The 72,089-nt window shown below is 45.0% G+C and overlaps 1 protein-coding gene across 3 annotated transcripts; it reads right to left on the reverse strand.

The window, feature by feature from the left end:
• Positions 1-5,016: 5,016 nt before the first annotated feature.
• On the reverse strand, positions 5,017-50,514 carry AP2M1 (adaptor related protein complex 2 subunit mu 1). Of its 3 annotated transcripts, none has more exons than XM_069726975.1 (11): positions 50,401-50,514; positions 25,811-25,927; positions 21,584-21,849; positions 20,711-20,793; positions 16,549-16,684; positions 16,236-16,377; positions 9,944-10,063; positions 9,458-9,593; positions 9,158-9,255; positions 6,339-6,450; positions 5,017-6,120 (listed from the first exon to the last, which is right to left on the reverse strand). In XM_069726975.1, the coding sequence occupies exons 2-11, from the start codon at positions 25,882-25,884 to the stop codon at positions 5,986-5,988; spliced, it is 1,302 nt and encodes a 433-aa protein (XP_069583076.1). In that variant the 5' UTR covers positions 25,885-25,927; positions 50,401-50,514; the 3' UTR covers positions 5,017-5,985. The 3 variants fall into 3 exon arrangements, with proteins under 3 accessions (XP_069583076.1, XP_069583078.1, XP_069583077.1); XM_069726977.1 differs by lacking the exon at positions 50,401-50,514 and adding an exon at positions 26,309-26,655; XM_069726976.1 differs by lacking the exon at positions 50,401-50,514 and adding an exon at positions 26,164-26,339.
• Positions 50,515-72,089: the final 21,575 nt, after the last annotated feature.

Consider the following 72,089-nt stretch of genomic DNA (forward strand, 5'->3'; position numbering starts at 1 on the left):
TGAAGCTCCTGCTCTTTAGGATTAGAGGGATTAGGAATAAAGGACGGCAAAACTATCTCCTGTGATCTATGGAAACGTGTCGCCACCTTTGGTAGATATGCTGGGTCTGGTCTAAGGACTACTCTGACAAGATTTCAGTGTATGGAGGAGCTCTGGAAAGCGCCTGTATATCCCCTATCCTGTGAGCTGAGGTTATGGCAATCCGGAAGGCCGTTTTGAGTGTCAACATTTTGATCGAGGCCTCCTGCAGAGGTTCAAAGGGGGATTTAGTGAGAGAGGACAGAACTAAATTTAAATCCCATGGAACTGTTCTGTCTTTATGCAGTGGTGTAGATCTACTAACTGCCTTAATAAACCTCGCTATCCAGTAGTTATTAGCTATATTACAGGAAAACAGGGCACCCAAAGCTGAGACCTGTACTCTAAGGGTACTAGGAGAGAGTTTTAACTCGAACCCCTTTTGTAGGAACTCTAAGATTTGTTGTATTGGCACCCCGTCTTGGATATTAAATTTTGAACAAGTCAAGAACTTTCTCCAAGTCCTAGAGTAGATTCTCGTAGTTATTTGCTTTCTACTCTTTAGGAGTGTCTCTACTAAGTTTGGAGAGAAGCCTTTCCCCACTAATAGTGACCGTTCAAACTCCATGCCGTTAAATGGAGCGCCGCCACTTGTGGATGGGAGATCGGTCCCTGAGAAAGCAAGTTCGGGATCTCTGGCAGTACCCAGGGGACCGCTACGGACATTGTCTTGAGCCAGGCAAACCAGGTTCTTCTGGGTCAAAAGGGGGCGATAAGGATGACTTTCGCTCGATCCTCCCTGATTTTCCTCACCACTAGAGGTATCAGGTTCAGTGGTGGGAAAGCATAGGCCAGTGGAAAATCCCATTTTATCAGAAACGCGTCCACCGCCAGGGGATTCTCCCTGGGATTTAGGGAGCAAAAGAGTTACTTTTCTGTTGTTTCTGGTGGCGAATAGATCCACCACTGGTTGACCCCATCTGCGGACGATAAGTTTGAAAATGTCCTCGTTGAGAGACCATTCTCCCTGTTTTAACACATTTCGGCTGAGGAAATCTGCTGCCACATTTTCTTTTCCTTTGATGTGAAGAGCTGTCAAAGATAGAAAATTGAGCTCTGCCACCTGGAACAACCGACCCGTGATCTGCATTAAAGTTTCGGAACGAGTTCCCCCTTGCCGGTTTATGTAAGCGACCGCCACTCTGTTGTCCGACAGAATTCTGACGTGCTGGCCCTGCAGATATACGAGGAATTTTTTAACAGCCAATTCAACCGCCAACAACTCCCTTTGGTTTGATGAGAATGTTGTGAAGGGTTCCCACTGTCCCTGGACCACCATGTCCCCCATATAGGCTCCCCACCCTGAAGAGCTGGCATCTGTGGTTATCACGTGGGTGACATCTACCATCCAGGGAACCCCTGCTGATAGATTCCGTTTATCTAGCCACCACCTAAGGGAATTCAATGTTATCGGCCCCAACGTCAATTTTCCATTCAATGCGCCTCCTAAGGCTCTGTCATGGAACAGGACTTCTTTTTGTAGGGACCTGGTGTGGAACTGAGCCCACTTAACTGCTGGAATGCAAGATGTGAGTGACCCAAGTAGAGACATTGCTTGCCTAAGTGTCATGGAAGGTGTATTGATTGCTCTTAATACAAAACTCTGAATTTGGTCTATTTTCTCTATAGGGAGGAGACACTGCTGTGTCACTGAATTCAACATTAACCCTAGGAATTTTTGAACATTTAGGGGCTGTAATCTCGATTTTTCAAAGTTTATGATCCAACCCAACCGTTCTAGTTTGGTTCTAGCAATCTCCCATTGTGACAGACAATGATCTACCGAGTAACCTACAATGAGGAAATCGTCTAAGTAGGGGACTATAAGGATATTTGACTCTCTTAAATGCGCCATGACTTCCGCAATTATTTTAGTAAACACCCTAGGTGCCGAGGTGATCCCAAAGGGGAGCGCTCTGAATTGAAAATGTTGAATCCTACCCCCCATTAGTATCGCTACCCTCAGGTATCGTTGGAAATCAGCATGAATGGGTACATGATAGTAGGCATCTTTCAAATCCACTACTACCATGAAACAGTTGAAAAGCATCTTTATTGCCGAATTAATGGACTCCATTTTGAAAGTATGTTTCACCAAAAACTTATTGAGACCCTTAAGATTTATAATGGTCCTGTAAGATTTATCAGGCTTCTGGATTAGGAACAGGGGAGAGTAAAACCCTTTCCCTGCCTGAGAATACGGCACTTCTACCAAAACATTTTTGGAGCAAAGAGTCCTCACTTCTTCTTCTAGGGCGAATTGTTCAGTGGGAGATGAGCGCCAGGGTGTTAAACTAAATTTGTCCTGTGGAATATGAACAAATTCCAGCTTGAGACCATGGGAAACAGTGTCTTTTATCCAAACGCTGTTTGTAATTTTCGACCACTCTGCCGAGAATTGCAATAGTCTCCCTCCCACTGGAATTGCCAGTCATTGGTCTTGTTTTTTGTTTTCCGTTTGGTTACGGCGAAACATGAGACCTGTACCTAGTTTTCGCCTATCCTCCCCTTTTCTCATTTAAAGGAAACACTCTGCGCTTTTTCTGCTCCAATCCACTGAACATCATTTGTTCTTTGGATAGTTGAGGCTTGGGTTCCGATATACCCATTGTGCCTCTGACCGCCTTTACCAATTAGTCTATTCTTTCTATGGGTAGGCAAAACCGAGCAGTGTCTTCTTCCGAAGAGGAGGATGAAGCTGCTGAATCGTCCGATTCTTCAGACTTGTCCTTTTCCACAGATGAATCAGATGCCCACTCAGTTCTCTGCCTAGAACCTCCTGACTGTGAAAGGTTTTTAAAGGACTCCTTAACCTCCATTCTAATCATCTCTTTGAGACTGGCCGTAATAGAGGAGGATTCTTCGGCTACCTACGGGGATAAGTAAGGTAGACTAGAGTGTAAATCTACATGCTATACCCCCTCCCCTCCTTCCAGAACCTCACCGTCTGCTGGATACAAGGGTCACATAGTTTTTTAGGGTGTGAGTCAGGCAAGGGAACCCCGCAGATGGCACATTCCCTATGCTTCGCCTTACTGACGTTTTTCCTTCCCTGCATAAGACATATGAGGGGAGACTAGTCACTAAGTGAACTTTCTCGAAGATCACTTACCAGTGGCTGTTCACACCCAGAAATACCGAAGCACGAGGGGGATCCTTTTTGGCTGATCCTCCAGACCCCTGTCTGGAGGAGCTTCTGCGGCCCGAACCATCGCTCCTCTTTTCATGTTCCTTCTCCTTGGGTTTCTGGGATGCTTGTTCCAGCAGCACCACCTGCTGATCCTGATCCGAATCCATTTTTAGTAAATTGGAGCCAGAACCCGGGAACATGCCGCTGGAGCCGCCTTATAAAGCCCCTCCTTCGGTCAGCGCACCTTGCCCAGCTTGCTCGTTTAATTTTCCCGCCCTCCCGCAGCTGTGGGGGATCGTCGCTCAGGAGGGATTGCGGCATGATCTCCGGTGGGCGCCGCCATCTTGTAGCCCCTGCGCATGCGCAGGAGCTCACCGACCCGGAAGTCGTCGCCGGCTCCGCCCCCCGACGTCACCACAGCAGCCATCGTGGAACGCCGAGGCCGGCCAGCTACGTTCCGATCGGCGCCCCCTAGATGCTGCCGCGCCCCCCCTGCACTGAGAGACCCACAGCACACGGGAAGAGCGACTTACCATATGCTGGCCCCGGAGACCGGACACCCCCTGGCGACCGCTCCACGCTGTCTAGTCACCGCCGTGCCGCCCTGCCAGGGCCACCGTGACTACTTCAGGTACCCGCACCGGCCGAAGTGGGAGACCCCCTCGCCACCAGAATCGGTCCGGCCGGCCTGGACTCCTGTAGATTCTATAGGCATCCAGTCCCTTCAGGAACAGGAAACCAACTGATGCATGGGGAGAGGTGCCGCCCTTTTGTATCTGTAGGTTTCCTGTTCCTTAAGGGCGGATCCCCTCTCTCGTGTGCTGTCATGGGAGTCCGAATAAATATACCTTTCCTTGATAATTGCCATTTTCCATCTGTTGTCTATTCCATTTGCACCACAGCATGTGAAATTGATTGTCAATCAGTGTTGCTTCCTAAGTGGACAGTTTGATTTCTGAGTAGTTTGATTTACTTGGGAGTTATATTCTGTTTAAGTGTTCCAGTGTATATCAGACCCTCGCCTACTTTGGAAACCTTCAAGAGGAACCTGAAGACATACCTCTTCCGACAAGTCTACAACCTACAGTAATAATAATAATAATAATCTTTATTTTTATATAGCGCTAACATATTCCGCAGCGCTTTACAAGTTGCATACATCATCATCACTGTCCCCGTTGGGGCTCACATTCTAAACTCCCTATCAGTATGTCTTTGGAATGTGGGAGGAAACCGGAGTACCCGGAGGAAACCCACGCAAACACGGAGAGAACATACAAACTCTTTGCAGATGTTGTCCTTGGTGGGGTTTGAACCCAGGACCCCAGCGCTGCAAGGCTGCAGTGCTAACCACTGAGCCACCGTGCTGCCCTAACCACCACAGTAACCACCAAAACGCTTCACAACCAGCTCTATCTCACCCATCCCTTGTAGATTGTGAGCCATCGTGGGCAGAGTCCTCTCTCTTCCTGTACCATTTGGTGACCTGCATTATTTAAGATTATTTTACTTGTTTTTTTATGTATAACCCTTTCACATGTAAAGCGCCATGGAATAAACGGCACTATAATAAATGTTGCAAAAGTATGGTAAACTTTTAAAGCGTTACAGCAGATTTCTTTGCAAACACTGAGGAAGCGGGACCATAGCTCATTTCTGTTGTCTGTTATAATTAATAATTAAAAACAGATGATGCAGGAACATTTTTTGGTCTTTTATATTTATGGTCTATTGGAGGAATTACTGCAGAATAAACTAGTGTGGCACAATTGTTTAATGGCAACATTTGTATAAATAAAATCAAAGGCTTCATTTTCTACACTGTTTATTAGGTTTATGAATCGACCATCACAAAGAAAAAAAAACAGAGCAAATCACGGCACAAGGAGTACAGGGACATATGAGAGAGAGAGAGAGAGAGAGAGAGAGGTCACAGGGCTACACAAATCACATCAGTGGTAGTTACAGGATCCCATCCTTGCCGCTTTAGGATTAGTGACTGCTCACTGGCAGTGATATGTTTTATTCTTTGCACTCCATGACAAATTCTGTGACATTCATAACATGGTCCTCTCCTTCTCTTCACTGAGAAAAAAAAAAAAAAAAAAGTAGGGAAAGGCCACCCCCACACGAGCATCAAATGACCCCTTTCTCCTATATTTGGTCATCAACATTGCAGATAAAACCCCTCAAAACATAGAAGTAACCCCCCCCTCCAAGCAGACTGATCTTTGTGCTATTCCCTATCCCATATATTGATGTCAGAACTCCGCGTTGCCCTCTTGTTATTGAGCTGGCCTGCGACAGCGTTAATAGTTAATGACAGATACTTGGACACAGTAAACAGAACGCTACTGGTAAGAGGGATGTGATGGGAAGCGTGCAGGAAGCACTACACTATTCAGAAATACTATCTGCTAGCAATATCACAGACTGTATGGTGGTATACAAGGTCGGGGGCACCTGCATGTAAGAAGGGTTTTAATAAAACCAGATAGCAGCAAGGTGGACAAGGAGATCCCTTAAACTGGAGATCTCTACGTGTGGTTAACCTTTCCAAAGCTGAATCTGTGCAGAGCCTCCAGACTGAATGGGATTAATGAGCCAAATGACTAATGGTCGGGCGGAAGGAGCAAGAAAGTAAGGAGCATCTCCACTCTTCAGAGCCTGAGAGCATTGCCTCCCGTTTGTAACTTGGGGTCACCCCATCGGAATGTAGTGTGATGCGGGCAGCATTAGCAATGGAGGTGTCTCCTTTCTCTCTAAATATCGATGCATTAACAACGTGTCTCATAGATTCCACTGCGGCCAATGTATCGAACCCATTTTATCACATCGTGGTCGCTGTAGTTCAGCTTAGGCTCAAACACTTTCAGGTAACGAACTTTCAGGCCGGACGGAGCAAAGGGGACCTAGGGAAAGAAACAAACGTTAATCTTTTACAGAGACCGTAACAAATGCTTGCTAGTATCATTATTGGATACACTGCTATGCTAAAAGTAAAACCAGTATCAATAGTAAGGAGATTCTAGTGCTGCCATATGAAAAACACCCACCCATGTTTGTTGGCACGGGCAACGTCTTCACTTTCAGCTCACCCTGTCATCGGCCTGCAAAGGTTCTGCCTTACCTCAAAGTTCATGGAAATAGGAGGACGTGCCCATTTCTTCTTGTCATTGGTCGGCAAGAGCTCGATCTCTGCACTAATCTGCGATTCCTTCATTCCAGCCATCCGTTTTATCCTAAGTGATAAGGCACCAGAAGATGGGTTACAACATACCATGCTTATATGCGGCGTATCAACATGCAAAGGGACTCTTCCTTGGTTACACTTTTTTCCCCTCTTAATTTTTTATTTTTTTTTTCCCTTCTGAGTTTCCATAAAAAAGGAAAACACCAACATGAAAACAGGACATGGTCTGATCATAACATCTCCTGGGCAGGGGGGGGGGGGGCGAAGCAAAAGTGTACACAGACAGAACAGCTGTGAGGCAAAACATTTATTTGCCTGTTGAAAAAAAAAAAAATTGTTTACCTCACAGAAAGAATCAGCCGTGATACCAGATGGTCCAGTCTGTCTCCTCTTGCTTCCCCCCCTGCCTAGAGGTACCTTCACACATAATGATATCGTTAACGATATCGTTGCTTTTTGTGACGTAGCAAAGATATCGTTAAGGAAATCGTTCTGTGTGACAGCGACCAACGATCAGGCCCCTGCTGGGAGATCGTTGGTCGCTGAGGAAAGTCCAGAACTTTATTTCGTCGCTGGACTTCCCGCTGACATCGCTGGATCGGCGTGTGTGACACCGATCCAGCGATGTCTTCACTGGTAACCAGGGTAAACATCGGGTTACTAAGCGCAGGGCCGCGCTTAGTAACCCGATGTTTACCCTGGTTACCAGCGTAAAAGTAAAAAAAAAAAAACAAACACTACATACTTACCTACTGCTGTCTGTCCCCGGCGCTCAGCTTCTCTGCACTCCTGCACTGGCTGTGAACGTCGGTCAGCCGGAAAGCAGAGCGGTGACGTCACCGCTCTACTTTCCGGCCGCTGTGCTCACAGCCAGTGCAGGAGGAGTGCAGAGAAGCTGAGCGCCGGGGACAGACAGCGGTAGGTAAGTATGTAGTGTTTGTTTTTTTTTACTTTTACGCTGGTAACCAGGGTAAACATCGGGTTACTAAGCGCGACCCTGCGCTTAGTAACCCGATGTTTACCCTGGTTACCCGGGGACCTCGGGATCGTTGGTTGCTGGAGAGCTGTCTGTGTGACAGCTCTCCAGCGACCAAACAGCGACGCTGCAGCGATCGATATCGTTGTCGGTATCGCTGCAGCGTCGCTGAGTGTGAAGGTACCTTAGGAGCTGTGCTATGATCAGACCATGTTCCTCCACGGTCAGGCACAGCCATTATACAGCAAGGGCACATTTATAGGATTTTCTCAGCGAAATTACTCCAAGATCCATTGATTAAAATGAACTTTATTTGTGGGACAACCCCTTTAACTTTGCCAGACAATAGTAATGAGATATACTGTTTGCCCTTTTGTTCTACGATGTAATCTTTAAAAAATAATGGTCTTTGTTCATGGGACAGCCCCTTAAGGAGCTAGAAGCGCTGAAACAATGTACCTAAAATCAGGCCAAGGTGCCACATTATATAGTAATATAGTAATATATATATAGTAATATAGTTAGTAAGGCCGAAAAAAGACATTTGTCCATCCAGTTCAGCCTATATTCCATCATAATAAATCCCCAGATCTACGTCCTTCTACAGAACCTAATAATTGTATGATACAATATTGTTCTGCTCCAGGAAGACATCCAGGCCTCTCTTGAACCCCTCGACTGAGTTCGCCATCACCACCTCCTCAGGCAAGCAATTCCAGATTCTCACTGCCCTAACAGTAAAGAATCCTCTTCTATGTTGGTGGAAAAACCTTCTCTCCTCCAGACGCAAAGAATGCCCCCTTGTGCCCGTCACCTTCCTTGGTATAAACAGATCCTCAGCGAGATATTTGTATTGTCCCCTTATATACTTATACATGGTTATTAGATCGCCCCTCAGTCGTCTTTTTTCTAGACTAAATAATCCTAATTTCGCTAATCTATCTGGGTATTGTAGTTCTCCCATCCCCTTTATTAATTTTGTTGCCCTCCTTTGTACTCTCTCTAGTTCCATTATATCCTTCCTGAGCACCGGTGCCCAAAACTGGACACAGTACTCCATGTGCGGTCTAACTAGGGATTTGTACAGAGGCAGTATAATGCCATTCTTGAGGTGGCTTAAAAAAGGTCAACTTTCTGAAAGTTTTTTTTTTTTTTTAAAGTAGTAAATTGCCTGTGTTTATTTTCTTCTTCCTCGGATTAGGCTTATACCACAGTATTAGGCCAAATTCACCAATATAGCAGATTTATTTGAAAAGCAGACTTTGGTTTGAATTTGGTCTGATTTGTGGACCAAATATGCCAATACGGACAGGTCATGAAAATCGGCTGTGTGACAAGCATTTTTCTGAACATAATGGACTTAGCAACAATTTTACTTTAAAGTCTTGTGGAATGGATTCTACATAGATCTAAAAGGGGTTGGCCACTAGAAAACATTGCCTAGCTAATATATGTTTAAATGCTGGGGGGGTGGCACAGATCAATAGAAACAGGACTTGAGCCTGAGCACCCATTCCAGAGAACGGATAAGCAGATAGTCATGGGCACTAGCCTCCATTTAAATCACTTCTAAAACAAGAGTTTCTGTTCCCTGTTCTAGCAATCAGTTGAGGGGGGTGGGGAGGGGTTTTCAATATTGTAATTGGTAATTAACCATCCTTTGGACAGGCGAGAAGTGTTTTTCAGGGCCAACTCTTTAAAAGGCAACTACTTTGGGTCATCTGCAAAAATATAGGAATACAAATTAAATATTATCTAAAACTATATTCTAGTCACTCACTTCCAGACAATGGCATTTTCGCTAGCCTTGTATTTGGCTTTCCCCTTCATACAAATGACTTGCACCCCGCTTGTGTTGAGTGGTGTTGGGATTCGAACCTGTAGAGCAAATCAGCTACTTAAGCATGTGCAAGAAGAACAGCCGACTGAATATTTGGAAAGAAACCAGTCCATGCATACGTGAAATAATCGGAGTACTCAAGTGCTTTATATGTTGAGATTTTTCCTTGCGCCCAACTAACTGACACTTAAAAACATACTTGCTCAAAGTTTTCCATAGTACTTCCATAGAATATCGTACCTCAATTTTTTGAGCCAGCAAGGAAGGCTTAAAGTTGGATTTAATGACCACCTTCACCTCCAATTTAGTACGCCCCACCTCACGAACCAGTGGGATGACGCGGAACGGAAGGATGATATCTTTTGTGGTTCGATATCTAAATGTAAAAAGACAATAAAAAAAAAATTCTGATACGAGAATACAGCAAACAAACTATAGGCACCAAAAATCTGTTTTTTGGTTTTCTTTTCACATGACTTGCACCACAAACTTTTTCCAGATACAGGGCATGACCTTGCAGAAAAGCTGTCATTCCAACACACGTGAAAATTATTGGCACAATAGAAGACTATATAGTATAAGTCTGCATTGTATAAATGTTAAGTTGCTGTAAACTTAACAGATGTGAATTAATGGAGCGATGAATGAAGAAATTATGCTGAACAGATCAACTGTGGGCCTTCCCAACAACAGAATGAGGTTTAAAAGCAAGGAAACAAGTCTTACCTCATCAGCTCAAACTCTCCATCGGGAGGAATAAAGCTAATGCTGCGTTCCGAATCAAACTTGCTGAGCCGAACGCACTGGTGGAATGTACAGTCATCAATAGCAATGGATTGTTTCCCACTACAGAAAAAAAAATGCTATGTTCAAATAGCAATTGAAATACAAATGCAACACATCAAGGATCCCAGAAACAGTGAACACTGGCGTGTACCAACATGTGGTATGTTTGATGCACAAGTGCCATTCATCTGCACAGGCTTTGCAAAAATGCATACACATTCTACAGAAACCAACCCATTCACATGATACAACATCTATGGAGATAAAAAAGCCACTTGTAAATGTTCAATTAAAGTTTAGCTTTGTAATTTGTGACGGATTTTTAATTTAGACATCTTATGTAAATCATTCATGCATGTCAAACAATCCACCTCATCTACTAAATAATTGTCTAAGGGTCACTTCCGTCTCTGTCTGTCTTTCTGTCACGGATATTCATTTGTTGCGGCCTCTGTCTGTCATGGAATCCAAGTTGCTGATGGGTCGTGGCAAAACGCCCACGACCAATCAGCGATGGCCACAGTCTGGCGGCAATATGGCCGCTCTTTCCTCCCCGTAGTCAGTGCCCGCTCCATACTCCCCTCCAGTCAGCCCTCACACAGGGTTAATGCCAGCGTTACCGGAGCGCAGTGTAACGCACTCCGGTTACGCAGCTATTAACCCTCCGACGTGACGCGGTGTCCTCAGCAGTGCAAGCGGCAGGTTCCGATGCTAAGGATGCTATGCGAGAAGGACCTGCCATGACGTCACGGTCATGTGACCACGACCTCATCACAGGTCCTGCGCTCATACCAACCCTGGGACCAGAAGCTGCCGCAAGCACCGCACACAGGTGACAGGACTACAAGGGGCCCTCGGAAGGCGAGTATATGATTATTTTTTAACCTATTACATATGTGGCTGGGCAATATGCCACGTGGGCTGTGCATTATGCCACGTGGGCTGTGCAATATGCCACGTGGGCTGTGCAATATACCACGTGGGCTGTGCAATATACCACGTGGACATGCATATCCTAGAAAACCCGATGCGTTAGAATTGGGCCACCATCTAGTTTATCAAAACTGTCTAAATGAAAAGCTGTCCAAAACAGCCCAGAGCTCAACTGACATTTCTTAACCCCTTCTCACAAAATGACAACTGTCCATCAAGATTGCAGGTGATTTATCGCAATCCAATGTACAGTTACCTCAAAGATATGGCATGGGCTCAGTTGTGCCCATGCAGTCTGAAGCAGGAGCTGGCTGCTAGTGTACAAGACCAAACCACCAAATTCCAGCACTGTAAATCCCGCACATGCCCACATCAGTAGTGCTAAGAAAGTGAGGAGTTTGACAAAAGGAGATTGCCATTTTTGTCATCACAAAGATTGACTCCTGCGCCGACCAACGGCCCTGAACCGTCTGGTGGCGAAAAACCGCACCCCAGCCGAGCAGGCTGGCATCCGTCGTCACCGCTTGAAGGACCTGCCCTGGGAGATGAGAAGTGACGTCAGACACCAGTTGAGAGACCGTTTGACCCGAGAAGAGAGTCGCATCGGACGATCCAGGGAGAAGACAGACCTATCCCACTGAGACATGGCTTGCTGAAGGGGTCGCAAATGAAATTGGGTGAAGGGAATCGCTTCTAATGTTGCTACCATCCTCCCCAGAACCTTCATGGCCGACCGGAGGGAGGGAGGCCGAGGACCCTGGAGCAAGCGTATGTCCCGACAGAGTGGATCTCGTGTCTTTGGGAAGGAAGACCTTGGTCTGACGGGTGTCGAAGAGCATGCCCAGAAAGATGATGCGCCGAGAGGGAATAAGGCAGGACTTCTTCCGGTAGACCAGCCACCCGAAACGGGCTAGGGTGTCGAGAACGATGGACAGACTTTCGTGAGCCTGAGAAAAGGACGGAGCCTTGATGAGCATGTCGAGGTATGGAAACAGAACCAGGCCTCTGACCCTCAAGATGGTCATCAGCGCCGCCATAATCTTCGTGAAAACTCTTGGAGTGGTTGCAAGACAGAACGGCAGGGCGATGAACTGAAAATGTTCTTAGAGCACCGCAAAGCGCAGGAATCGGGGACTTCACAATGGGCAGCGAACGCGTTGAAACACTGCGTCCGCTGCCCACGTTGTGCAGAAAATCACCAGTCTGTCGGTACGTCGCGCCGACGCTTTGTGACGGCCCTGTACCGACGGAAATGGGAAAGAAGCCTAAGAGGCAATGACGTCCAGTGACCAACCATTCCTCTTTAAATACCATTCTGTCAATGGTCAAAAGTCACACCTGATTCCAATTCAGGTTTCCTCATGGGACATTAGAAAATGTTTACAATCTATATCATTTGCTCATTAATTAAATAAACTGATGTGTGAAAGCAGCCTAACACCAAAAAAAAAAAAAAAGTGACTCCAGTTATGAAGCAACACCAATTGTGAATCAATTTCTCTTACTGTTGTGCAAATGTAACAGACAACAGGTAGAAAAGATAGGCAATTAAGGCAACCACTATAAATGATGAGTGGTTCTGCAAATGGTGACTACAGACCATTTCTCTGTTCTTATCCTTTTTGTCTGTTTTAGCCACTTTGCATTTTGTCATTGCTCTCACCCCTAGAGGTACTGTACAGTAGCAGGAGACCGTGTCTACAACCCACAGAAGTTGCTCAGGTAGTGCATCTCAACCAGGATCACACTAATGCAAGCTATGGAAAGAAGAGTACCTGGGTCTGTCAGCAGTGTCGAGAGCAAGGAGCAAATGCCAGGAGACAGGCCAGTACCCCAGGAGATGAGGGGACCATAGGAGGGCAACAACCCAGCAGCAGGACCGCTACCTACTCCTTTGTGCTAGGAGGTGACAGAGCCCTGCAAAAATGACCTTCAGCAGGCCACGAACATCCACGTGTGTGCTTAAACCTTCAGAAGCATTCTCCATCAAAGTGGTATGAGGGCCAGATGTCCAGACGTCCTAGCATTGTAGAGAGGTCATACAGGCTACATGAGGCCACACGCGCATCATTTCCTTGTCTTGAAGCATTTCCACTGAAGTTGGATCAGCCTATAATTTTCATTTTTCCACTTTGATTTTGACTATCATTCCAGATCCAGGCCTATGTGATATTAACCCCTTTACCCCCAAGGGTGGTTTGCACGTTAATGACCAGGCCAATTTTTACAATTCTGACCACTGTCCCTTTATGAGGTTTTAACTCTGGAACGCTTCAACGGATCCCGGTGTTTCTGACAATGTTTTTTCGTGACATATTGTACTTATGTTACTGGTAACATTTTTGATATTACCTGCGTTTATTTGTGAAAAAAAAACAGAAATTTGGCAAAAATTTTGAAAATTTCGCAATTTTCCAACTCTGAATTGTGATTTTTATGCAATGAAATCACAGAGCTATGTCACACAAAATAGTTAATAATTAACATTTCCCACATGTCTACTTTACATCAGCGCAATTTTGGAACCAACATTTTTTTGTTAGGGAGTTATAAGGGTTAAAAGTTGACCAGCAATTTCTCATTTTTACAACATTTTTATTTATTTATTTATTTAGGGACCACATCTCATTTGAAGTCATTTTGAGGGGTCTATATGATAGAAAATACCCAAGTGTGACACCATTCTAAAAACTGCACCCCTCAAGGTGCTCAAAACCACATTCAAGAAGTTTATTAACCCTTCAGGTGCTTCACATGAATATTTGGAATGTTTAAATAAAAATGAACATTTAACTATTTTTCACAAAATTTACTTCAGCTCCAATTTGTTGTATTTTACCAAGGGTAACAGGAGAAAATGGACCCCAAACGTTGTTGTCCAATTTGTCCTGAGTACGCTGATACCCCATATGTGGGTGGGGGGGGGGGGGGGGAAACCACCGTTTGGGCACATGGGAGAGCTCGGAAGGGAAGGAGCGCTATTTGGAATGCAGACTTAGATGGAATGGTCTGCAGAGTCCCAAATGTACCTAAACAGTAGAAACCCCCCACAAGTGACCCCTCTTTGGAAACTAGACCCCCCAATGAACTTATCTAGATGTGTTGTGAGAACTTTGAGCCCCCAAGTGTTTCACTACAGTTTAGAACGCAGAACCGTGAAAATAAAAAAAACTTTTCCCACAAAAATTATTTTTTAGCCCCCAGTTTTGTATTTTCCCAAGGGTAACAGGAGAAATTGGACCCCAAAATTGTTGTCCAATCTGTCCTGAGTACGCCGATACCCCATATGTTGGGGTAAACCCCTGTTTGGGCACACGGGAGAGCTCGGAAGGGAAGGAGCACTGTTTTACTTTTTCAACGCAGAATTGGCTGGAATAGAGATCGGACGCCATGTCGCGTTTGGAGAGCCAGTTTAAACAGTGGAAAGCCCCCAATTCTAACTGAAACCCTAATCCAAACACACCCCTAACCCTAATCCCAACGTTAACCCTAACCACACCCCTAACCCTGACACACCCCTAACCCTAATCCCAACCGTAAATGTAATCCAAACCCTAACTTTAGCCCCAACCCTAAGTGTAGCCTTAACCCTAGCCCCAACCGGAAAATGGAAATAAATACATTTTTTTAATGTTTCCCTAACTAAGGGGGTGATGAAGGGGGGGTTTGATTTACTATTTATAGCTGTTTTTTCAGTGGATTTTTATGATTGGCAGCCGTCACACACTGAAAGACGCTTTTTATTGCAAAAAAATATTTTTTGCGTTACCACGTTTTGAGAGCTATAATTTTTCTATATTTTCGTCCACAGAGTCATGTGAGGTCTTGTTTTTTGCGGGACGAGTTGACGTTTTTATTGGTAACATTTTCGGGCACGTGACAATTTTTGATCGCTTTTTATTCCGATTTTTGTGAGGCAGAATGACCAAAAACCAGTTATTCATGAATTTCTTTTGGGAAAGGGGGGGTGTTTATACTGTTCCGCGTTTGTTAAAAATGGATAAAGCAGTATTATACTACGGGTCAGTACGATTACAGCGATACCTCATTTATATCATTTTTTTTATGTTTTGGCGCTTTTATACGATAAAAACTGTTTTATAGAAAAAAAAAATTTTGCTTCGCTTTATTCTGAGGACCATAACATTTTAATTTTTTCGCTGATGACGCTGTATGGCGGCTCGTTTTTTTTGCGGGACAAGATGATGTTTTCAGCGGTACCATGGTTATTTATATCTGTCTTTTTGATTGCATGTTACTCCAATTTTTGTTTGGTGGTATGATAATAAAGCATTGTTTTTTGCCTCTTTTACGGTGTTCACTGAAGGGGTTAACTAGTGGGACAGTTTTAAAGGTTGGGTTGTTACGGACGCGGCGATACTAAATAGGTGTACTTTTATAGTTTTCTTTTTTTAATTTAGATAAAGTGTATTTATGGGAAAATATATATATATATATATTTTTTACACATGTAAATATTTTTATTTTCTTTTTACACTATAACATTGCCCCAGGGGGGAGGCATCATGTTATAGTGCAAGATCACTGATCTGACACTTTGCTGTGCACTGTGTCAGACCAGCGATCTGACGTGCACTCAGAGGCTTCCCGGCGCCTGCTCTGAGCAGGCGCAGTGAAGCCACCTCCCTGTAGGACCCGGATGCAGCCCTGCAGCCATTTTGGATCTGGGCCTGCTGCAGGGAGGAAGGTAGGAGACCCTCGGAGCAACGCAATCACATCGCGTTGCTCCGGGGGTCTCAGGGAAGCCCGCAGGGAGCCCCCTCCCAGCACGATGCTTCCCTATACCGGCAGAACACTACGATCAGGTTTCATCGCAGTGTGTCGGGGGCGGTGCGTGACCGCTCCTGGCACATAGCTGACACCCGGCCGCGCTCCTCCCATGAGCGTGGCCGATCGCTATGACGTACTATCCCGTGGGTGGTAATACGGGCCCACCTCGACGGGATAGTACGTCACATGTCAGAAAGGGGTTAATTTTGATTTACATTGACCATTTTTGTGTTTTATTGTTCTCAATGAATTCCACTATGTAATGATTAAAGATTTGTAACTGGAATATTTCAGTGATATCTAGGCTGTTCATACGTACAGGCCAAAACTGACAAAGCGTTGAACTGCTCTTATAATAGAAGTTGTGCTGTAATTGGTTGCTGTGAGCAACAGTTTTTCGGTTAGACTGCCTATATATATCTGTGATTGTATTTGCAAAGATGGTGATGAAATGCATCTGGTGCACATAGGAACCTTAGAAAGAAGAGCAGTGGTTCGCCACACTTACGTTTTGCCGGTCTCATCAGCCGTTCCTTTGCCTTGTTTCTCAATTACAATCTTATCATTCATTCCAAACTTGCATTCAGGCATACCGCTCAAATAGCTCTTCATAACCACCCGCCCTGACACATGAGCGCTGAGTACCTGTCCTGGAGAAGGAGAAGTCAGTCAGTTTGGATTCACAAGTAGTTCTTACAATAATAATAATAGTGGGGCTTGAACCCAGGACTCCAGCGCTGCAAGGCTGCTGTGCCATCCACTGCACCACCATGCTGCCCCTTACAAACCCACAACTCTGCACCTCACTCCAATGTACTTACCTTGAGGGGACATTAGTAGGTTAACGCTCTCTAAAACATCCAAGAACAGCTCATTTCGACGATACTTGATCCCTTCACGTCGCCAGCCGATCTGACCAGTCACTTGGCTGGTGATCTGAGACTGCTCCTCCTTGGTCTGACAGAACACAGGAAAAAAAGAAAAAAGTACAATGTTATCTGGAAATTCCTGGAGTGAATAGCTCAACGGATAAGAGAACTTGGGAATTCCTTGGCATCATGTATAAAACCGTAATAAAAAGGGAGTACTATGTGGGATAAGATTATATGGGTATTCCCATCTCAGACCATTATAGCATTTCACAGGAAAATGTACAATATTCTACTAAAGTCTACAAATTGCCTCTTCAGAAAGGAAGAGGACTAGAACTTTAGCGCCACCTATTGGAAGTAGCATCCTAAAAGTCAATAATGACCCTTTAACAAACCTTGCCAGATGAGATCGGATAAAAGCCAAACCAGAAGTTCAATGTGCAGACACCATTTCGGGGTGTTGCCCCTTGTCAGTGCAAAGTATGACATTTGGCTAGGTTACAGGCTTAAAACTGGGATCGAAAGGGTAACGTTTCTATTTGTGGAGAGTGACTTGCCAGGACTGGTATGTCAGAGTGAGGTGTCTTGTATGCCATGCATGCTTCTCTGGAAAATTAAATATGCATATTGTCCAAAGTCACTCGGCAAGGCTCATGAAAGGGTTGAAATTGACTTAGGATTGCTACTTCCAATAGGTGGCACTAGAGTGGAAGACCTTTTCCTCTCTGAAGAGACAATTTGCATATTTAAAATGGTTGTCCCACAAACAGTTAATTTTAAAAATCAATAGATCTTGGAATAAGTGACAATTAAATGTTTTTTTAACCCCCGGAGCTTTTTTTCGGTTTTGCGTTTTCGTTGTTCACTCCCCTCCTTCCCAGAGACATAACACTTATTTTTCCATCAATATGGCCATGTGAGGGGCTTATGTTTTGTGGGACAAGTTGTACTTTTGAACGACACCATTGGTTTTACTAGAAAACGGGAAAAAAGTTCCAAGTGCGGTGAAATTGCCAAAAAAGTGCAATCTCGCACTTGTTTTTTGTTTGGCTTTTTTGCTAGGTTCACTAAATGCTAAAACTGACCTGCCATTATGGTTATCCAGGTCATTATGAGTTCATAGACACTAAACATATGTCTAGGTTCTCTTTTAAAGGGCCACTGTCACCCCCTCCAGCCGTTATAAACTAAAAGAGCCATCTTGTGCAGCAGTAATGCTGCATTCTACCAAGGTGGCTCTTTTAGTTTTTGGTTCATGTATTCCCAAAATAAAGCGCTTTGAAACTTATCCAAAATACCTCTCTTTGTCCATGGAGGCCGGTCCTCACTCCCCAGCTTGAACCGGTACTCTGCCGTCACTCCAATCTTCAGGGGCTTTTGGCACCGCCCCCTCCGCGCTTTTTTCGCTTCAAAACCGGCGCCTGCGCTGTGTACAACTGTGTGGGGCAGGCGCAGTAAGCTCTGGCTGTCTGACGTCCCAGCCAGGCTTGCAGACTGCGCCTGTGCAGCCACCCACCTTGAGAATCCCAGCCCTGCAGTGTGTTATGCATTATGCACAGTGCGGGGCTAGGATTCCCACGGTGGGTGGCCGCACTGCCCGCACAGGCGCAGTCTGCAAGCCTGGCTGGGACGTCAGACAGCCAGAGCTTACTGCGCCTGCCCCACACAGTTGTACACAGCGCAGGCGCCGGTTTTGAAGCGAAAAAAGCGCAGAGGGGGCGGTGTCAAAAGCCCCTGAAGATTGGAGTGACGGCAGAGTACCGGTTCAAGCTGGGGAGTGAGGACCCGCCTTCATGGACAAAGAGGTATTTTGGATAAGTTTCAAAGCGCTTTATTTTGGGAATACATGAACAAAAAACTAAAAGAGCCACCTTGGTAGAATGCAGCTTTACTGCTGCACAAGATGGCTCTTTTAGTTTATAACGGCTGAAGGGGGTGACAGTGGCGCTTTAAGTAAGTGGTGGGAAAAAAAAAAATTCCAAACTTTGCTAAAAAAAATAAAATAAAAAATAAATTGCACAATTTTCCAAGACCCGTAGCGTGTCTATTTTTGGGGGGATCTGGGGTCGGGTGAGGGCTTATTTTTTGCGTGCCGAGCTGACGTTTTTAAAGATACCATTTTGGTGCAGATACGTTCTTTTGATCGCCCGTTACTGCATTTTAATGCAATGTCACTGCGACCAAAAAAAACATAATTCTGGCGTTTGGATTTTTTTTCTCTCGCTATGCGATCGGGTCAATTTTCTTTTTTTTAATTGATAGATCGGGCGATTCTGAACGCGACGATACCAAATATGTGTAGGTTTGATTTTTTAATGGTTTTATTTTGAATGGGGCAAAGGGGGGGTGATTTGAACTTTTTTTTTTTAATTTTTTTCTTCTTCTTTTCCCATGCTTTAATAGCCTCTATGCGGGGGCTAGAAGCTGGTATAGCCTGATCGGCTATGCAACATAGAGGCGATGCTCAGATCGCTCCTATGTAGTAGATTTACAGCATTGCTATGAGCGCCGACCACAGGGTGGCGCTCACAGCAATCTGGCATCAACAACCATAGGTGCTATTGCGGGCACATGTCAGCTGTACAAAACAGCTGACATGTCCCGGCTTTTATGCGGGCTCACCGCCGGAGCCTGCATCAAAGCAGGGGGATCTGCCATCGGACGTACTATTCCGTCCGACGGCAGAAAGGAGTTGAAAAAAAGAGTAAATAATGTTTCTATGGTGAGAATCTTATAAATGCGCCCCTGCTACGTGCTGTGTGGGAACATGGTCTGATCATACTACAACTCCTGGGACAGGGGACAATAGTTTTTTTTTTTTTTTTAACACACTTGGCATGCTTGAATAGTCTCCATAGCAGACTAGAAGCTGCCATAGCCTGATCAGCTCTGCTACATAGAGTTGATGGTCAGATCACCTCTATGTAGTAGCATTGCTTACTTACTATGAGCGCCGACCACTGGGTGACGCTCACAGCAATCCGGCACTGACAACCATAAAGATATCCAGAAAACCTTGGGTTGTCATGCTGACACTCCGGTGACCCGCAAGTCAGAGGTGCGCATATTTCCGACACAATTGCCAGAAGCTCCATTTAAAATCAGTTAGACAGCAATTAATTAGTTAATAGCCATGGGTGCATCGCGATTCCACCCTCTGCTATTGCAGGCATATATCAGCTGTTCAAAACAGCTGACATGTTCCGGGAAAGATGTGGGCTCACCGCCGGGGGCTCCATCAAAGGGAGGGATACTGACATCAGCGTATTACGCCCGACGTCGGTAAGAGGTTATAGGTTTCTTCACTCCGATACGCCTGGCAGGTCTCCACAAGGAGAAATGTTACCCCTTAGATCTCAGCTAAATCAATAACTGCAGAAAGAGACAAGCAAACAGTGGCCGCTTTGCATGGAGAAAGTGTGAGGTTGTTCTCCTACAATTCAACATTTATGACAAACCTGGTAAACTCCCTTTTACAAACTCAATTTTCCACATAAAAATCGAATTAGAAGCCTCCAGAAGATAATCACCAGCATTTTTCCATTCACTCCTACCTGATGCTACATGTCCAGCCACATGAAGCAGAGGAGAAGCAATACGGTAGGCAAATGTGGGAAGAACGGACAAGCAGGTCAGGAAACGCAGGGATAAAAACAAGAAAAGTCAAGTTAAGGTCAAGGGTGGCAGCTAAAGGCAGGCGAGAGCAGTTAGTGTATCAAACTACAAAACCCACAACAAAAAGCACACACCAGACAGCACCAAGATCCTGATAGCCAGATTGAAATACACACATAAAAAAAAAAAATTAAATAAAAAAGGGGGGGTTGAGAATAAGAACAAGACATTACTGTAGTACTTAACGCTGCTATACACATGCTGATCACCTATTTTCTACAGCTCTGGAATGCCATTTTCTACTTTGCTTAAAATGAATAATATTTTAGAGAGGAGGGTGGTCGAAAAGGGATTAAACAATATTCTGTTTAACAATTGTAGATTTGTTTGTGGTTAAATAAGAAAAAAAAAAACCCACACAGATGCAACCTAGCTTGTATCTTTTCACCTGTACACATCTGTTTCCATCCCTCCAAAAAAGCAGCAGATTTATTACCTGACTTTTAATCCCTTGCTGAGTAATGAAGGTTTTCAATGCTCCAGTTTCAGAGTTCTGTGGGTAGCCAAAATCCAGGATTTCTATTACAAAAGAAAAAAAAAAGAAAAATATCAAATGGTAAGATTCCTAGTTAACCAGTTCAGAACAAGGTCATTTACACCCTTTATTTCTGACCAGACAATTTCATGTTTTATTGTTCATGCAGTGACAGCATTTCCTACACACTGAATTCCCATTGCTTTCTCAGCATTGTGGACACAGTATTCAGGAAGGCAAACATGTTAACAAATGATGTATAACCTCTCTGTGGGGAGTCTGGCTGTGTCTGACACCAGGGCTGTAGAGTCAGTCGGTATAAAATGTACAGTCTCAGACTAAAAAAATATATATATAATAAACTGGGTTCAGTGCAGAAAGTGCTGTAAATGTTTTCATAATCTGGAAAAGTGAGATCGAAGGTCTTTCGTTCAATGCATCCTTAGGAACGGAGGCCGCCGCTTGCACCGCTGACAGCCGTGGGCTGTCAGAGGGTAAGTAAATCCCATATTTTTTATTCTTTTTTTTTTTTTTTTTACATGACTATGGATCCCAGGGCCTGAAGGAGAGTCTCCTCTCCTCCAGATCCTGGGAACCATACAGGACCGCTCCCTGCACACGCAGTACCCGGCGTGTAAGACGACCCCCGACTTTTGAGATGATTTTCAGGGGTTAAAAAGTCTTATACGCCAGAAAATACGGTAGCTAAAAAACACTGACTGAACAAAATTCACAATCGAAAGAACAATTTATATATATATATTTTTTTTTTTTATTAGCCATGAGGCTTGAAATAAAGCTATACAGGACTACTAGGAGAGTTTGGCTTCTTACCGTCAAGCAATTCATAGATCAGTACAAAGTTGTTCTTGATGTTTTCCTCACTGATCTTTCCAAAGTAAGCAGTCATGACATCACACATCTTATAAAGGAACTCAAATACCATAGCAGCATTGACATTTTGCTTGGTGACTGCAGCCAGCCAGATGTTTGAGCGCTTAACGTGAAAGAAGCTGGTACGAGCAATGTTGGTGACAGGAGATCGCACCTGCTGCCTGGCATGGATGACATTGACGCGGAAAGCGTCCACTGCATTCCTCCTGAGAAAAATCGAAATTTAAAGATTAAAACCTGAAAAGATTACAGCATTTACCCAACTCCTTGTTTAGGTGGCAAATACAAGTGACGGGGAAGAAAGCTTTACATTAAATTACACTTTTAATATCTTCTATGCCATTCAATCCTTTTGGGTCATAAGCGCTTGGCCATCAAGGACTCCGAGGACCTTTTCTTACTTTGTTCTTGATTTGTTGGTCATCGGTTATATCCCTGTCCACCCAGAACTGCAACTATTCATAGCCAAGTAGGATCTAGGAATGGTTGTGTTAGGTCATTTTGGCTCCACAAAGTCCCAATAACATTGACCTAAATTAAGGGGGACAAGTTGGTATTAGAATCTTAGCAGTGCAACCTTAGGCTTTGGGCCTGGAAATTCAGAAATCCATCTCTCTCCATAGAAGATATTAAAAGATTTTTATTTTCTCCTGGTAGATCATCAGTAATGTTATTCTTGGCAGAAGTAGCATATATAAAAAGGACACTGACATGGGGTTGAAGAGGTTCTACATATATATCACAAGTTCAGAATGTTAGTGAAAAAGGAGAAAAACCATATAAACCTGTAAAAGTAAGATGATTAGGATCTTTAAGATCTGTTAGCGGTATTGTAGGCGTACATCAAAAGACAAGAACGCTATTAAGTTGTATTAATCATTACGATCACAGCAATCTCAATAGTTTCCCTACCAGAGACCAAAATAACAGATCAATTCAACATACGAGTTATTAATCAATATGTCGGTGCACTAGCCCAAACAATGACAAAATATATATCCATTTTTTAGAAATGGCATTAAGGGCCAATACATAGGTCTCTAGCAGAGGTAGAATAAGTCTATAGTACAAAAAAAACCAAAACCCTGGCACCTCAAAATATAAGCAGCTATTAAAACATACTGGTTACGACAGATCTGGTACAAGCACAGAGACAAAACAGCCGGCACTACAGGGAAAGTCGCAGCAGTAAGATCTTACCTATTGCTACAGCAGCCAATGAAGTGATGAGATGGAAAGAGATGGCACCAGCAAGGAAAAGGACAGTGACAGCAATGAAAGAAAGGGTTAGAAATAAAATACTAAAAGAACATAGCACACTCTAGAAAAGACCCAGGAGGAGAGCACACTGAATACTGCAGAAATGTCCAGACTGCAAAGTACAGCAGCTTAGAGCAATGCTCTGCTCACATGCATTCTGCTCTGCACAGCAGAGAAGGTGGAGCGCAGCCATGCCTCATGCCCCTCCTCTGCTTACGGCTCAAATACAAGCAAGAAAGAACAAAAAAACAAAAAAAAACAAATGGCACACAGACTGGCTGGCAATACCTGCATACCTTATTAAAGTGGATTATGAATTGGTTCATCTGGAATTCCCTGCACATCTGCTGCCTAGGAAGCTGATATGCAGGTTACTAAACTAGCACTGCAGATCCTTCATTCTCAGTAGTGGCGGGGGTCCCAGAGGTTAGACCCTGACTGTTACAAAATGATGATGGCATATACTAGAGAGATGTCATCACTTTACAGGATATAAAAAAGGCACTTCCAAGTACACTTTGCTCCTCTAACATACAGGACATCCTAAATGACTGCTTGGCAGCTGAAAGTTGGATAGCCACTGAGCAGCAGTCTCAGTCTGACATACTAAAAAAAAAAAATTAAATAAATAAAAAAAATTTATCTGAACACTACCGAGAATTTCTACCATTTGAAAAGAAATAACTGTCCGCCATGCAGGGTAGGAGGAAACCGTTATCATGCATGACCTGCTGTTAAAAAAACAAAAAACAAAACAAAACACACCCGTGTGTGAGGCAGCGAACGGTAATATTTAAAATAATCTTTATGACAGTATTTTGCTTATTCAACATTTATGTAGGAAACGTTGTTTTTATCCATATATTACTAAGTCTTTAAGCAACTGTATGCAGCAGTTAGACAGGATAGAAAGTGCGGGAGAAGAAAAGAGCAACATGCCAAACATCAAACATGCAATGTAAAAAGGAGAATGCTCATGAGCGAGGGGATGCAGAAGAGGTCACTACAAGTGACAGAAGAGACGCTACAACTTGCTGTAACAGTCAGTACAGACCGATCTGCTGAAGAACAAGTCCCTTAGAAGATCGGGACATAGCACTGGAATGATAAGATTTAACACACTTAAAATTTGGTTGTGAAAAATCTTAGAAGAAAGGTCTTCTAAAAGGAACATTATTAAAAGGGAAGAGAAAACACTAGCTAAACATAGTTAGCCCAGTTCAGCAGCTCCCATAGCGTTGCAGTCAAAATACAGCAAGAACTGTAAAACTATAAGTTATTAAACTGAAAACCAAGGCAAACGTAAGGGTCACTTAGAAAAAAAAACGGTCAGAATAAGAATAATTCTGGAAGATCAAGGATCCTCGTTAGGCTAAGAGCAGATCAGTGTATTCACATTCAACCTCATGTAACCTGCGATGCAAGACAACCAAAAGGGCGGTTTGTATTTTTAAGGCTAGGTCCAAACTACATATGAAAAACAGGGACTTGCCTGACAAATTCCAGGGGGGGTGGGGGGGGGGTGTTACAATTTTGTAAAATATTTCCTCAATATCCACAAAAGTCCTGCATGTGTATTATGGCTCTGTATACCAATTTGGAAATCCTTACCACTGAAGACATCCCACCTTTCACTAGTATACACCTCAGTCTTAGACCAGATAGTTGAAATGACAATGTCCCGCCTTTAGTATGCTCCAATTAGAATGAGAAGTTGCACAACATCATCTATAGTTTTTCTTAAGAAACAATAGGTACCATCAGTAGACAAGATAACACCAGAATACCGTCACACTATACGATTTACCTACGATCACGACCAGCGATATGACCTGGCCGTGATCGTAGGTAAATCGTAGTGTGGTCGCTGGGGAGCTGTCACACAGACAGCTCTCCAGCGACCAACGATGCCGAGGTCCCTGGGTAACCAGGGTAAACATCGGGTAACTAAGCGCAGGACCGCGCTTAGTTACCCGATGTTTACCCTGGTTACAAGCGTTAAACTAAAAAAAAAACAAACAGCACATACTTACATTCTGGTGTCCGTCAGGTCCCTTGCAGTCTGCTTCCCGCACTCAGTGACTGCCGGCCGTAAAGTGAAAGTGAAAGCACAGCCGCTGTGCTCTGCTTTCACTTTACGGCCGGCAGTCACAGTGCGGGAAGCAGAGACGGCAAGGGACCTGACGGACACCAGAATGTAAGTATGTGCTGTTTGGTTTTTTTTAGTTTAACGCTTGTAACCAGGGTAAACATCGGGTAACTAAGCGCGGTCCTGCGCTTAGTTACCCGATGTTTACCCTGGTTACAAGCGAACGCATCGCTGGATCGCATCGCTAGATCGGTGTCACACACACCGATCTAGCGATGACAGCGGGAGATCCAGCGATGAAAGAAAGTTCCATACGATCTGCTACGACGTACGATTCTCAGCAGGATCCCTGATCGCTGCTGCGTGTCAGACACAGCGATATCGTAACGATATCGCTGGAACGTCACGAATCGTACCGTCGTAGCGATCGAAATGTTATAGTGTGACGGTACCCTAATGCTACACAGGATGTACGATACCCCACCTCATACAAACAGAACAGCAGGTATAAACGACCTTGGATGAAATTCCTCTTTATTAAAAGCGAGTTACTGAAACCACTATTGTGTGTGCACTGTTGACAAACAAGCATTTGAAGGCAGCCTCTGACCATTTTAGGAGAGCCAAGCTCATATTTGACTACTATGTAATGCTGCAGGGGATAGGAGATGCCAGAATGGCTAAAAACTGAAGTGTTCATGGTGATCAGCACTAGCTTCACATTAGAAGGTGCTCGTTTTAGACGGAAAAAAAAAAAGGTAGGGAGTGAAAATAACTGCAGAATAAGCACATACAAGATAAAAATGAATGCAGCTTACCCAATGTCATCTCTGTACACCCGGGAGATGAGGACCTCTCCCTTGTGATTATAAATGAACAGTCCTCCGATCATGATGGATTTCTTTCAGTTTCCTATTCCCATGATTACAACAGACCTGTGAAAAATAGAGATAAAAAGGAGGTTGGAATTAGGTAAAGCTATGATTAGACGGTTGGCCAACATAACTTAGAAACAGGACCATAAACACAATACAAAAGAAATATATGAGAAGCAGAGGTATAATCCTGCACATCCAAAAACAGAAGATTGACCATTCCCTTTTTCTTCCGCTCATTAACCAATTGTCCTACAGATATACAGATATCTACATTTCCAGTGACAAATGATTACATGAATGACAACGAGACGCCTCTGAGACGGCCATTTCTCACAGACTGACAGCTCTTTAGGCCTGTTTTCAGTCTAGAGCACCAGTAGAAGCCCAGAACGAGGGGGAGGAAAAGATGAGCTGGCACAGGAGATGCTTCATACACACACTCTGGTGACTTGTCTCTTCCCAGATCTGTAACAATGAATAGTCAGCACTGCCTGCAAAAATCTAGAGGAAGGAAGAGGCAGAGACCCTCATATGAAACTCAAGGGAAATCGTTGATTTCAGAGGAAACTATTCTATGCAAACTGCACAGGAATTGGAACTGCTGAGCTCACAAAATGCTGCACACCAAGAAACACAGAAATGATAGATCATACTACACAGATTGTGTGTGCAGGGGGGCTTACAGCAGTGATGTAGGCAGAATTAAAAAAAATATATGTGTGTGTGTGTGTGTGTGTGTGTGTGTGTGTGTGTGTGTGTGTGTGTGTGTGTGTGTGTGTGTGGGTGGTATTGGAACAAAAAAAAAAAAAAAATATATAAAAAAGTTAAATCCTTCCAGATGAAAATGACTAGAAACTCTGGAATGCTGGACACGGGTGGTGGTGATGGGGGGGATGGGCAGATGTGATATTAGCCAAGTTCACAACAGCACAAATTAGATCTACGCATCTGGAGCAGTGGTTTGTTAATAAAAATTATCTTTTTCCAATACGCAGGGGCTGCATGAGTCACATACCACAGTAAACCCACACAGCAGCATATGAAGGAGGTATAAGCCCAAGGGGAAAAAATGCATAACCAAAAGCAGAATACTAGTATATTAACAGAAAGACTAAGGTTTGTCTGCCATTTCCATCTGTTCTCTGAGATACAAGTCCAGAATCTGCAAGCCATGATAAGTGACAAAAATAAGATGACAGGAAAGAAAATTCACATCCAATTCCCAGAAATCTTATAGTCATGAAAATGTATAGGCCACGCAGAGCCATAAGACTTTCTAGAAAAAGTATGCCCACAATTCGTCCACAGACACCCGTGGCTCATCCGCAGAGACAGACATGCAGTGCGTCGCCGTAAGAGAAAATTCACCCATAGAATGTACTGGACACGATGAATCCGCACACTTCAGTGAACACAGAGGAATCACCTGTGATCAATAGACGGCAGTGCTTTGGATGCAGCGCACATGCACTGCGTACAAAGCGCTGACAGTTCCGGATCGTTGGCACATACTCTTAGTGTCAGAATTCATAATTCAACCAATTAAAAGGTGCCCTTCTCTTGTTTTAAAAGGGTAATCCCATCTAGGCCTTTCACAAAACAAAAATAGTAAAGAATGGTGGTTAAATAGAGTTGTCCGGTCTTAAAACTACAAGTCTACAGTCACTATGTGACTGCGGACTTGTGAATCCTCACATCATGCACTCTGCTACTAGTCCATATTCTGACTAGGCTGTTTATGGCCTCTCTCAATACACTTGCATTGAGCAAGGTTGAGTCCATCTAGTCTGATTGTGGCCAGAGTATGCATATTGCATGGTTGTGGTCACATGGCCACTGTTCCCAATGCTGACACCAGAAAATCCTCTCAGCAGGCCGTGAGCGCAATGCGAGTATTCACAAGTCTGTAATCAGTGACTGCAGACTTATTTTAGACCAGACAACACCTTTAAGAAAACAGCAAACTGGCAGTTTCCACAAGTCAGGAGATATGAATATTTCTATAGAGTCGTGCTCCAACACAGTGCACCTGTGCTTGGGTATGTTCATGACTGCCTTTGCAGGCCAGGGACCCAGAAGTAGTTATTCCCATACCAGCCATGAAATGCAGAAGGTCGATCAATATGGGTCCTTGCCCCTCAGAACTGATCTTAGGGATTGTGACTGATCAGACACCCTTGCATGTGGATCTTGCAAGGAACTGGGTGCAAAGATATTTAGAAGCAATGACGAGACCAGAATCCACACAGCTGCCTCCTCAGTGGTGATCATACACCCATTAAGACATTATGTGAATTGCTATATTCTCATGCTGCAGAAAGTATTGCAAATCTGTTCCTTTCAGCAAAACTGACTCATGAATTTGCACTGAAGGGATTTATCTCAATCACTTTAATACAACTATTCTTTAGCCATCAGATGTTCCTCTAGCATTCGGCATCTCTAATCGCCGATTAGCTGCTATAACAATAGCCATTAATATAAAGAGCCAACAATGTAGTTTACAGTATGGACAGACAAGGTTGTACATAGCTCCGTTCTGGTACAAAGATGGGGCTCTTACCCCCCTTCATGTTGCTGTATTTATGAAAAACCCTTCAAGAATTATTCCCTTGAGGGTATGTGCAGACGTAGAATGGTCCACTGCGGATTTTTCTGGAGCGGATTTGATAAATCCACAGGGCAAAAACACTGCGTTTTTCTTGCGGATTTACCATGGTTTTTGTGCAGATTCCACTGCGGTTTTACACCTGCGGTTTTCTATTATGGAGCAGCTGTAAAACCGCTGCGGATTCCGCACAAAGAATTGACATGCTGCGGAATGTAAACCGCTGCGTTTCAGCGCTTTTTTTTCCCGCAGCATTGGCACAGCGTTTTCGGTTTCCCATAGGTTTACATTGTACTGTAAACTCATGGAAAACTGCTGTGGAACTGCAGCAAAATCCACATTGTGTGCACAGAGCCTGATATACACCATGCTAGTGACGAACACTGCTTTTTTTATTTTTTTATTAGTTTACCCCTTCATTCTATACAATTTTTCAGTACTAGTACAATTTTACTTCTAGATACACGACTAAGGCCGGGTTCACATTTGTGTTCAGGAGGGCTGCAGATGGCTGCATACTTCCCTTCGTCCTCCCTGAAGCCCCGCCTACTTCTGTATGCTTCCTGCATTTCCCTGCGTACCTATCTAACATTGGGTATGCAAGGACATGCGTTGTATGTTGCGTTTCCGTGCGGTTGCCGCACACGTCAAATCGCCACTTGCGCATACAACGCATGTCCCTGCGCACCCAATGTTAACCCCTTCATGACCCAGCCTATTTTGACCTTAATGACCTGGCCATTTTTTGCAATTCTGATCAGTGTCCCTTTATGAGGTAATAACTCGGGAACGCTTCAATGGATCCTAGCGGTTATGAGATTGTTTTTTTTTTTTTAGACATATTGGGCTTCATGTTAGTGGTAAATTTAGGGCGATTTTTTTCTCACAAATAAACGCAAAAATTAAGGAAATTTGATGAAAATTTCACAATTTTCAAATTTTGAATTTTTATTCTGTTAAACCAGAGAGAGTTATGTGACCCAAAAATAGTTAACAAAACATTTCCCTCATGTCTACTTTACATCAGCACAATTTTGGAAACAGTTTTTTTTTTTTTTGCTAGGAAGGTATAAGGGTTAAAATTTGACCAGCGATTTCTCATTTTTACAACAATTTACAAAACCATTTTTTTTAGGGACCGCCTCACATTTGAAGTCAGTTTGAGGGGTCTATATGGCTGAAAATACCAAAAAAAAATGACACCATTCTAAAAACTGCACCCCTCAAGGTGCTCAAAACCACATTCAAGAACTTTATTAACCCTTCAGATGCTTCACAGCAGCAGAAGCAACATGGAAAGAAAAAATGAACATTTAACTTTTTAGTCACAAAAATGATCTTTTAGTAACAATTTTTTTTTATTTTTCCCAAGGGTAAAAAGAGAAACTGGACACCAAAAGTTATTGTACAATTTGTCCTGAGTACACCGATACCCCATATGTGGGTGGGAATCACTGTTTGGGCGCACGACAGGGCTCGGTAGGAAAGGAGCGCCATTTGACTTTTTGAATGAAAAATTGGCTCCAATCTTTGGTGGACACCATGTAGCATTTGGAGAGCCCCTGTGTGCCTAAAGATTGGAGCTCCCCCACAAGTGACCCCATTTTGGAAACTAGACCCCCCCAAGGAGCTTATCTAGATGCATATTGAGCACTTTGAACCCCCAGGTGCTTCACAAATTGATCCGTAAAAATTTAAAAAGTATTTTTTTCACAAAAAAGTTTAGCCTCTAGCTTTTCATTTTCACATGGGCAACAGTATAAAATGGATCCTAACATTTGTTGGGCAATTTGTCCTGAGTACACCGATACCTCACATGTGGGGGTAAACCACTGTTTGGGCACACGGCCGGGCTCGGAAGGGAAGGAGCGCCATTTGACTTTTTGAATTAAAAATTTGCTCCAATTGTTAACGGACACCATGTTGCATTTGGAGAGCCCCATGTGTGCCTAAACATTGGAGCTCCCCATAAGTGACCCCATTTTGGAAACTAGACCTCCCAGGGAACTAATCTGTGTGTGTGGTGAGCACTTTCAACCCCCAAGTGCTTCACAGAAGTTTATAATGCAGAGCCGTGAAAAAAAATAATTTTTCTTTCATCAAAAATTATTTTTTAGCCCACAATTTTTTTTATTTTCACAAGGGTAACAGGAGAAATTGCACCCCAAAGGTTGTTGTACAGTTTGTCCTGAGTATGCTGGTACCCCATATGTGGGGGTAAACCACTGTTTGGGCACACGTCGGGGCTTGGAAGGGAGGGAGCACCATTTGACTTTTTGAATGCAAGATTGGCTGGAATCAATGGTGGCGCCATATTGTGTTTGGAGACCCCGATGTGCCTAAACAGTGGAAACCCCTCAATTCTAACTCCAACACTAACCCCAACACACCCCTATTCCAACCCTAACCCTTTTTCCACACCGATATTGAAAAATCCGCCGGAAAAAAAACGCACTGCGTTATACCTGCGGATTTACAGTGTTTTTGTGCGGATTTCACCTTCGGATTCCTATACAGGAACAGGTGTAAAACGCTGCGGAATACACAAAAAGAATTGACATGCTGCGGAAAATACCAAGCGGTATTTTCCGCAGCATATGCACAGTGGATTTGGTTTTCCATAGGTTTACATACATAGTACTGTAAACATGATGGAAAACTGCATCAGCAGCCAAATCCGCACCGTGTGCACATAGCTTAATTCTAACCCTAATTGCAACCCCCAACCCTAAGTGCAAAGACCAACCCTAAGTGCAGAGACCAACCCTAATGGAAAAATAAATATTCCTTTATGTTATGTTCCCTACCCATGGGGGCAGGTCATTCCATATCAAGTGATCCAAATATGAATATTTTTTTTACCTGACGTGTATAGTTTTTTTTATTTTTATGAAGTACAACTTTAGTTAACCCCTTTCTGACATGGGACGTACTATCCCGTCGAGGTGGGGTGGGTCCCTATGACCACGGACGGGATAGTACGTACAGCGCGATCGGCGGCGCTCACGGGGGGGAGCGCGGCCGGGTGTCAGCTGTTTATCGCAGCTGACATCCGGCACGATGTGCCAGGAGCGGTCACGGACCGCCCCCGGCACATTAACCCCTGGCACACCGCGATCAAAGATGATCGCGATGTGCCGGCGGTGCAGGGAAGCATCGCGCAGGGAGGGGGCTCTCTGCGGGCTTCCCTGAGCCCCCCGCAGAAATGCGATGTGATCGCGTTGCTGCGAGGGTCTTACCTCCCTCCCTGCTCCAGCCCCGGATCCAAGATGGCCGCGGATCCGGGTCCTACAGGGAGGGAGGTGGCTTCACAGAACCTGCTCAGAGCAGGCACTGTGAAGCCTGCAGTGCTGCATGTCAGATCGGTGATCTGACAGAGTGCTGTGCAAACTGTCAGATCACCGATCTGTGATGTCCCCCCTAGGACAAAGTAAAAAAATTTTTTTTCCAAATGTGTAAAAAAAAATATTCCTAAATAATGAAAAAAATATATATATATATTATTCCCATAAATACATTTCTTTATCTAAATAAATAAAAAAAACAATAAAAGTACATATATTTAGTATTACCGCGTCCGTAACGGCCCGACCTATAAAACTGGCCCACTAGTTAACCCCTTCAGTAAACACCGTAAGAAAAAAAAAAACGAGGCAAAAAACAACGCTTTATTATCATACCGCCGAACAAAAAGTGGAATAACACGCGATCAAAAAGACACATATAAATAACCATGGTACCGCTGAAAGCGTCATCTTGTCCCGCAATAAACGAGCCGCCATACAGCATCATCAGCAAAAAAATAAAAAAGTTATAGTCCTGAGAATAAAGCGATGCAAAAATAATTATTTTTTCTATAAAATAGTTTTTATCGTATAAAAGCGCCAAAACAAAAAAAATATAAATGAGGTGTCGCTGTAATCGTACTGACCCGAAGAATAAAACTGCTTCATCAATTTTACCAAACGCGGAACGGTATAAACGCCTCCCCCAAAAGAAATTCATGAATAGCTGGTTTTTGGTCATTCTGCCTCACAAAAATCGGAATAAAAAGCGATCAAAAAATGTCACGTGCCCGAAAATGTTACCAATAAAAAAGTCAACTTGTCCCGCAAAAAACAAGACCTCACATGACTCTGTGGACCAAAATATGGAAAAATTATAGCTCTCAAAATGTGGTAATGCAAAAAATATTTTTTGCAATAAAATAGGGATTTTTGTGTACTCACAGTAAAATCCTTTTCTCCGAGCCATTCATTGGGGGACACAGACCGTGGGTGTATGCTGCTGCCAATAGGAGGCTGACACTGTGATACAAAAAAAAAAAAGTTAGCTCCTCCCCTGCAGTATATACCCTCCTGCTGGCTCTCAGCTAACCAGTTCGGTGCAAAAGCAGTAGGAGATCAACTAACAATATGAGCGTATAGCATGTCATTCTAAAAAACAAGCATAAGCTAATAACAGGGTGGGAGCTGTGTCCCCCAATGAATGGCTCGGAGAAAAGGATTTACGGTGAGTACACAAAAATCCCTATTTCTCCTTCGCCTCATTGGGGGACAGATCGTGGGACGTCCCAAAGCAGTCCCTGGGTGGGGACAACAATAGATCAGGCCCTGTGTAACCGCTACTTACAAGTGCGCCACCATGGCCTGCAGAGTCCGCCTGCCCAGACTCATATCTGTGGAAGTGTGGGAATTATAGTGCTTCAAGAATGCATGCGGACTGGACGAATCCGCAAGCTTGCAGGCGTGCCTTGCTGACGCCTGGTGCCTATGACCCTTGATAGACAGGGAGATAAGCTGACATCTAGCACGGAAGGACTCCTGGATGGTGAAAAGAATTAACCATGTTATCATGGTCGATGAAACTGCTAAACCCTTCCTGAAAATGTCAGGAAGCCTTCCTCTACCGTCAGGAAGCCCAAATAAAATGTCCAACCTTCAGAAGGACGCTGTCCTCAAGACGTACCTACTCAGAGCACTCATTTCGTCCAGAATATGGGGGATCTTATTCCATTTTGTGGACTGGAGCCAAAAGAGATGAGGGAAGAACTATGCCCTCATAACAGTGGTAATACAGTACCACCTTGGTAACAAGGGATGGAGATGGCTTGAGGACAACCTTGCCTCGAAGGTAATAAGGGAAAAAAGTCTGAAAGAGCAGAGAAGCTAGCTCCAAAGACTCGTCAGAGTGAGAATATCGCAGAGGAGAACGGGACGACTTTCCCTGATAGTAAAGTCTGCCCGGATGAAAAAGGAGCCTACTGTAAGGCTCCTAGGAATAATAAGGTCCCAATGATCTAACGGTATGCGATAGGAAAGAACTACGTGTGAAAACTCCCTGTGAGAAAGTCCCTACTTGCAGTTGTGCTGCGATAAGGCGAGAAGATACTAGCTCCGCAAACAAAAAACGGACGTGGTCAGTGCGGATCTCTGAGGATCACTGGGGCCCCTTTCTGCTTCCGAAAGGCTTTCAGAAGCAGTGGAAGGGGAGACATGGAAACTGGTACCACGGCAGAACCAGAGCATGGAGAGCGATGGCTCTAGGATCTCGAGGCCGAACCACGAACTCGAGTACATTGGCCTTCAGTCTGGATGTCATCCCACCTACAACTGGAGAACTCCAGTAAGGACAGATCTGATGGAAGACTTCGGGGTGAAGTTCCCACTGACTTGAGGCGGAACCCTGACGGCTGAATTTGTTTGCTGTTCAGAGTTCTACTTCTGGGATATATACTGCCGAGATCACCGAATAATAGACTTCGGCCCATCAGAGAAAGTGAGGTACCTCGGTCATGGCGCCTGATCGTGGGTACCTGCTAGATGACTGACGTAAGGCACCGCCGTGGCATTATCCAATTGAATTCGGATAGGGAGACCCGCCAGAAGGCAGTGGACCTGATGTAAGACTACCGTTCGGATCTCCAGAACAATGATGGGGAGAAGAAGACTGGCATTGGTAGTTACTAATAACCATTGATCCGGGAGAAAGGCCCTGGATAAAGAAGGAGCTCAGAGACTATTGTCTGAAAGTCTATTTGACTTGCTGAAAACGAGTGGAGCGAAGGAAACCGCTTCCATTGTCGTCACCATTTTTCCTCAGAACTCTTAGCAAATCGAATGAAATGAGGGGGTGAGTAATCAAGTCCTCAGAACTCTCCTTGCGTGAGCTCCCTGTTGAAGGGCCATGACCTTGTCTCGAGGAAGAATTACCATCCTTCTAGAAGTGTGCAGGATCATCCTCAAAAAGGATATCTGCTGGGCTGGAAATGAGGAGAACTTGTCTAAGTGTAGCTGCCAGCCCAGGAGAGAAGGTATCGCAAGAGATCTAGACGACTCAGCGTAGTCCTGGAAGGGCGGCTAGACAGACCAAACAGGGCAGGACGAGCACGCCTCTAGAGTGCAAGAGAAACATGACATCTGCCATGACCCGAGCGAACACTCTGGGTGCGGAAGCAAGGCCGAAGGACAAGGTTGTGACTTGAAAATGCTGTTGACGAATGGAAAGGCGAAGGAATTTTTGCAGAGGGCAAGCAACCCGAATGTCGATGGATGCCGGAAACTGCACCTTTTTCTGTTGAAGTAATGGCTGAGCGGAGGAACTCCATCCAAAGAAGGAGGACCATGTCAAAGGTTGTTAGAAGTTTGAGGTCCAGGGTCGATCTTACTTTTCGTTCCCCTGTTTGGAACCAAGATCCCTTAGATCTAGACTGTGCTGGACAATCCTTATACAATCCTTTGTCAGTCTCCCGTTCAAAGGATTTGATTGGCCAGTTGTTGCTGGTGTGAATCAAGGTAGTTAAGGTCTCCAGCCAGGAGACCATTGCTCTAGCAATCCATGCGGCCGCTAGGGAGGATAGAGCGCTGGACTCGAAGCCGCAAGACGGAACGAACCAGATTTGCTATCTGACAGTCCGTGGTATTTTTAATTGATGACCCATCAGGTAGGGATACTGGTAGGAATACCACAGGAAATTCTACCCGGTTAATCTGCCCCATGGCAGAATGTGCGGCTGCAACCAGCAGGTCATAGTCTCTTGCCATCTCCTCTTTTCACGGTGCAGAGATAAAAATTAGGAACCCTCAATCCATCAACCTCCTAACAGGGAAGTGGAGAGGAATTGTCCGCCTTCTTGCATCATCCACTATATAGTGGTGATGCAGAGGGGGGAGCTCGTACGCCAAAAAGGGTGCCTCTATATGTCCACAGAGTACAGGTCTCCAGGTGGACAGGACAGGTTGTCTGGCGTTAGGCCTGGATGCAGAAGAGGAAACATGGAGACGACACTCCGTGTGCTCGTCTGTTGATGGTGTGGGGAGATCGGTGCCCTTTAAAGGACCCGTCGCCCTTAAAAAACAGGCCAGGCATGGCATCCCACGTAGAGGCTTCTGTCCAGTGAATCGCTTATCCGAATTGAATGGCAAATGCTCTCGAGGGAGTTTAGTCTCTGAAGCTCTGGCAAGCTCAGGCAATATCCAATCCATATTCAGAGCCTTGTTGTCATCAAATCATTGGTGAGGGAACAGGAAACGAAAAACGTCCGTTTTCTAGATGCCTGTATGTTTCTAGACGCCTGCACGTTTCTAGAATACTTGCGGCCCCTGCTAGCCGACGGCTCCCATGTAGGATAGGGACCATGTATATTGGTCCTGCGAGCACTCCAAACACAGAAGGTACACAGGGATTCAATCTCTTGGTCAGAGAACCATGGATTGGTCAGTGAAGAAGTCCACTAAGGGGAACTAGAGGATAAAGCTGGGGTCGGCGGCGGAGGGCTCCTCGGACTGATCAAGCGCCTTTAAGACCAGGGAATACTGGTCATGCGCCTTTAAAGACCAGAGAATACTGGTCATGCACCTTTAAGACCAGAGAATACTGGTCATGCACCTTTAAGACCAGAGAATACTGGTCATGCACCTTTAAGACCAGGGAATACTGGTCATGAGCTTAAGACCAGGTACTTCCTTACCCGGGTACTGATGTAGAGTCGATGTGCCCCTTTAATGCAAATAAATACTGTCACCCCAGTGTGAGCTGGCCGGGTGGACCAAGATGGCCACCGGGAGCTGCAGAGTTGATAAAATCTCGCAGAGAGCGAGAAGCGCCAATTTGGGGGGTGGAGCCACAGACACGATGTTGAATAGGACCAAGCCGGGGCCTAAATTTCTGTAGCCGGCGGGCGACACCAGCGGGGCGTTCCAGGCAAGACTTCCAGGATGCGGCCTACAAATCGGCCGAAGCCGGGGACTAAATTTTTGCAGCCATCCAGAGCGTTACCTCAGAGAGGTGGGCCACAGGGAAGTGGCTGAGGCTGCCTGTCAGCATTTGGATATCCCTCTGAAGATGGATCCACTCACCATTGGTGCGCGTCCCGGCATGGAGCCGCCGCGGATGTGGGTTTCAGCGCTGTTCTGTGCAGCGTGGACGGTGCAGGGATAAGCCTCAATCCATCATCCCTTTGTTAGGGAGGTGGAGAGGAACCGTCCGCCTCCTTGTGCCATCCGCTTTCACAGTGGTGGGACAGTGGGGGCTGCTCGGACGCCATAGAGAGGGGCCTCTGTACAGCCACGGAGTTCAGTCCGGGTGGACAGGGCCAGTTGTCCAGCATTAGGCCTGGCTCCAGGAGAGGATACATGGAGGCGACACTCCATGTGGTCGCCTGTTGCTGGTGTGGGGAGATCGGGACCATGAAAGGAACCGTCGCCCCTGAAGTGAGCTCAGGCATGGCTTCCCACGTCGCAGGAGGGGGTACGGGGAGGTATACTCGCCTGTTGATGGTTCGGGGGAGATCGGAACCTTGAAAGGAACCGCCGCCCCCATCACTCCGTTAATTAAAAAATAATTTACAGAAAAGTAAACAATAAAATAAAAACGTTGGGGTCTGAAACAGACCCATGTGCCTCCTACAGACACTAAGCAAGAACTGGTTAGCTGAGAGCCAGCAGGAGGGTGTATACTGCAGGGGAGGAGATCACTTTTTTTGTATCACTTCGTGTCAGCCTCCTATTGGCAGCAGCATACACCCACGGTCTGTGTCCCCCAATGAGGCGAAGGAGAAAAGCGTCTTTCAGTGTGTGACGGCTGCCAATCATAAAAATCCGCTAAAAAACCCACTATAAAAGTAAATCAAACCCCCCTTCATCACCCCCTTAGTTATGGAAAAATTAAAAAAATGTATTTATTTCCATTTTCCCATTAGGCCTAGGGTTAGGGCTAAAGTTAGTGTTAGGGTTTAGATTACATTTACAGTTGGGAATAGGGTTGGGATTAGGGTTAGGGGTGTGTCAGGGTTAGAGGTGTGGTTAGGGTTACCGTTGGAATTAGGGTTAGGGGTGTGTTTGGATTAGGGTTTCAGTTATAATTGAGGGGTTTCCACTGTTTAGGCACATCAGGGGCTCTCCAAACGCGACATGGCATCCGATCTCAATTCCAGCCAATTCTGCGTTGAAAAAGTAAAACAGTGCTCCTTCCCTTCCGAGCTCTCCCGTGTGCCCAAACAGGGGTTTACCCCAACATATGGGGTATCAGCGTACTCAGGACAAATAGGACAACAACTGTTGGGGTCCAATTTCTCCTGTCACCCTTGGGAAAATACAAAACTGGGGGCTAAAAAATAATTGTGGAAAAAAAAATAATATTTTTTTATTTTTACGGCTCTGCGTTATAAACTGTAGTGAAACACTAGGGGGTTTAAAGTTCTCACAACACATCTAGATAAGTTCCCTGGGGGGTCTAGTTTCCAATATGGGGTCACTTGTGGGGGGTTTCTACTGTTTAGGTACATTAGGGGTTCTGCAAACGCAATGTGACGCCTGCACACCATTCCATCTAAGTCTGCATTCCAAATGGAGCTCCTTCCCTTCCGAGCCCTCCGATGCGCCCAAACAGTGGTTCCCCCCACATATGGGGTATCAGCGCACTGAGGACAAATTGGACAACAAATTTTGGGGTCCAATTTCTCCTGTTACCCTCGGGAAAATACAAAACTGGGGGCTAAAAAATAATTTTTGTGGGAAAAAATTTTTGTTTTATTTTTACGGCTCTCCATTATAAACTTCTGTGAAGCCCTTGGTGGGTCAAAGCGCTCACCACACCTAGATAAGTTCCTTAGGGGGTCTACTTTCCAAAATGGTATGGGGTATCAGCGCACTCAGGACAAATTGGACAACAAATTTTGGGGTGCAATTTCTTCTCTTACTCTTGGAAAAATAAAAAATTAGGGGCGAAAAGAATTTTTTTGAAAATATGATTTTTTATTTTTACGGTTCTGCATTATAAACTTCTGTGAAGCACTTGGTGGGTCAAAGTGCTCACCACACCTCTAGATAAGTTCCTTAAGGGGTCTACTTTCCAAAATGGTGTCACTTGTGGGGGGTTTCAATGTTTAGGCACATCAGGGGCTCTCCAAACGAAACATGGCGTCCCATCTCAATTCCTGTCAATTTTGCATTGAAAAGTCAAATGGCGCTCCTTCGCTTCCGAGCTGTGCCATGCGCCCAAACAGTGGTTTACCCCCACATGTGGGGTATTGGCGTACTCAGGACAAATTGTACAACAATGTTTGGGGTCCATTTTCTCCTGTTACCCTTGGTAAAATAAAACAAATTGGAGCTGAATTAATTTTTTTGTGAAAAAAAAGTTAAATGTTCATTTTTATTTAAACATTCAAAAAATTCCTGTGAAGCACCAGAAGGGTTAATAAACTTCTTGAATATGGTTTTGAGCACCTTGAGGGGTGTAGTTTTTAGAATGGTGTCACACTTGGGTATTTTCTATCATATAGACCCCTCAAAATGACTTCAAATGAGATGTGGTCCCTAAAAAAAAAAAACGGTGTTGTAGAAATGAGAAATTGCTGGTCAACTTTTCACCCTTATAACTCCCTAACAAAAAAAAATTTTGGTTCCAAAATTGTTCTGATGTAAAGTAGACATGTGGGAAATGTTACTTATTAAGTATTTTGTGTGACATATCTCTGTGATTTAATTGCATAAAAATTCAAAGTTCGAAAATTGCGAAATTTTCATAATTTTCGCCAAATTTCCGTTTTTTTCACAAATAAACGCAGGTACTATCAAAGAATTTTTACCACATTCATGAAGTACAATATGTCACGAGAAAACAATGTCAGATTCACTGGGATCCGTTGAAGCGTTCCAGAGTTATAACCTCATAAAGGGACAGTGGTCAGAATTGTAAAAATTGGCCCGGTCATTAACGTGCAAACCACCCTTGGGGGTAAAGGGGTTAATTACAAATTAAAAGTTTAGAATTTTTCTCTTCATTAGTTAATTTTTTACAGATTTAAAGTTTTGAAAAAGAGCGGATTTTGGCTTGGTATGGCTTTATATATTTTTTTAATCATATCTTGGGTTAGAATTAAAGGGACACTGTCACCTGAATTTGGAGGGAACAATCTTCAGCCATGGAGGCGGGGTTTTTGGGTATTTGATTCACCATTTCCTTACCCGCTGGCTGCATGCTGGCTGCAATATTGGATTGAAGTTCATTCTCTGTCCTCCGTAGTACATGCCTGCACAAGGCAATCTTGCACAGCGCAGGCGTGTCCTATGGAGGACAGAGAATGAACTTCAATCCAATATTGCAGCCAGCATGCAGCCAGCGGTAAGGAAAGGGTGAATCAAAAACCCAAAAACCCCGCCTCCATGGCTGAAGATTGTTCCCTCCAAATTCAGGTGACAGTGTCCCTTTAAGATAAAGAGGTGGGAGGGGCATCATTGTTCTCAGAACGGTGCCAGCTTTCATTTGATATGTCAAGATTATGTTTCTTGATATTTTGTTTGAGAAATCAAATTCAAAATTTTGATGCGCAATTGTGAAAACAATGTATTTTTTAAAATTGTGAAAACATGCATGTGTGTTACTTGTGTTCTTGTTTATATTTGTACAGGGATTCAACTTGGGACCTGTCAAATTTGTATATTTTTTTTAACCCCTTCATGACCCAGCCTATTTTGACCTTAAAGACCTTGCCGTTTTTTGCAATTCTGACCAGTGTCCCTTTATGAGGTAATAACTCAGGAATGCTTCAATGGATCCTAGCGGTTCTGAGATTGTTTTTTCGTGACATATTGGGCTTCATGTTAGTGGTAAATTTAGGTCAATAAATTCTGTGTTTATTTGTGATAAAAACGGAAATTTGGCGAAAATTTTGAAAATTTCGCAATTTTCACATTTTGAATTTTTATTCTGTTAAACCAGAGAGGTATGTGACACAAAATACTTAATAAATAACATTTCCCACACGTCTACTTTACATCAGCACAATTTTGGAAACAAAATTTTTTTTTGCTAGGAAGTTATAAGGGTTAAAATTTGACCAGCGATTTCTTATTTTTACAACGAAATTTACAAAACCATTTTTTTTAGGGACCACCTCACATTTGAAGTCAGTTTGAGGGGCCTATATGGCTGAAAATACCCAAAAGTGACACCATTCTAAAAACTGCACCCCTCAAGGTACTCAAAACTACATTCAAGAAGTTTATTAACCCTTCAGGTGCTTCACAGCAGCAGAAGCAACATGGAAGGAAAAAATTAACATTTAACTTTTTAGTCACAAAAATGATTTTTCAGCAACAATTTTTGTATTTTCCCAATGGTAAAAGGAGAAACTGAACCACGAAAGTTGTTGTCCAATTTGTCCTGAGTACGCTGATACCTCATATGTGGGGGTAAACCACTGTTTGGGCACATGGTAAGGCTCGGAAGGGAAGGAGCGCCATTTGACTTTTTGAATGGAAAATTATCTCCATCGTTAGCGGACACCATGTCGCGTTTGGAGAGACCCTGTGTGCCTATGCAATGGAGCTCCCCCACAAGTGACCCCATTTTGGAAACTGGACCCCCCCCAAGGAACTTATCTAGATGCCTAGTGAGCACTTTAAACCCTCAGGTGCTTCACAAATTGATCCGTAAAAATGAAAAAGTACTTTTTTTTTCACAAAAAATTTCTTTTCGCCTTAATTTTTTCATTTTCACATGGGCAATAGGATAAAATGGATCCTAAAATTTGTTGAGCAATTTCTCCCGAGTACGCCGATACCTCATATGTGGGGGTAAACCACTGTTTGGGCACACGGCAGGGCTCAGAAGGAAAGGCACGCCATTTGGCTTTTTAAATGGAAAATTAGCTCCAATCATTAGCGGACACCATGTCGCGTTTGGAGAGCCCCTGTGTGCCTAAACATTAGAGATCCCCCACAAATTACCCCATTTTGGAAACTAGACCCCCAAAGGAACTAATCTAGATGTGTGGTGAGCACTTTGAACCCTCAAGTGCTTCACAGAAGTTTATAACGCAGAGCCATGAAAATAAAAAAAAAAAATTCTTTTCTCAAAAATGATTTTTTAGCCCGCAATTTTTTATTTTCCCCAAGGGTAACAGGAGAAATTTGACCCCAAAAGTTGTTGTCCAGTTTCTCCTGAGTACGCTGATACCCAATATGTGGGGGTAAACCACTGTTTAGGCACATGCTGGGGCTCGGAAGTGAAGTAGTGACGTTTTGAAATGCAGACTTTGATGGAATGCTCTGCGGGCGTCACGTTGCGTTTGCAGAGCCCCTGATGTGGCTAAACAGTAGAAACCCACCACAAGTGACCCCATTTTGGAAACTAGACCCCGAAAGGAACTTATCTAGATGTGAGGTGAGCACTTTGAACCCCCAAATGCTTCACAGAAGTTCATAACACAGAGCAGTGAAAATAATAAATACGTTTTCTTTCCTCAAAAATAATTTTTTAGCCCAGAATTTTTTATTTTCCCAAGGGTTACAGGAGAAATTGGATCACAAATGTTGTTGTCCAGTTTCTCCTGAGTACGCTGATACCCTATGTGTGGGGGTAAACCACTGTTTGGGCACACGTGGGGGCTCAGAAGGGAAGTAGTGACTTTTGAAATGCAGACTTTGATGGAATGGTCTGCGGGCGTCACGTTGCGTTTGCAGAGCCCCTGGTGTGCCTAAACAGTAGAAACCCCACACAAGTGACCCCATTTTGGAAACTAGACCCCCAAAGGAACTTATCTAGATATGTGGTGAGCACTTTCAACCCCCAAGTGCTTCACAGACGTTTACAATGCAGAGCCGTGAAAATAAAAAATCATTTTTCTTTCCTCAAAAATGATGTTTTAGCAAGCAATTTTTTATTTTCTCAAGGGTAACAGGAGAAATTGGACCCCAGTAATTGTTGCGCAGTTTGTCCTGAGTATGCTGGTACTCCATATGTGGGGGTAAACCACTGTTTGGGCACACGTCAGGGCTCGGAAGGGAGGGAGCACCATTTGACTTTTTGAATACAAGATTGGCTGGAATCAATGGTGGCGCCATGTTGCGTTTGGAGACCCCATGATGTGCCTAAACAGTGGAAACCCCTCAATTCTAACTCCAACACTAACCCCAACACACCCCTAACTCTAATCCCAACTGTAGCCATAACCCTAATCACAACCCTAACCCCAACACACCGGTAACCCTAACACACCCCTAACCCTAACCACAACCCTAATTCCAACCCAACCCTAGCCCTAAGGCTATGTGCCCACGTTGCGGATTCGTATGAGATTTTTCAGCACCATTTCTGAAAAATCCACAGGTAAAAGGCACTGCGTTTTACCTGCGGATTTACCGCGGATTTCCAGTGTTTTTTGTCCGGATTTCACCTGCGGATTCCTATTGAGGAACAGGTGTAAAACGCTGCGGAATCCGCACAAAGAATTGACATGCTGCGGAAAATACAACGCAGCGTTCCCGTGCGGTATTTTCCACACCATGGGCACAGCGGATTTGGCTTTCCATATGTTTACATGGTACTGTAAACCTGATGGAACACTGCTGCGAATCCGCAGCCAAATCCGCACCGTGTGCACATAGCCTAATTCTAAAGGTATGTGCACACGCTGCGGAAAACGCTGCGGATCTGCAGCAGTTTCCCATGAGTTTACAGTTCAATGCAAACCTATGGGAAACAAAAATCGCTGTACACATGCTGCAGAAAAACTGCACGGAAACGCAGCGGTTTACATTCCGCAGCATGTCACTTCTTTCTGCGGATTCCGCCGCGGTTTTACAACTGCTCAAATAGAAAACCGCTGTTGTAAAACCGCATTGAAATGCGCAGAAAAAACGCGGTAAATCCGCCATAAATCCGCAGCGGTTTAGCACTGCGGATTTATCAAATCCGCAGCGAAAAAATCCGCAGAGGACCAGAATACGTGTGCACATACCGAAACCCTAACCCTACCCCTAGTTCTTACCCCAACCTTAGTGGAAAAAAAAAAAAAAAAAAAAATTTTTTTTTTTTTTTTTTATTGTCCCTACCTATGGGGTTGACAGGGGGGGGGGGGGGTCATTTACTTTTCTCTCTCAGTATCCTATCTCAGTGATCAAAATTCACTCTGGAACGAATCTGCCGGCAGATTCGGCGGGCGCACTGCACATGCGCCCGCCATTTTGGAAGATGGCGGCGCCCAGGAAAGAAGACGGACGGTCCCCGGGAGGCCAGGTAAGGGGGGGGGGGGGGGGGTCTTGGGAGATCAGGGCACGGGGGGGGGGGCGTCGGAGCACGGGGGAGTGGATCGGAACATGGGGGGGTGGATTGGTGCACGGAGTGGGGGATCGCTGTGCGGGCGGGTGGAATCGCTGTGCGGGGGGGGGAATCGGAGTGCGGGGGGGTGTGATTGGAGCACGGGGGGAGCGGGCAGGAGGACGGGGGAGCGGAGCACAGGACCGAGGGGAGCGGACCACAGATCGGGGGGCTGGGGGGGGCGATCGGAGGGGTGGGGTGGGTGCACATTAGTGTGTCCAGCCATGGCCGATGATATTGCAGCATCGGCCATGGCTGGATTGTAATATTTCACCATTTTTTTAGGTGAAATATTACAAATCGCTCTGATTGGCTGTTGAAAGTGAAACTGACAATCAGAGCGATCGTAGCCACGAGGGGGTGAAGCCACCCCCCCTGGGCTAAACTACCACTCCCCCTGTCCCTGCAGATCGGGTGAAATGGGAGTTAACCCTTTCACCCGGCCTGCAGGGACGCGATCTTTCCATGACGCATATGCTGCGTCATGGGTCGGAATGGCACCGACTTTCATGACGCAGCGTATGCGTCAAAGGTCGGGAAGGGGTTAAGCCTTGAATCATCCGATTTTATGTTTGTGTGAGTTTCTTCCCTTTTTCTTTTCAAATTACAACGTATTGAATTCAACATTTATATGCAACAATAAAGAAACACAAAAAACAAATACCGAAGTGCCAAAATAAATCCATCTTAGGCTACTTTCACACTAGCGTCGGAATCTCCCCGTCGCAATGCGTCGAGGAGAGATTCAGATGCTAGCATTTAACGCATTGCACAAAGGAGGCAGCGGATGCATTTCTCCGGCGCATCCGCTGCCCCATTGTAAGGTGGGGAAGGAGTTCCGGCCGCACATGCGCGGTCGGAAAAAGCGGTCCGTCAGGAGCAAAAAACGTTACATGTAGCGTTTTTTGCTCCCGACGGTCCGCAGAAGCACGACGCATCCGTCGCACGATGGATGCGACGTGTGGCAATCCGTCGCAATGCGTCGTCAATACAAGTCTATGGGGAAAAAACGCATCCTGCAAGCACTTTTGCAGGATGCGTTTTTTCTGCAAAACGACGCATTGTGACGGATTGCAGTTAACGCTAGTGTGAAAGTAGCCTTAATCATAACACAACTTGCTCAGCATTTTCAACCTGAATTCATTGAACAAGCCAAAAGAAAAAGGTGATCACATCCTCAAGTGTGATTTTCCAAATACAGTCTCATCCTAATTATGTTAAAAACAAGATTAAAAAGAACCAATATTTTTACCACCTATTTATACATATAACAATTTTTTTCTATTATATCACTAAACATGTCATTTATGAAATGTTTAAGAATATTACAGTAGTTAAATCCTTGTTTTATAAAATATGAACTAATCAAACAATTAATAGTAGGTTTTTACACTGGCCTTTTATCATCAATGTGTCCCTTCTAGTCGGTCAAATGTAATCTTGCCCATTAGCGCTTACTAGCAATGGCCAATTCCTTCTGTGTCAGATTATGTACGGCCTGTCATGGTGCTCGGCTTCACCTCTGTCAATATCTGATTTTTGTTAACTTTTACAATGTCTGGTTTTCTTGGTACACAAAGGACGGCGCTGGAGCAGAAGCTGCAGAAAAGTCCTTTCTACTTCTTCATTTTCACAATTTTTGGAGAGTACAGTAGCCACCACCACATATTCACAGGTCACATAACCAGTTCTGTCATCCATTGCCGATCTTGTGCCGCCGTCTACCACGTCATGGACGTCACTCTTTTTGCTGCATGAAAAAACCCTTGTTTTTATATCTGTTTCACTACATGGGATGACAGTGCGGTATTACCGAGTCCTCTTTCTGCTTCCTGTAACCGAGGTTTTCACAAACTCTTCTCTTCGTAGTCCTGGTTTGTACAATACATGAACTGGATGTTAAGAATATTTTTCTCCCTCCATTTGAGGAGTTTTCTGGGTGTTAAGATTTGGTGCGAATATGGCCTCTGGAGGCTGGAGCTGCCGGCCGGTCATCTGCTCTGCATTCACTGCCTAACCCTGGTCATTCTCATGAGCCCTAACAAAGCTTTCTCCTCTGTCCTCTCCTGCTTCTAAGCTGTAACATAATAAAATACAGTAATATCTAAAAATCATGATTTGGTAAATATAGATCCCACACTGTTAGACCACAGACTGAACAGATCTGAATTCAAGATTTTTGAATTGACACTGTATAGTTTTATTTTTTAAAATATGATCCCATCACGATCCCAGCTTGTATTTTGGTACAGATGTGGCTAGGAGCATAGCAAGCACATGTGCAGTTTTTGAAATTTTTAAATTAAACGTTTTTTTTCGGAAATGCGTTTTAAAGTTTTGCGCTTGCATTCCCATAGGTAAAATATTATCAAAGATACTCGTGACATATCTGGTGAAAGCCTGTACAGTTCTGAGTAGAATGGTGTTTATTTTGTTTCTCTATCTTTTTTCTAGCCTGAGTTATGGGGAGAAATGTAAAGGCAAGCAACACCGAAATTCGCACTTTTTCCGAACTTTGAAAATCAATAAAAAAAAAAAATTCTATTTTTTTTTTCTTCACATTTTGCATTCTCTGACACACTATTACCAAATAACAAAATCTCAAAAGAATTAAAAATAGTGGTAAAAATCATTGGTTCACTTGACATGGAATGACCCGGGTGATAAGGGGGGGGGGGGGGGGTTTATTTACTATTTTTTTTATTTTGATCACTGTGATAGGTTCTATCACTGATCAAAATGTACCTGGAATGAATCTGCTGGCCGATTCGGCGGGCGCACTGCGCATGTGCCCGCCATTTTGGAAGATGGCGGCGCCCATAGGAGAAGATGGAGGCGCCCTGGGACTCGTAGTATGGGGGGTGGGATCGGGGCGGAGGGTATAGGAGGGCAGGAAAGACCGACAGTGGCGGCAGATCGCCGCTGTCAGTCGGTGACGGGGGCAGATCGGGGTCTCCAGCCGTGGCCGATGGTATTGCAGCATCGGCCATGGCTGGATTGTAATATTTCACAAAGTTTCATAGGTGAAATATTACAAATTGCTCTGATTGTTTCACTTTCAACAGCCAGTCAGAGCGATCGAAGCCACATGGGTCAAAGCCACCCCCCTGGGCTGAAGTACCACTCCCCCTGTCCCTGCAGGTCGGGTGACATTGGAGTTAACCCTTTCACCCGATCTGCAGGAACGCGATCATTCTGTGATGCAGCATATGTGTCACAGGTCGGATTGGCACCAACTTTCATGACGCATATGCTGTGTCACAGGTCGGGAAGCGGTTAAAGATAGGTACGCAGGGAAATGCAGGACGCATACAGAAGTAGGCTGAGTGTAGGCGGAGCTTCAGGGAGGAAGGGAAATACGCAGCCATCTGCAGCGCTCCTGAACGCAAATGTGAACCTAGCCTTAGGCACTTTATAAAATGCTACTATGATATAGGAAAGACCAGAAATCAGGAGATGCATTGTGAGTAGCAACAAGCATGTACGGTACTGTGCAAAGTTTTATGCAACAAGAAAAAAAAAGTGGCAAAGTAAGAATGCTTTCAAAAATGTTAGTTTATTTTTTTTCAAATAACAAAAACGCAAAGTAAAGGAAAAAAACAAACAAACAAAAAAAAAACTAAACCAATAGTTTCACTGCCCTTTGCCTTCAAAACAGCATCAAATTAACAATTCTTCTCAAATAAAACCAACACACCGTTCTTGAAGGAACCCAGTAGGGAGGGTGTTCTATACATCTTGGAGAACCACAGATCTTCTGAGGATGTTAACAGAAATCCTTCTGCCTTTTCATGTAGTCTCAGACTATTGTGTTGAGATCAGGGCTGTGTGGGGGCCATATCACTTCTAGGACTCCCTGTTCTATATCTTGAATGTCGTACCTAATGACATTGGATGCATATTTGGGTTGTCATGCTGAAGAATAAATTTGGTACTGCATGATGGAAAAGTATAGGGTAACTACTGTATAAGGCTATGTGCACACGTTGCGGATTAGGCTTAGGAATTTCTGGTGCGGATTCTGCCTCTCCTGGCAGAAAATGCACCTGCGGATTTGTTGTGTTTTTTGTGTGGTTCAGCAGCGTTTTGTGCGGATTTGCTGCATTTTTTACCCCTGCGGTTTTCTGTAATGGAATGGGTACAAATACACTGCAAATTCACAAAAAAGTAGTGACATGCTACTTTTAATCCGCAGCGGATTTTTCTGCACCATGTGCACAGCATTTTTTCCTCATTGATTTACATTGTACTGTAAATCAATTGCGGATCTGCAGCAGTTCTCCACTGCAAAAAATGCTGCGGATCCACAGAATCCGCAATGTGTGCACATACTCTCAAGCAGTGGTTGGGTAAGAATTGATGAGTCAAACTCACTCCAAATTTATTCTGCAACAGGACCATGACCCCAAGCATACAGCCAATGGTATTAAGAACCATATTCAGTGTCAAAAAGAACAAGGAGTGCTAGAAGTGATGATACGGCCCCCACAGAGCCCTGATCTCAGCACAGAGTTAGGCCGAGTTCACATTAGCGTATCTGTGCGCAGTGTATGCCTGCGTATAGATCTGCATGGTCTTGCGTACATATATTTAACATGGTGTACGCAGGGACATGCATCTGCATCAGTTCGCATGCGGAAGCGTCCGCATGCATCATTTTGCGGTGTGCGACATACGCAACATGTTGCATTTTTTTGAGGCGTCAAATAAGCGCAGGCATGCGCGCATCAAAATAATGCATTGGTACGCAAGGACATGCATTCGATACGCTTGTGTACTTTGGACTGCACATGTCCAGGAACTGACAGACGCCATCCTGGAAATATCGAACCCATGCGCATTAACTCAAACGCAGGCAAAAACACATGCATGAACATGCAGCTTTTTTTTTTTGCGTCATGCATAAGCTGATGCAGATAAACGCAGTGTAACTATGTGTTTGCGCATGCAGATAAGCTGCGAACAGATACGCTAATGTATCCTTAGGCTACTGTCACACTCGTTGTTTGACCCCTGTCACAATCCGTCGTTTTTTGAGAATGCAGGATCCTGAAAATTTTTTCCTCTGAGCATGCCCGGAAGGATTATCAATTCCGGGAAAAATCTCTCTCCCCCCCCCCCCCAGGACATTTCATTCCCAGAAATTTCTCCATTGACATTGTGGCAACAATACAAACGACGCATCCGTCATTACACTGGATGCATCACACACACTTTTCACTATTTTCGTGACGTCTGTCGATACGTCATTTCACTACACAACGACGCACAGCAGGCGACGCAAGTGTGAAAGAAACCTTAGTCAGGGAGTACATGATTACCCTGGATGAAAAGCTTATTTTTATTGCTATGCAAGTGCGTGCTCTGGGCTCATCAAAGCACTTCCCAATAATCTGTCTCCCTTGCTCTATACACTGGCCTCACCTTCTGCTTGACAAGGCTTGTTAAGGCTGTGAGCCGTCAGTCAAGAAGAGGACCATGGGGCTGAGCCGCAAATAGAGCCATGGATGTAGATGATTGAAGTTGTATGCTAATGAGTGGCAGGAGGAGGGGAATCAGGAGAGCTGTAATTGTAGGGCCACCCACTGCACACACAGACTTCAGAGCCTTCTCTCTGCAATATAGCCTGAATGAACCGAACAGAATTTCAGTCCAATCCAAAAGTAACTACTTTCACAGTTTGAAGAGTCATTTTCTGGATGCAGACTCATTGGCACCAAGCAGATGGGTTTCTGAAAGCCATGCTCTGATGTTCGGTCCCAATTTTGGTATCAGAGACTTGATAAAAAAATAAAAATAAAAAAAAGGTGGAGTATGAATCCCAGCAGACATTACTCAGGCCTGTAGGATACGTGTGGATAAAGATAGGTCCATACATTTATTTATAGGGAACCTGTCAGCAGGATTGTGCTCAGTAACCTGAGGTCAGGTCAATGATACCTTGGCTGGTCTTCTGACACTGAGGGGCACAATGCCCCCCTAGTCATTATACACACATACTGGTGCAGGGGGAGACCCCCAGGGTCACACCGGCCATGTAATAATGATGCACTGCGGGATACAGTGGGCAGACCGGCCCCACCACCATCACTACCTGCTCTGGTGCCGCGGGTCAGGCTAGCAGGCGCCCGGCACCCCGGAGATACGGCGGCTCTGGGACCACACCCGGCTAATGTGACAGCCCCGCGTGACGAGAACAAATGCAGCCGGTATGCTGGTTACGGTCGCCCGTGTAACGCCGCCACGGCCGACACAGAACGCACCGACAATTACGGCCTCAGCATGAACGCGAGCTGTTCGGTATGTCATTCCCCTTTACCTTCTCTCAATCCCAGCGCTTCTGAGGAGAGTGCAAGATGGCCGCTCCTCCTCCCACCCGCTCCTTTCCGCAGTGCTTACGTCATCGCGCAGCTGCGTTTAATCAACAGTCGAGATGTGACAGGCAGGGGAAGCCTGCGCACGCGCACTAGAAGGCGACGCTCGCATTGTCAGCTGACTGATCACGTGATAGTAAGAACGTAGTCCACTCCATCCATAGCCCTCTGTGCCATACTCGTCTCTATACAGACCCGTACATGTATGTGTACAGATGGCAGCAGGTGGGCCAGTGTTTGGTGATGGAGGAGCGTGGCTCAGACTGTCAGGGTCGTGCTTTGCTGAATGGTCCATCTTGACAGTGCGATTTCAGGCCGTTAGTGGGAAGCAGCGGTTTGCACCTCCTGTTCCTGTGCGGTCACAGCTTCCAATGTGCCAAATGCATCTTACTGCCAACTGCTCAGCTGCCCTAAGCGTCCAGCTCCATGGCCGCAGGCGACACATTGCCGTGACAGGAGCTGGTGGGGCGATTTGGACGGTGTCGTTCCTGCTGCTAAACTAATATACGCGTAATATACAGTAACAGGCATCGTCTTCCAGCTCTGGGCTTTATGGGAATCTGCCCGCTGTGCCTATTATTCCCGCTGCCTACCCCAACCCGCGGTGTGCGTTATCTCCACAACACGTCAATCTCTCACGCGGGACCACTGAGTTTTCTGTGCTGATTTTCCCCATACACTTACAGTAGAGAGCAAGCTCATCAAGAGAATGCCAAGAGTGTGCAAGGCAGTCATCACAGCAAAAGGTGGCTACTTTGAAGAACCTAGATTATAAGACATAATTTTAGTTGTTTCACACTTTTTTGCTAAGTATATAATTTCACATGTGATAATTCATAGTTTTGATGCCTTCAGTGTGAATGTACAATTTTCATAGTCATGAAAATACGGAAAAATCTTTAAATGAGAAGGTGTGTCCAAACTTTTGCTCTGTACTGTATATTACGAAATCCACAGGCAAAAGCACATGTAATCCGCACCTAAGGGTACCGTCACACAGTGCAATTTTGATCGCTACGACGGCACGATTTGTGACGTTGCATCGTCACTTAATTATCGTTTCAAACATCGTAGACTGCGGTCACACTACACGATGCACGGCGCTGAAGCGATAAATTCATGACGTATTTGCGATGTAGAAGTCGTATGGGACAGTCGTACGGTCGTGTCACACACGACGATTCAGAGCAAATTTTGCATAATCTGTGCGTGACGTTGTTCACTGGGGGCGTGTTGTGCTACTAGCTAGTGTGCTGATAGGCCAAAGGTTCTGTGCACACAATTGGTTGGAAAATTTGTCACCTGAGCGCTATTGTTCCCAATGCCACCTCACTGCTTTCAAAATTTCCTTTCTTCACTTCGTACTTGGACACTTGGTGGACCTGGACATTGGAATTTTGTACTTCGCTGAATATACCACGCTTTGCACCGCTGCTTCGAGGTATGTAAACCGCTTGGGCGTGGTGGATGGACCGCTGTATGGACGGCATGAGTGCTTCGTTCCACCGCTGAAGCGAAGCGGATGGTACACTGTTGTGACTGGAGGGCTACAATGTGGCAGATGGTACGCTGTTGTGACTGGTCGAGACTGGTGGGCTACAGCGTGGTAGATGGGACGCAGTTTGGTCGGCATGACCGCTTCGTTCCGCCGCTGAAGCGATGCGGATGGTACGCCGTTGTGACTGGTTATGACCGGTTGTGTCTGGTGAGCTAGAGCGTGGCAGATGGTACAATGTATGGTCACCATGAGCGCTTTGTGTGGCTGCTGTGGGGAAGCGGGCGGTAGTGGCCTATGGCGTGGCAGATGGAAGTAGCGATGCGGATGGTACGCTGTTGTGACTGGTCGTGACTGGTGGGCTACAGCGTGGTAGATGGAACGCAGTTTGGTCGGCATGACCGCTTCGTTCCGCCGCTGAAGCGATGCGGATGGTACGCTGTTGTGACTGGTTATGACCGGTTGTGTCTGGTGAGCTAGAGCGTGGCAGATGGTACAATGTATGGTCACCATGAGCGCTTTGTGTGGCTGCTGTGGGGAAGCGGGCGGTAGTGGCCTATGGCGTGGCAGATGGAAGTAGCGATGCGGATGGTACGCTGTTGTGACTGGTTGTGACTGGTCGTGACTGGTGGGCTACAGCGTGGTAGATGGAACGCAGTTTGGTCGGCATGACCGCTTCGTTCCACCGCTGAAGCGATGCGGATGGTACGCTGGTGTGACTGGTTATGACCGGTTGTGTCTGGTGAGCTACAGCGTGGCAGATGGTACAATGTATGGTCACCATGAGCGCTTTGTGTGGCTGCTGTAGGGAAGCGGGCGGTACACTGTTTTGGGTTATGGTGGCCTATGGCGTGGCAGATGGAAGAAGCGATGGTAGGCATGAGCGCTTTGTGTGGCTGCTGTTGTTAAGCGTTTGGCACACTGGCAAAAGTATTGTTTAAAGGACTCTTTGTCAACCATGTAATTTTTTTTTATAATTATTTTTCAGATGTCAAATCGTGTGGAGTTCATCAGGGATTTCATCGAAATTTATCAGTCTTTTCCCTGCCTCTGGAAAATCAAATCTCCTGAGTATTGTAACAGGGAAAAGAGGAGGGATACAGTTTTATCACACGCTATACCAGGAAAAATCAGAAACAGCTTTATTAACCCCTTAAGCCCCGAGGGTGGTTTGCACGTTAATGACCGGGCCAATTTTTACAATTCTGACCACTGTCCCTTTATGAGGTTATAACTCTGGAACGCTTCAACGGATCTTGGCGATTCTGACATTGTTTTCTCGTGACATATTGTACTTCATTTTAGTGGTAACATTTATTCGATATAACTTGCGTTTATTTGTGAAAAAAACGGAAATTTGGCGAAAATTTAGAAAATTTCGCAATTTTCCAACTTTAAATTTTTATGCCCTTAAATCACAGAGATATGTCACGCAAAATACTTAATAAGTAACCTTTCCCACATGTCTACTTTACATCAGCACAATTTTGGAACCAAAATTTTTTTTGTTAGGGAGTTATCAGGGTTAAAAGTTGACCAGCAATTTCTCATTTTTACAACACCATTTTTTTTTAGGGACCACATCTCATTTGATGTCATTTTGAGGGGTCTATATGATAGAAAATACCCAAGTGTGACACCATTCTAAAAACTGCACCCCTCAAGGTGCTCAAAACCACATTCAAGAAGTTTATTAACCCTTCAGGGGTTTCACAGGAATTTTTGGAATGTTTAAATAAAAATGAATATTTAACTTTTTTTCACACAAAATTTATTTCAGCTCCAATTTGTTTTATTTTACCAAGGGTAACAGGATAAAATGGATGCCAAACATTGTTGTACAATCTGTACTGAGTACGCTGATACCCCATATGTGGGGGTAAACCACTGTTTGGGCGCATGGCAGAGCTCGGAAGGAAAGGAGCGCCATTTGACTTTTCAATGCAAAATTGACAGGAATTGAGATGGGACGCCATGTTGCGTTTGGAGAGCCCCTCATGTGCCTAAACATTGAAATCCCCACAAGTGACACCATTTTGGAAAGTAGACCCCTTAAGGAACTTATCTAGAGGTGTGGTGAGCACTTTGACCCAACACGTGCTTCACAGAAGTTTATAATGCAGAGCCATAAAAATAAAAAATCATATTTTTTCACAAAAATAATCCTTTCGCCCCCAATTTTTTATTTTCCCAAGAGTAAGAGAAGAAATTGGACCTCAAAAATTCTTGGCCAATTTGTCCTGAGTACGCTGATACCCCATATATGGGTGTAAACCATTGTTTGGGCGTATGGCAGAGCTCGGAAGGGAAGGAGCGCCATTTTACTTTTCAATGCAAAATTGACTAGAATTGAGATGGGATGCCATGTTGCGTTTGGAGAGCCCCTGATGTGCCTAAACATTGAAATCCCCACAAGTGACACCATTTTGGAAAGTAGACCCCTTAAGGAACTTATCTAGAGGTGTGGTGAGCACTTTGACCCAACACGTGCGTCACAGAAGTTTATAATGCAGAGCCGTAAAAATAAAAAATCATATTTTTTCACAAAAATAATCTTTTCGCCACCAATTTTTTTATTTTCCCAAGGGTAAGAGAAGAAATTAGACCACAAAAGTTGTTGTGCAATTTGTCCTGAGTGCGACGATACCCCATATGTGGGGGTAAACCACTTTTTGGGTGCATAGCAGAGCTCGGAAGGGAAGGAGCGCCATTTGACTTTTCAATGCAAAATTGACTGGAATTGAGATGGGACGCCATGTTGGTTTGGAGAGTCCCTGATGTGCCTAAACATTAAAACCCCCCACAAGTGACACCATTTTGGAAACTAGACCCCCTAAGGAACTTATCTAGATGTGTTTTGAGAGCTTTGAACCCCCAAGTGTTTCACTACAGTTTATAACGCAGAGCCGTTAAAATAATTTTTTTTTTTTTTCGCAAAAATTATTTTTTAGCCCCCAGTTTTGTATTTTCACAAGGGTAACAGAATAAATTGGACCCCAAAAGTTGTTGTCCAATTTGTCCTGAGTACGCTGATACCCCATATGTGGGGGGGAACCACTGTTTGGGCGCATGGCAGAGCTCGGAAGAGAAGGAGCGCCATTTGGAATGCAGACTTAGATGGATTGGTCTGCAGGAGTCACGTTGCATTTGCAGAGCCCCTGATGTACCCAAACAGTACAAACCCCCCACAAGTGACCCCATATTAGAAACTAGACCTCCCAAGGAACTTATCTAGATGTGTTGTGAGAACTTTGAACCCCTAAGTGTTTCACTACAGTTTATAACGCAGAGCCGTGAAAATAAAAAATCCTTTTTTTTCCCACAAAAATGATTTTTAGCCCCCCAAATTTTTATTTTCCCAAGGATAACAAGAGAACTTGGACCCAAAAAGTTGTTGTTCAATTTGTCTCGAGTACGATGATACCCCATATGTTGGGGTAAACCCCTGTTTGGGCGCACGGGAGAGCTCAGAAGTGAAGGAGCACTGTTTTACTTTTTCAATGCAGAATTGGCTGGAATTGAGATCGGACGCCATGTCGCGTTTGGAGAGCCCCTGATGTCCCTAAACAGTGGAAACCCCCCAATTATAAATGAAACCCTAATCCAAACGCACCCCTAACCCTAATCCCAACTGTAACCCTAACCACACACCTAACCCTGACACACCCCTAATTCTAATCCCAACCCTAATCCCAACCGTAAATGTAATCCAAACCCTAACCCTAGCCCTAGCCCTAACCCTAATGGGAAAATGGAAATAAATACATTTTTTTTAATTTTATTATTTTTCCCTAACGCTAGGTTCACATTGCGTTAGGGAAATCCGTTTAGCACTAGCGGATTCCGCTAACGCAATGTCTTTTTAGGTGTCGTGTTTAGTGGTCGCGTTAACGTCCCCGCTCTGGAAGATCGGGGATCGGACCTCGGGCGCGCCGCGGACGCTGCAAGCAGCGTCTGAGGCGCGCCACAAAAGAATGGCACCTTGCTAGCGCGAGCCGAAAATGGCACGCTCTAGCGATGCGCTACACCCGAAAATCACATTGCTGTCAATGGTTGTGCTAACGGACTCGTTGCACGGCGTTAATTGTGACATTTTCGCCGTGCAACGCTGTCCGTTAGCGTTAACCCATTAACGCAATGTGAACCTAGCCTAACTAGGGGGGTGATGAAGGGGGGTTTGATTTACTTTTATAGCGTTTTTTATATCGGATTTTTATGATTGGCAGCCGTCACACACTAAAAGACGCTTTTTATAGCAAAAAAAGTTCTTGCGTCTCCACATTTTGAGACCTATAATTTTTCCATATTTTGGTCCACAGAGTCATGTGAGGTCTTGTTTTTTGCGGGACGAGTTGACGTTTTTATCGGTTACATTTTCGGACACGTGACAGTTTTTGATCGCTTTTTATTCCGATTTTTTGTGAGGCAGAATGACCAAAAACCAGCTATTCATGAATTTCTTTTGGGGGAGGCGTTTATACCGTTCCGCGTTTGGTAAAATTGATGAAGCAGTTTTATTCTTCGGGTCAGTACGATTACAGCGATACCTCATTTATATCATTTTTTTTATGTTTTGCCGCTTTTATACGATAAAAGCTATTTTATAGAAAAAATAATTATTTTGGCATCGCTTTATTCTGAGGACTATAACTTTTTTATTTTTTTGGTTATGATGCTATATGGCGGCTCGTTTTTTGCGGGACAAGATGACGCTTTCAGAGGTACCATGGTTATTTATATCCGTCTTTTTGATCGCGTGTTATTCCACTTTTTGTTCAGCGTTATGATAATAAAGCGTTGTTTTTTGGCTCGTTTTTTTTTTTTTTTCTTACGGTGTTCACTGAAGGGGTTAACTAGTGGGCCAGTTTTATAGGTCGGGTCGTTACGGACGCGACGATACTAAATATGTGTACTTTTATTGTTTTTTTGTTTTTTTTTAGGTAAAGAAATGTATTTATGGGAATAATATTTTTTTTTTTCTGCTTTATTTAGGAATTTTTTTTTTTTTTTTTTTTTTTTACAAGTGTGGAAATTTTTTTTTTTACTTTTTCACTTTGTCCCAGGGGGGGACATCACAGATCACCGATCTGACAGTGTGCACAGCACTCTGTTAGGCTGGTTTCACATTTGCGTTTTTTTGGGTGCGTTTTTGCGGTAAAAAACGCAAAAAAAGCATGGTAAAAAAACGCATGTAAACGCATGCAAACGCTGCGTTTTTTTGACGCATGCGTTTTTGCATGTGGTGTAAAAAACGCAGCGTTTTACCGCGTTTACATGCGTTTTTTCATGCGTTTGCGTTTTTTAAACGCATGCTGAGAAATGTGTGACAGCTGCCAATCATTAAAAAAAAGTAAAAAACCCACTATAAACAGAAATAGTTAGGGTTAGGGGTAGGGGTAGGGTTAGGGATCATAACCCTAACCCTAAAGGGATCCTAACCCTAACCCTACCCCTAACCCTAACCCTAAGGGATCCTAACCCTACCCCTAACCCTACCCCTAACCCTACCCCTAACCCTAAGGGATCCTACCCCTAACCCTACCCCTAACCATAAAGGGGTTAGGGGTAGGGTTAGGGGTAGGGTTAGGATCCCTTAGGGTTAGGGGTAGGGTTAGGGTTAGGATCCCTTAGGGTTAGGGGTAGGGTTAGGGGTAGGGTTAGGATCCCTTAGGGGTAGGGTTAGGGGTAGGGTTAGGATCCGTTAGGGGTAGGGTTAGGGGTAGGGTTAGGATCCCTTTATCACCTTTACGTTGGGTGGTGGCATATTGGTGTGTTTTCAGTGTTTTTAATAAAAAAACGCATGCGTTTTTTAACGCAAAAAACGCATGCACCAAAAAACGCATGCGTCCCCATTGACTCCAATGCATTTTTTGACACAAAAAAAACGCATGAAAACGCATGCGTTTTTTTTTGGTCCAAAAAACGCTTCTAAAAATACTACAAGTAGCATTTTAGAAAAAAAACGCATGCAGTAAAAAAACGCATGCGTTGCAAAACGCGACCAAACGCATACACAAAAAAAGCATGCGTTTTCAATGTTAAATATAGGGAAAAAAAATGCATGCGTTTTTTTGAAAAAAACCGCAGCAGACAAAAACGCAAGTGTGAAACCAGCCTTAGATCGGTGATCTGACATACAACCGGGCAGGATTAGAGCTGCAGCTGCAGCCTGATCCTGACCCGGAAGTGCTCCCTGCAGGACCCGGATGCAGCCCGGCGGCCATTTTGGATCCGGGGACTGCAGGGAGAAGACGCTCGGTACACGGTGAGTACATCACCGTGTACCGATCGTCTCAGGGAAGCCCACAGGGAGCCCCCTCCCTGCGCGATGCTTCCCTGCACCGCCGGCACACCGCGATCATCTTTGATCGCGGTGTGCCGGGGGTTAATGTGCCGGGAGCGGTCCGTGATGTGCCGGGAGCGGTGCCGGATGTCAGCTGCGATAGGCAGCTGACACCCGGCCACGATCGGCCGCGCTCCCCCCGTGAGCGCGGCCGATCGCATATGACGTACTATCCCGTCACTGGGAATTAAGTCCCAGGTCACCTGGACGGGATAGTACGTCATATGGGATTAAGGGGTTAAAAACTTGATATAAGAAACAAACAAAAAAAAAGCGTGAAAGGTGAGGAAACGGTGCAGACAATCTGCAACATCAAAAACTCACCAAAATCTCATTGTAGCACGGAGCCTTACTATAGCTGTTACACACAGATCTACAACCTTTCTGTCAAACAACCCTTCTGAGGAACAACGCGCCTGAAGGTGTCCACTGTCCCAAGTCCAACTCTGGGTAACTTCTCTGGTAAAATGTCAATTTGTAAGCACTAACCTCCCGGGCCTGTCTGCGGACTGAAGCTTCGGATCGATGCTATTGCTTTGCTCTTGCTATCCGTCCCTTCTGATCTACAGTACAGGTTCGGGACCTCGGCCAGCATCACCCTGCATTATTTCTACGTCTCAAGCACTTGGCACTTTTGGAAATACTTTCGCACCTTCCTATACTGCTTCCTGAGATGTCTGGTATGATACATGTCACCCAGAGATATGAACTGCTACTTTATAAGATATTGCTTGCATTAGGTGTTTACCTATGTGTGGCACCCCTAGGGGTATTTGCCACAAAAATAGTTACTGACAGTAAATGCAAATACTAAAATAGCAAGACTGCACTACCACCTCCGGCCAGAAGGGGGAGCTCCAGAGACTCCCCTTGATCCATTCTGGTCTGAGAGAAGAAATGGCAGTTGGGCTAAGGAGCTGAAAGTGAGAGGTCATACAGTTGAATCTCTAACAGCCCTGTGACTGTTACCAGGCCTAAATCACCGGCCTGAGGAGAAGAGGGATAGAGAAAAAGGACATTGTGAGAACCGGGTAGCATTAATCACTACCCAGAACAGGCGCAAAGACGGATACCGGATCCGTGGCTGTATTCATTACATATAATACAGCAACCGGAAAAACGTGAGGTGATATCAGCTTCACTAGGGTCGGACGCAGCAACAGACACAGAGTTCAGCGGTACTCCTGGAGGGGGTAAGCCGATAAAAGGACTCGGGTTGCCCGTCGAACCAGGACCCGGAGGGGACAGATTGGGCCGGCAGCCAGTTCACATACAGCAGCAGGGCCACACAGATATTGCGTACAATAAGAGGCGAAGACCCCGGCAGGGTCAAAGTAACTCAGAGTTCCCATACAGACTCCGGTGACAGGACTGGTTGTAAATCCTTTTTTGTTAAAGTAAACTGGTTAAACGTTTCAGTGCCTCAGTCTTTCATTTGGACAATAGCCATCTATCCAGGATTGGGATCATCACCGCTGGGAGAACCTGCTGCTGATCAAGTAAGTGCCTGTTCCCTCACGATACCCTTTACACTGTGCATTGCCTGAGGCCACAGCACCGGGTCAAGCCACCCGTGACACCCCCCTCAACAGACAGACCCCATTGGTCCGATGCTGGGTACCCCGGTCTCTTGGGCGTCACAATTGGCCGTAGTGCCACTGGTTGTAAATCCTTTTTTGTTAAAGTAAACTGGTTAAACGTGGTGGTGATCAGTCTGCAACGTTTAAGCCCAGTGCCTACAGAGACTTGTCTGTATGAACTTCTTGCATATTCTTGAACTTTTTATCAGCCCGGAGGCACTAAATCAAAGCTCCGGAAAGACTGCTTTTTGAACTTTGCTCCTCGCTCTTTTTGAACTTTCTTTAGACTTTATATTGATAACTCCGTTGGAAAAATGGAACTAAATTCCTGGACACAAAGTGCAGTGCCTTTCCTAGTACCTTCAAGGATAGAACTGTATTAATGGACGCTATTTGAAGTGACTTTGTACAGAACTATAGTTTTGTTTCCTCGAGTGGTTTTTGTAACTTTTCATTTTTAAGACTCTGTACATATTAATTGTTATTTCAAAATGTTATTGTCCCACAGTCCCGGAGTACTGTTCTTAACTAAGGGGGAATGTGGCACCCCTAGGGGTATTTGCCACAAAAATAGTTACTGACAGTAAATGCAAATACTAAAATAGCAAGACTGCACTACCACCTCCGGCCAGAAGGGGGAGCTCCAGAGACTCCCCTTGATCCATTCTGGTCTGAGAGAAGAAATGGCAGTTGGGCCAAGGAGCTGATAGTGAGAGGTCATACAGTTGAATCTCTAACAGCCCTGTGACTGTTACCAGGCCTAAATCACCGGCCTGAGGAGAAGAGGGATAGAGAAAAAGGACATTGTGAGAACCGGGTAGCATTAATCACTACCCAGAACAGGCGCAAAGACGGATACCGGATCCGTGGCTGTATTCATTACATATAATACAGCAACCGGAAAAACGTGAGGTGATATCAGCTTCACTAGGGTCGGACGCAGCAACAGACACAGAGTTCAGCGGTACTCCTGGAGGGGGTAAGCCGATAAAAGGACTCGGGTTGCCCGTCGAACCAGGACCCGGAGGGGACAGATTGGGCCGGCAGCCAGTTCACATACAGCAGCAGGGCCACACAGATATTGCGTACAATAAGAGGCGAAGACCCCGGCAGGGTCAAAGTAACTCAGAGTTCACATACAGACTCCGGTGACAGGACTGGTTGTAAATCCTTTTTTGTTAAAGTAAACTGGTTAAACGTTTCAGTGCCTCAGTCTTTCATTTGGACAATAGCCATCTATCCAGGATTGGGATCATCACCGCTGGGAGAACCTGCTGCTGATCAAGTAAGTGCCTGTTCCCTCACGATACCCTTTACACTGTGCATTGCCTGAGGCCACAGCACCGGGTCAAGCCACCCGTGACACCCCCCTCAACAGACAGACCCCATTGGTCCGGTGCTGGGTACCCCGGTCTCTTGGGCGTCACATATGTCTATACGCACTTTAATAATATCTGCATGTACTGATGATTTATTTACTTGCACAGTGATTTTCATTTTCTTTACAGCATGTGTTGCCATCTCCTTTGTTTTATGTCATTATGTTTTTAAATTACATCGGTAATTCAATACAAATAATTATTTATTCTCTCACTTTTGGTGGATCTTTGTTCTCTCTATTGGCTTAACCTTTTTTGTCTGTCACAAAGTAAATTATAAATCTCCACCCCTGAGCCTTTCTGAATGTATTTTATTTTCTTCTGAGTTTTTTTTAAATTTCCTTAGTAAGTTACAAAAATGAGAACTGGCCGGGAAGGTCCTGTATAATGTCACCTCTCACTCCCTAAGGCCAGTTTCACACTTCAGTGGCTCTAGTATGTGAGGTGACAGTTTCCTCACGTACCGGAGCCACTGACACATGTAGACACAGTGAAATCAATGCATCTGTGCAGATGTCATTGATTTTTTGCGGACTGTGTCTCCGTGTGCCAAACACGGAGACATGTCAGTGTTCTTGGGAGCGCACGGATTACACGGACCCATTAAAGTCAATGGGTCCGTGTTCCGTGCAGGAGACAGCGCTACTGTAAGCGCTGTCCCCCCAACTGGTGCTGAAGCTGCGATTCATATCTTCCCTGCAGCAGCGTTTGCTGTAGAGAAGATATGAATAATCGTGTTTAAAATAAAGATCCATGACCCCACCCCCCTGCCACCCCCTGTGCGCTCTCCCGGCTCCCTCGCTGATTGGCGCTGCTTCCTGTCCTGGCCGTACCTTCTACTGTATGAGCGGTCACGTGGGGCCGCTCATTTACAGTAATGAATATGTGGCTCCACCCCTATGGGAGGTGGAGCTGCATATTCATGATTGTAATGGGCAGCCCCACGTAACCGCTCATACAGTAGAAGGTGCGGCCAGGACAGGAAGCAGCGCCAGCCAGCGAGGGAGCCGGGTGAGTATTTTAATAACAGCCGGCGGGCGCACAGGGGGTGGGAGGGGGGTGGGGTCATGGATCTTTATTTTAAACACGATTATTCATATCTTCTCTACAGCAAACGCTGCTGCAGGGAAGATATGAATCGCAGCTTCAGCACCAGATGCAGGGGACCGCGCTAAACTTTAGCGCTGTCTCCTGCACAGTGCGTGTGGTACCCAGTGGGCACACGTGTGCCACACTGATGTGCCGCAGAAACGCACCGGCACACGGACACAGATAATTCCGGTACCGATTTTTCCGGTACTGGAATTATCTGGACATGTGAGACTGCCCTAAGGCCCCCTTCACCACTCAGTGGCTCAGATACACGTGGTGACAGTTTTAACAGATACTAGAGACACTTACACACTCAAACCAATTATAATCTGTAGTGCTGGCATCCCTGCATGCCTCCCCCCTCCCCAAGCAGGAACGCCGACTCACTCACCTCCGCGGCCCCTCCTTCTCTACTACTGCCCAGGGTCTGCACACAGCTCTCAGATCCCCAGGCACTGTCCCTGGGGCGAGAGCATGCTCCCTCCTCAATAAAAGGTCAGCGCTCACTTTCTCCAAGTGTCCCCAGTCAGTGGCTGGGAGACGGTTATTATTTAAGCCACTTCTGCCTGAATGGAGGTGCCTGAGCAACAAGTCTGTTTTATGCACACTTGCCAGGTCCCCAATAGCAGCCATAAACATAAGGATGAATGACCTCGGGGATATCAAAACATCCAACACCGCGGAGACACCATCACGTGTTTCTCAACGCAGTAATCCAGAACACTGCCCCCATCCCTTATGGGAAATATGCAAATGCATGTAGAAAAGCCGCGGAGACACCATCACGTGTTTCTCAACGCAGTAATCCAGAACACTGCCCCCATCCCTTATGGGAAATATGCAAATGCATGTAGAAAAGCCGCGGAGACACCATCACGTGTTTCTCAACGCAAGCAATAAATAGCCAGGTCTTTCACCGGGAAGGAACAACCACGGGAAGGGCAGCATCCAAAAGGAAAACCACCTATGCCAAAACATGGTATCCATCCACAGACAGCTGTTTCGGAGTATTTGCCCCTCATCAGTGTGGAGTAGGAAACTGGCTATTAGGAGCAGTGCCTGGTAAAAGGACTATAAACATAAGGAGTATTTGCCCCTCATCAGTGTGGAGTAGGAAACTGGCTATTAGGAGCAGTGCCTGGTAAAAGGACTATAAACATAAGGATACCCTATTTAATGCTTGCGTTGAGAAACACGTGATGGTGTCTCCGCGGCTTTTCTACATGCATTTGCATATTTCCCATAAGGGATGGTGGCAGTGTTCTGGATCACTGCGTTGAGAAACACGTGATGGTGTCTCCACGGTGTTGGATGTTTTGATCTCCCCGAGGTCATTCATCCTTATGTTTATAGTCCTTTTACCAGGCACTGCTCCTAATAGCCAGTTTCCTACTCCACACTGATGAGGGGCAAATACCCCGAAACAGCTGTCTGTGGATGGATACCATGTTTTGGCATAGGTGGTTTTCATTTTGGATGCTGCCCTTCCCGTGGTTGTTCCTTCCCGGTGAAAGACCTGGCTATTTATTGCTTGCGTTGAGAAACACGCGATGGTGTCTCCGCGGCTTTTCTACATGCATTTGCATATTTCCCATAAGGGATGGGGGCAGTGTTCTGGATCACTGCGTTGAGAAACACGTGATGGTGTCTCCGCGGTATTGGATGTTTTGATCTCCCCGAGGTCATTCATCCTTATGTTTATAGTCCTTTAACCAGGCACTGCTCCTAATAGCCAGTTTCCTACTCCACACTGATGAGGGGCAAATACCCCGAAACAGCTGTCTGTGGATGGATACCATGTTTTGGCATAGGTGGTTTTCCTTTTGGATGCTGCCCTTCCCGTGGTTGTTCCTTCCCGGTGAAAGACCTGGCTATTTATTGCTTGCGTTGAGAAACACGTGATGTTGTCTCCGCGGCTTTTCTACATGCATTCCCAATACCAGCCAGTCAGTTTACCTGTCCTGTACCTCACTGCTCGTTCTTGCCTCATGTCCCTGTATTCCAGCAGTGCCCTCCAGCACCTGCTTTTTTTGTATATCAGTCTTACCCGCCTGCACCAGCCTCTGTATATATCAGCTGTGCCCGCTAGCACCTGCCTTCCTTTAGATCAGCCGTGTCTACCTGCACCAACCTCCCTGTACATCAGTAGTGCCTGCCTGTACATCTGCCATGCACGCTTGTACCAGCTTGCATGTATATCAGCTGTGCCCACCACCTACCTGCATCTGCCGTGCCAGTCTGTATTCGTTGTACTTGCCTGGACCTACTGTGCCAGTCTGTATACCAGCCGTATCTGCCATGACAGTTTGTATATTCTTAGCCATTTTATATACCACCCTTTTGTGGGTCAGCTGACGTGCGTCCAATGTCTGTCCTGGAGTAGCACCTGGTGTCCATCTAGAGCCAAGTCTAACCCCATCAGGGCTCTAGCGAAAAGTCAGGTGTTCGCTTAAGGTACCTTCACACTAAACGACGCTTCAGCGATCCAGACAACGATCCGGATCGCTGCAGTGTCGCTGTTTGGTCGCTGGAGAGCTGTCACACAGACAGCTCTCCAGCGACCAACGATGCCGGTAACCAGGGTAAACATCGGGTTACTAAGCGCAGGGCCGCACTTAGTAACCCGATGTTTACCCTGGTTACCAGCGTAAAAGTAAAAAAAACAAACGCTTCATACTTACCTTCCGCTGTCTGTCCCCGGCGCTGTGCTTCTCTGTACTGGCTGTGAGCACAGCGGGCGGAAAGCAGAGCAGTGACGTCACCGCTCTGCTTTCCGGCCGCTGTGCTCACAGTGAGTGCAGGAAAGCACAGCGCCGGAGGACAGACAGCGGAAGGTAAGTATGAAGCGTTTGTTTTTTTTACTTTTACGCTGGTAACCAGGGTAAACATCGGGTTACTAAGAACGGCCCTGCGCTTAGTAACCCGATGTTTACCCTGGTTACCAGCGAAGACATCGCTGAATCGGCGTCACACACGCCGATTCAGCGATGTCAGCGGGAGAGCCAGCGACCAAATAAAGTTCTGGCCTTCTAGCCCCGACCAACGACATCACAGCAGGATTCTGATCGCTGCTGCGTGTCAAACCGAACGATATCGCTAGCCAGGACGCTGCAACGTCACGGATCGCTAGCGATATCGTTTAGTGTGAAGGTACCTTTAGTCATGCCCCTCCAGGCTTTCCTCAGATCATGGCATAGTAGTTCCAACACCCCCGTTACAGTCTGCTCAGGCAAAGAAATTCACTGTCTCCCAAGCTTCCTCTAGCTCAGACTGTGTACCAGGAAGTTTCCCACCAGAAAGTCCAGCAGGACAAAATCTTCTACCTGTGGACAGTGACCTGTCGCCTGCATACATTGACATCTGCGGCCACATCCGCACCCCTCCCCAAGCTGTGGCAACCTTGGCCCATCAGCCTGCCAGCTATGTTCCTAGTTTTGAACCCCATCTGTCAGATCCTTCACATTATGGTGGTGATCCTGTCTTATGTTGAAGGTTTAATCAACCAATGCACGCTGCATTTTGACCTCTTAGCCCATAAGTTTGCATAAGACATGGTCAAAGTGCCTTTCATAGTGTCCCATCTCTCTGTCGAGGTCCTGGCTTGGCTCAATCCCCTATGGAGTGAAGGGATCCTAAAGTCTCCAACCTTAAGATTTTCTTAGAAGCCTTCTGCAAGGTCTTTGATGAGCATGGCAGTGTTTCCTCTGCTGCATCCTCTTTCCTCAGGTTGCACAAAATGTAACCTCACAGTGAGCCAGTACTCCATCTGATTCCGGACCCTGTCCACCAAACTCTTGGTCAAGACGCTCGCAGCGGTCAAGACGCTGGCAGCCACCTTCTGGGAAGAGTTAAGGATAAGATGGCTGGTCGTGATATTCCCACCTCACTAGATGACCCGGTGTCCCTACAGTTGTGGCCAAAAGTATTGACACCCCTGCAATTCTGCCAGATAATACTCAGTTTCTTCCTGAAAATGATTGCAATCACAAATTCTTTGGTATTATTATCTTCATTTAATTTGCTTAAATTAAAAAACACAAAAGAGAATGAAGCAAAAAGCAAAACATTGATCATTTCACACAAAACTCCAAAAATGGGCCAGACAAAAGTATTAGCACCCTCAGCCTAATACTTGGTTGCACAACCTTTAGCCAAAATAACTGCGACCAACCGCTTCCGGTAACCATCAATGAGTTTCTTACAATGCCCTGCTGGAATTTTAGACCATTCTTCTTTGGCAAACTGCTCCAGGTCCCTGATATTTGAAGGGTGCCTTCTCCAAACTGCCATTTTTAGATCTCTCCACAGGTGTTCTATGGGATTCAGATCTGGACTCATTGCTGGCCACCTTAGAAGTCTCCAGTGCTTTCTCTCAAACCATTTTCTAGTGCTTTTTGAAGTGTGTTTTGGGTCATTGTCCTTAAGGAAGACCCATGACCTCTGAGGGAGACCCATCTTTCTCACACTGGGCCCTAAATTATGCTGCAAAATTTGTTGGTAGTCTTCAGACTTCATAATGCCATGCACACGTTCAAGCAGTCCAGTGCCAGAGGCAGCAAAGCAACCCCAAAACATCAGGGAAGCTTCGCCATGTTTGACTGTAGGTATCGTGTTCTTTTCTTTGAATGCCTCTTTTTTTTCTCCTGTAAACTCTATGTTGATGCCTTTGCCCAAAAAGCTCTACTTTTGTCTCATCTGACCAGAGAACATTCTTCCAAAATGTTTTAGGCTTTTTCAGGTAAGTTTTGGCAAACTCCAGCCTGGCTTTTTTATGTCTCGGGGTAAGAAGTGGCGTCTTCCTGGGTCTCCTACCATACAGTCCGTTTTCATTCAGACGCCGACGGATAGTACAGGTTGACACTGTTGTACCCTCGGAATGCAGGGCAGCTTGAACTTGTTTCGATGTTAGTCGAGGTTCTTTATCCAGCATCCGCACAATCTTGCATTGAAATCTCTTGTCAATTTTTTTTCCGTCCACATCTAGGGAGGTTAGCCACAGTGCCATGGGCTTTAAACTTCTTGATGACACTGTGCACGGTAGACACAGGAACATTCAGGTCTTTGGAGATGGACTTGTGGCCTTGAGATTGCTCATGCTTCCTCACAATTTGGTTTCTCAAGTCCTCAGACAGTTCTTTGGTCTTCTTTCTTTTCTCCATGCTCAATGTGGTACACACAAGGACACAGCACAGATCTTCTCTTGCTGGCCACCTCCTTGTAGCGCTCCTGAATCCTGATGTCAATTCTGGTAGCTACAGTTGTGGCCAAAAGTATTGACACCCCTGCAATTCTGTCAGATAATACTCAGTTTCTTCCTGAAAATGATTGCAAACACAAATTCTTTGTTATTATTATATTTATTTAATTTGTCTTAAATGAAAAAAACACAAAAAAATTGTCTTAAAGCCAAATATATAATTCCACACCAAACATAAAGGGGGTGGACAAAAGTATTGGCACTGTTAAAAAAATCATGTGATGCTTCTCTAATTTGTGTAATTAACAGCACCTGTAACTTACCTGTGGCACCTAACAGGTGTTGGCAATAACTAAATCACACTTGCAGCCAGTTGACATGGATTAAAGTTGAGTCAACCTCTTTGCGCTTGACTCCTACCTTTCAAAGGCTGATGAAGCAGCAGACCTCAACTTTGACACCTTCCTCGGAATCCATGCAGATCGAACATGGCCAAACAATGGCAGGAGGACTGTCGTGCCAAAGGGAAGCATTTCTATTGTGGCAGTGCCGAACATTTAATCCGTTCCTGTCCTGAAAACACAGGAAACACCAAAGCTTAGGGTCTGCTGGAGAGGCTACCCTGGGCAAGCACTACGCCTCTACTCCCCTAACTCTCTCAGCATCAGTTTCCTGTGGCAACATCCATTTCACTGAATCGGCCCATCTGGACTCTGGTTCCACAGGCAATTTAATTCAACCGGCCACAACTACTCTATAGGTGATCAAAAACTTTTGGTGATAAAACTGGCTCTGGAGGAGTGTTGATTTTCACATGAAGGAATGATACATCTGGTGGTTATTTACACCGACTACAAGAATCTAGCCTATTTGCAGTCCGCACAGCAGCGTATTACATGTAATGGCAGGTGGTCATTGTTCTTTGCCTTCTTTTTTCGCAAGCCAGATCCTTTAACAGTTCCTCGTAGGACATACTTGGCAGTCCTGTCACCATCCTGTTAGCTCTTCCCTGAACTTGCTCCAGTTTTTCAATGTCTTTTTTTAAATGTGGTGCAGAGAACTGGACACAGTATTCAAGATGAGGCCTGAGCAAGGAGGAGTAGAGGGGGATAATTGCTTCACATGATCTAGACTCTATCCTCTTAATACATCCAAGAACTGTGTTTGCTTTTTTGCTGCTGAATCACACTGTTGACTCATGTGCCGTCTGTGATCTATAAGTATACCAAAGTCTTTTTCACACGAGTTGTTGCTTAATTCCAATCCTCCCACTCTGCAGATGTAAATTTCATTGTTCTTACCCAGACTTAAAATCTTGCATTTTTCCCTGTGAAATACCATTCTATTAGTCACTGCTCATTGGTCAAGCTTATCTAGATCTTACTGAATCCTTTCAGTCTTCTCTAGTAATAGGCTAGTTTCACACTAGCGTTTTGAGGAGCAAAATGACGCATGCGGAAGCATCCGCATACAGCGGTACGACCTGCGCGCCTAATGTAAAGAGAGGTACGCAGGCCGCATGCAGAAGTAGGCAGAGCTAGCGTCCGAGGGCGGGGCTTCACGGAGGAAGTCCGCAACGCTAATGTGAAACCGGCCTTAGCTATCCCTCCTAGCTTTGCATCATCTGCAAATTTGATTAGTTTACCTTCAGTTCCCTTATCTAGATCATTTAGAAAAATGTTGAACAACAATGGGGCCAGGACAGAGCCTTGTTGTACCCCACTTGAAACACTCTTCCAATTGGATGTGCAATCATTTATTACCACTCTTTGAGTATGATCACTGAGACATTTATGAATCCTCCGAACCGTATATCAATCCCATACTTGGGTGTTATTTTTTTTTAGAGGATAGTGTGAGATAATTTATCGAATGCTTTCCTGAAGTTGAGATATACTATATCTACTGCAGGTCCACAGTCAGTGATTCCATCTTAGAAGGAAATTAGATTAGTCTGGCATTATTTGTTTGCTAAAAACACACCCTGGCTCTGGTTAATTACTGTATTCTTATACAATTACTAACATCCATGCTGTTTAATAATTTGTTCAAAGATCTATCCTGGTATAGAAGTAAGACTCCCCAGCCTGTAATTTTCTGGCTCCATCTGCTTTCCTTTTTTTGAAAAGAGGGACATTTGCTCTTCTCCAAGCTTCTGAGACTTCTCCTGTACTCCAGGATTTTTTCAACGATTCTGGCTAGTGGTTCTGCAGTTTCCTCTACTATCTCTTTCAGTATCCTAGGATGTAATTCATCTGGAACAGGAGATTTAAATTAGGTAAGTGTTCCCTTACCATCTCTCTATAGATAGTTTGGATTCTTTTATTCCTTCGATGGCACCAAAAACACTAACATTCCAAACTTTCACCCAGAAATGGGAGTAATACATTTCCTTTATTAGCAACCAGCTAGCAGGTTGTGACTTAATAAAATGGTGCATTGGTAAATCCCATCCGTCAAACTATGCGCAAGTCCTGTACAATGGCTTGTTACAGTATTCACCGCACGTTTACAGCGTTTCCGCACATTTTATTCCGCAGCATGTGCACAGCGGTTTTTGTTTTCCATTGGTTTACATGGTACTGTACACCGCACAGAAAACTGCTGCGGATCCACAGTAAAAACCGCAACGTGTGCACATACCCTTAGGCTGCCATCACACTAGCAGTATTTGGTCACTATTTTACATCAGTATTTATAAGCTAAAACCAGGAGTGGGTGATAATTACAGATGTTTTTGCATATGGTTCTATTATACTTTTCCTCTATTTGTTCCACTCCTGGTTTTGGCTTACAAACACTGGTGTAAAATACATACCAAATACTGCTAGTGTGACGGCAGCCTTACTCTGCACTCATTACCTATATTAATTGCACCTGTTGGAACTTGTTACCTGTATAAAAGACACCTGTCCACACAAGCAAACTCCAACCTCTCCACCATGGCCAAGACCAAAGAGCTGTCTAAGGACACCAGGGGCAAATTTGTATGCCTTCAAAAGCCTGAGATGGGCTACAGGACAAGAGGCAAGCAACTTGGTGGGAAGGCAACAGCTGTTGGCACAATTATTAGAAAAAATAAGAAACACGATGACTGTCAATCTTCCTCAGTCTGGGGCTCCATGCTAGGTCTCACCTTGTGGGATAAGGATAATTCTGAGGTCAGCAACAGACCAGAACTACACAGGAGGACCTGGTCAATGACCTGAAGAGAACTGGTACCAGTGTCTCAAACATTACCGTCAGTAACACACTACGTTGTCAGATTAAAATCCTGCAGGGCACACAAGGTCCCTCTAATCACACGAAAACATGTCCAGGCCCATTTGAAGTTCACCAATGACCATCTGGATGATCAAGAGGAGGAATGGGAGGTCATATGGTCAGACGAGACCAAAATAGGGATTTTTGTGTACTCACCGTAAAATCCTTTTCTCCGAGCCAATCATTAGGGGACACAGGACCATGGGTGTTATGCTGCTGCCATTAGGAGGACACTAAGTAAACACAGAAAGAATAGCTCCTCCCCTGCAGTATACACCCTCCTGCTGGCTGCAAGTGAACCAGTTCGGCAGCAGTAGGAGCTTAACATTTAACCAGGATTAACTATGTCAAAACCAAGTCAACACAAAAAACCAAAGCCATTAGGCTAACAGGGTGAGTGCTGTGTCCCCCAATGATTGGCTCGGAGAAAAGGATTTTACGGTGAGCACAAAAAAAATCCCTATTACTCCTACACGTCATTGGGGGACACAGGACCATGGGACGTCCTAAAGCAGTCCCTGGGTGGGGAACAATCAGCTTTAATTGCTCCTTGTACCCATAGATTACAGATGCGGCACAGCCACCTGCAAAATTCATGTGCCGACGGTCACTGTTGTGAATTCTGTGGCTGAATTCACTCCTGTGGTCACAAGTGGTACTGCAGCTTCTGAGCTTCCTCCCTCAGGTGTTCTGGTGAGCTCGTTAACTGCTTCATTACTTAACTCCGCCTGATGCTGCTATCCTTGCTCCTTGTCAATGTTTCAGTGTTGGATCTGAGCTTCTCCTGATTGTTCCTGTGACCTGCTGCTCTGTATAGCTAAGTGCTTTTTGCTTTTTTTGTTGCTTTTTTTTCTGTCCAGCTTGTCTTTTGTTTTGCTGGAAGCTCTGAGACGCAAAGGGTGTACCGCCGTGCCGTTAGTTCGGCACGGTGGGTTTTTTTTGCCCCCTTTGCGTGGTTTTGCTTTAGGGTTTTTTGTAGACTGCAAAGTTCGCTTTACTGTCCTCGCTCTGTCCTAGAATATCGGGCCCCACTTTGCTGAATCTATTTCATCCCTACGTTTTGTCTTTTCATCTTACTCACAGTCATTATATGTGGGGGGCTGCCTTTTCCTTTGGGGAATTTCTCTGGGGCAAGTCAGGCCTATTTTTCTATCTTCAGGCTAGCTAGTTTCTTAGGCTGTGCCGAGTTGCCTAGGTAGTTGTTAGGCGCAATCCACAGCCGCTTTTAGTTGTGTTTAGGATAGGATCAGGTGTGCAGTCTACAGAGTTTCCACGTCTCAGAGC

Source organism: Ranitomeya imitator, chromosome 5, assembly GCF_032444005.1.
Source record: "Ranitomeya imitator isolate aRanImi1 chromosome 5, aRanImi1.pri, whole genome shotgun sequence".
Classification (NCBI taxonomy): Eukaryota; Metazoa; Chordata; class Amphibia; order Anura; family Dendrobatidae; genus Ranitomeya; species Ranitomeya imitator.

Coding starts and splice junctions, on each gene's coding strand:
- AP2M1 (XM_069726975.1), bottom strand. CDS start 25,884: ATGATCGGAGGACTGTTCATTTATAATCACAAGGGAGAGGTCCTCATC. Junction 10,064..16,235: donor GCTGATGAGACCGGCAAAAC/GTAAGTGTGGCG, acceptor TTTTTTCTGTAG/TGGGAAACAATCCATTGCTA. Junction 9,594..9,943: donor GGAGAGTTTGAGCTGATGAG/GTAAGACTTGTT, acceptor TTTTACATTTAG/ATATCGAACCACAAAAGATA.